General features: G+C 49.3%; 1 protein-coding gene across 1 annotated transcript; it reads left to right on the top strand.

The window, feature by feature from the left end:
• The first annotated feature begins 28,536 nt into the window (after positions 1-28,536).
• On the top strand, positions 28,537-63,946 carry RSPO4 (R-spondin 4). The gene is made up of 5 exons (XM_041732382.1): positions 28,537-28,615; positions 58,032-58,220; positions 58,918-59,058; positions 60,690-60,875; positions 63,843-63,946. Exons 1-5 carry the CDS (start codon positions 28,537-28,539, stop codon positions 63,944-63,946), a joined length of 699 nt encoding a protein of 232 aa, XP_041588316.1.
• Positions 63,947-71,487: the final 7,541 nt, after the last annotated feature.

The following is a 71,487-nucleotide window of genomic DNA, read 5'->3' as shown; positions in this document are numbered from 1 at the left end:
TGGTTACATGAAGAGATAACTGTCCATTTGTAAGATTTATTTTTTTAAAGATTTTATTTATTCATAAGAGACAGACAGAGAGAGAGAGAGAGAAAGGCAAAGACACAGACAGAGGGAGAAGCAGGCTCCATGCAGGGAGGCTGACATGGGACTGGATCCCGGGGCTCCAGGATCACACCCTGGGCTGAAGGCAGCGCTAAACCGCTGAGCCACCCGGGCTGCCTTATTTGTAAGATTTAGAAATATGGAAGTCAATACCAGAAAACACAGCTAAAACATATCAGTCTGCATGTGGATCAGGTGAGGAATGGTCACATCCTGAAAAAAGGTGACATGCTGCATGACCATTATCATCACTCACCCAACAGACATCTTCTGAGTCAAGCTCCAGGATGTGGTAAGGAATGTACTACAGTGCTAGTGGCTATAAGTAACAGAACACCCAATTAAAAGTGGCTTAGGGGCTCCTGGGTAGGTCCGTGGGTTAAGCGACTGACTCTCGGTTTTGTCTCAGGCCATGATCTCAGGGTTGTAGGATCATGGTGGGATTGAGCCCACATCGGGCTCTATGCCCAGTGCAAAGTCTGCTTCAGACTCTGTCTCTCCCTCTCCTTCTAGCTCACACACACTGTCTCTCTCAAATAAATAAATACAACCTTTTTTTTAAAAATGGCTTAAATCATAAAGATAATTATTTTTAGCATTTCAAAACCAATATATCGCATAAATAAAGTGGATAAATCTTGAGTAACGCAGCTCAATGAGTTTTGCAGATGTTCTCACCCTCCAGATGAAGATATAGAACACTTTTGGCACCCCATTTGGCTCCTTCATGCCCCTTTCATAGCTAATCCTTCACTCCTCCTACCACTACAAAGGGTAACCACTGACCTGACTTCTAACAGCATCAATGAGGCTTGCCAGTTCCTGAACTTCATAGATAGGATCATGTAATATGTATTCTTCTTTTTGCTCAACATAAGGATTTTAAGCTTCATCCATGTTTCCTGTTATCAGTAGTTTATGCTTTTTACTGCTACATAATAGTCCACTGAATGGATATACCACACCTTATTTATCCATTTGCTTGTGAATGGACATTGATGGTTTCCCTTATGTTCTGCAATTATGACCAAAGCTACAGTGAATGCTCATTTGTTATAGGATTTCTCTTCCTTTAGTGCCTGCAGTTCTTAATCACATGGCTTCAAGAATGAAGAGGTAGATCAGACAAAGAGTGGTGGGCAGCAAAGCAAAATTTACTGAGAAATAGTAAAGTTTATTGAGTGATAGTACAAAGCTCCTGAAGAGGGAGGGGGCCCAAGAGAGTTGCCACTGGTTGCTAAGTCTAGGAGGTTTTATAGACTTGATGGTGGGCTCTTTGAATCTGATTAACCCTCCACAAGCCTGTCACCCAATCGGGTTTTTGTCATCACATAGGAAAGGGTGGAGGGCTCCTTCCAGGATGGTGTAAAATCCTTTTAAGGGTGGTTTCCTCTTAGGGCAGGGACCCCTTGTCCCTGCCTGTATTTCCTCCAAATATCCTTTATCACATATACACATCTTTTTGTGGACATGTTTTAATTTTTCATGGGTAAATACCAAAATGTGGAGCTGCCTAGTTATTGGGTAAGTTTGTATTTAGTTTTTAACAGCTATTCCTCGATGGTTTTTTGAAATAAGTGTACAAATTTATATTCATACCAATAGTGTATGGGAGCTCAGTTACTCATGTCCTCACCAACACTGTATTGTCAGTTTCAAATTTTAACCATTCTGATGGGTTCAACATTACATCTCACTGTAGTTTGAATTTTTATTTCCCTGATGGATAACGATGTTGAACACCTTTTCATGAGCTTATTGGCCATTTGGATCTCGTCTTCTCTAGGATTCCTATCTAAGTTTTGCCCCAATTTTTAAAAATCAGGTTATTCATCTATCACTGATATTTTATGTATTTGAGTCCTCTGTTGTAGAGGTATTTCAAATATCTTCTGCCAGAACATGGGTTGCTTTTTTGGTCTCTTAATGTTGTATTTTGATAAACAGAGTTTCAAATTTTAATGTGCCTAGTTTATTGATTTTTCTTTTTGTGATGGTGCTTTTTGCGTTCTGTATATCTCACAACAGCCAAGAGTATTAAAATATTTTCCCATGTTTTGTTCTAGAAAAGGCTCATTAGGCCCAAGGGAATTTATTATTATCACTCATAATAAGAAATCTATGGTAATAGGATTGCTTTAGAGAGTCAATAACATCATCAAAGTCTAAGGCTTCTTGGATCCTTCACTTTACCACACTCCATATGTGGCAAGAGTGGTTTTCTCATGGTCACAAGATGGCTGCCACAGTTCCAATTATCACATCCTCATATGACAATATCCAAAAGCAAGAAGAAGATGAGGGGGGGGCAGGTGTTTGGAGATGATGGGGGAGAGAAGTGTAGATAGAGGGAAGAAACTCTTTCCCAGAAAGACTTCCCCTTGTTTCATTGGCCAAAACTGGGACACATGACCACTCCTCACCACAAGGGAGGCTGGGAAAGCATCTGGAATGGAGAGGCATTCCAGGCATGAGAACTATTCTCTCTGATCTTTTTTTAAAGACTCTGGGTAGCTCATGCTTGGATATTTTACCTTTCTCTTAATAAGGTTTTATTTCCTCCTAACACCTGGGTGGTTCAGTGGTTGAGTGTCTGCCTCTGGCTCAGGGCATGATCTTGGGCAGGGGATTGATTCCTGCATCGGGCTCCCTGAGAGGAGTCTGCTTCTCCCTCTGCCTGTGCCTCTGCCTCGCTCTGTGTGTCTCTCATGAATAAATAAATGAAATCTTAAAAAAAAAAAAAAAAAAAAAAAGAATGGCCACTCTTGGGTGCAGGGCTCCCTGCTAAACTTTTCTGCACCCACTCTTCTTTGATCTTCACAATGGCATTATGTGGGTACAGGGCTATGAGTATTGATTATCCTCATTTTATCCCTGGCAGCCCAGCCAAGGGAGTCATCACCTGCCCAAGGTCACATGGCTACTAGGTGCCAGAGTGGATAATTCAACTCAGTTCCATTTCCTTCCAGCTTCCTGTGCTCAGCCAGGACCAAGGTTGCCCTAGTGCAATGGAGGTGAGGTCAGGTTTCCTCACGGCAGATCCCTCCCAGACCTCTGCAGTGTCTCCGGGCATTAGTATCATTAGAAGTGCTAGGGACCATTGTCTAGATATGGACTCGGGACCTTCCCATTAAATACTGGCTGGCCACCAGGAAGGCCTGCCTCTGTCCCCACCTATGGAGCCCAGTTTGGCCCCCTTGGAAATAGGGAGTCTTCTTCCCCCCTGTCAGACATATGGGAGCCCAGGAGAGAAGGCAGAGCCACTGTGGTGACCAGTCACTTCGTCAGACAGCCCCCGACCCAAAATCCAAACACAGAAAGCCCTCTGCAATCACCTTGCAAATGGAACACCATCAGCCCCAGGCTCACCAGAAACTTGTGTGGATTTTCTCATTCAGGCCTTCATCCATTCATCTATCCACCAGCTACTTTTTGAATCCCTTACCTCAAAAACCTTCTTAGTTTTAATGGAGCCCAATGTACCTTTTTTTTTCTTTTAAAATAGTGCTTCTCTTCTATGATATGCCCTATTCCTGGAGCTAGGAGACAGTGGTGGACCTGACTACCCCACAGAGCTAATGGTCAAGAGCAAGAAAGACTTTAAACAATTAGTCCCATCAATAATACACAATTTGAGTGAGGTAAACAGTAAAGGCAACAGGCTATAGAGACAACACCAGGTGATCGTGATTATTTGGGGGAGGTGTGGGAGGGTGGCTCCCTAGGAGCCCCTGGCACTGTTATTTTTGAAGTAAAATTGTATCAAATATTTTTAAATGCACCCACATTAAATATATTTTTTTAGCCATACAATTATTTGAAAGAGTTTTTAAATTTTACCTTCTGTAAGTATTGGCTATGGGTGATTTATTTAACTCACAATTGCTTAAACTTAATGGCAATTGGTACACACCTCTAGGAGTCTAGCAAAGTGGAAAAAATAGAACCCACAGAGACAACATTTCAACTCTACCTTGAAATGTTGAACAGGCTAAGGTTCTGAGTAGGATTTTATTTGAGCAGAGAGCTGTAACTAAACCACTCTGGAAATTCTCCTCTTCCAGGGCCATCCCTTGCAGCAGGTTTGGAGGGTTTGGGCCAGGTGGGAAAGGTGTTTTAGGACAGTCTGTAGTGGGAGGGGCAGTATGGGGAGACTGCAGCCAGCACAAGTTGGGGACAAGGGTTGGGTCTCCAACCCTGGAGTCTGGTTCAGCATCCAAGAGATGTAATGGGCCCGGCTGGGGACAAGGTGATGGTTAGGGGCAATAACTCTATAACTAAGGACTGGCTCTCAGGGCAGGGCTATAATCTTGGCCTGGGCCACCTCTACATGCAGCCCCTAACAGCTGCAGCCTCCAAGGAGTAGCAGGGGGGCATTTCTCTGTCCTCTCCTGAGGCCAAGAATGTGGGGGGAGGCCTCTGGCTGCCATCAAGGAAGGCAGACCAAGCCCATCCCTGGGTCTGAGATCCAGATGTATTTTGGAAAGGAACCTTCCTTGGAGATGCCAGAGAAAGGAGGATTTATACAAAATCACTATTATCATCATGAATCAAGAGTTATAGGGCTAAGCTTAAAGCATGCAGTTAAAAACATACATACACACACACACACACAAACTTCCAAGTTGAGGAAAAGAAAATCATTATTAAAATTCAAAAATAAAGAAGAAAGAAAGAAGAAAGAAAGAAAGAAAGAAAGAAAGAAAGAAAGAAAGAAAGAAAGAAAGAAAGAAAACCCAAAGGCTCTTAAACACAGAAGCAAATGCTTCCCATCACTCCAGATTTTAAGTTCAGATTTTAAAAGTATAACAGGTTTGAAAAGGACAGATATTTAATAAAGACATTAAAGTATATACCTAAACATTAAAATTAATTACAAAAGGAAAAGTAATGACTTTATAGTGGAGAAACTGGATGCCACCTTCACAAGTGATCGTAGTTCACATGAAGGGACAAGTTGACGTCTCGTGCCTTCTGATACAATGCACCAAGGACACAGCATCACTTCCAGGGTATTCCTGACAAAAAAAAAAAAAAAAGCATAATCTGAGTCTAATTATGAAGAAACATTGCACAAACCCAAATCGAAGGGTATGACATCCTGTAACACAACATAACTATGTTCCTCAAAAAACGGCAATGTCATGAAGGACAAAGAAAGGTCGAGAACTGTTCCAGATTAAAGGAGAATAGAAAGGGACAACAACTAATGCAATATATGATCCTGGGCTGCATCCTGCACTGGAAAAAACATTCTATAAAGGGCATTATCAGTGCAACTGACAAAATTGGAATACAGACTGCAGATCAGATGAAAAGTATTGGCCAGTTGCCCATTAGGGGACAGGCACTCTGCTGCGTCAATTGGAGTGTCAGGCCATTGGCAATATCTACCCAGGTACAAAGTCACATCCCCTCTATCTCCCCTCCCTGCCCCGTCCCACTTCTAGGAGTTTATTCTGCACATGACATATTTGCAAATGACATTGGCATAAGGACAGGCATGGCAGCCTTGTGGTGACAGCAAAAGGCAGGAAACAACCTACACATCCATTCGTAGGGCACCAGTTAAATAAGCTGCTGGCACATCTCAACCACAGAGTTCAGGCAGCTGTGCAAAATAAAGAGGCAGGTCTCCAAGTACTGATGGAGAATGACGCCTACGACGTGTTGCAGAAGCGAGGTGCAGAACACTTGGTCCTATGCGATCATCGTTTGGTAAAGATGAAAGGGGAAGAGAGGACGCTCGTGCGCACGCGCAAAAGTGCGTAAAGCGCTCCTGAGTGGAAACACAAGGAAAAAACCCCAAACAGTGGCAGTTCCTGGGAAGGGGAACTGGGTGTCTGGGAACAGGTGGGACCGACAATTCCTTCCCCAGGATATACTTTTGTACTGTTTGTGTTTGAACAACCTATGTCTAGGACCTGTTCAGAAAAAAAGAAGAAAGAAAGAGAAAGGAGGAGGAGGAAGAAGTAGGAGAAAGGGAAGGGGAAGAGGAAGGAAGGAGGGAGGGAGGGAGGAGGAAGGGAGGAAGGAAAGAGAAAGAAAGAAAGAAAGAAAGAAAGAAAGAAAGAAAGAAAGAAAGAAAGAAAGAAAAAAATGAAGGAAGGAAGAAAAAGAAGAAAGAAATCTTTAAAAGCATTTGAAGCGATTGTCAGCTTACACCTGTTGTCCCGGCGCACTGTTGGAAATACATAAAAATAATCACAGACAACAGCTGAAATGGAGCCATACAATTCGTCCCCCACTGACTCAAAGTGGAGACTTTGGCCCCCTTGTGCCAGAGGAGGATGCAGAGGCCCAGGAGGTCTAAGATGAGCCTCCAGGCCTCCTGACCCCTAGCTGCCCACCCCACCCCCAACCCCACCCCCAACGTGCAGGCCTTTTTTCAGCATTTTGCATCAGCGTCCCTGACTTCCCACCATCCTATTCTCTACCACTCACGCCTCCTGGGTGTGGATTTCTGTGCAGCCACATGTGTCTTGCTTTGCACGCTTTCATTGTTTTCTTGGCTGCCTGTTACACCACCAAATCATAAAATACTGGCTCAGCATCTGAAGCTAAGACAGACCTGAGTTCAGCCCCCAAAGCCCAAGTCACGTCTTCTCCCTGGGCTGCTGTGCGAGCTGGAGCTGGTGTCTGCAAACACTTGGCAAGGTGGGGCTCACCACATGGAAGCTGCTCTTATCATGGAAAATGAGCACCATTAGCCAAACCTCCAGATCCCATGAAATCCTCAGCCAAAGCCCAAAAAACCTCACGAAACAGGTTCCAGGACTCCTTCTGCCTGCGGGTTCTGGGGTGAGGAGTCTGAAAGAGCAGCCTGCGCCCAGCAATCCTGTTCTCTGGTTGTACCTGAGACTCCTTATGGTACTCGATGAACACACACTCTCTATGTTGACTCTTTTTAACTAATAAATTGTAACTATCCAACTCACATATGTAGAAAACGAGTGATACATTCTCTTGGAAAATAGTTGAAATGGATCAATAAATGAGTAAATAATGAAATACATAAACAGAACATTGCATGAAAACAGCCAAACACAAAATTGTATCCACCTTATGATTGCATTTATATAATGTTTAAAAATCAGCAAAACACGCTTAAGATAATAAAGGGGATAGAAGGATAGTGATGGCTACCCTTGAGAGGATAGCAGACAGGGCTCCTGGGACGCTGGCCATATTCTCTTTCTTCTTCTGAGTGCTGATGACAGGGATGAGCACAGTTTGTGAAAAATTTATCAACTTCCACCCTTATCTGTGTGCATTTTATTTTTTCAAGATTGATTTATTTATTTGGAGGGGGGGGCAGGGAGGAGGGGCAGAGGGAGAGAAAGGATCCCAAGCAGATTCCTGCTGATCATGGAGCTCGATCTCACAACCCTGAGATCATGACCTGTGATGAAATCAAGAGGCAGTCACCTAACCAACTTAGCACCCAGGCGCCCCTCTGTGCGTGTTCCAAATGTGTGCTATACCAGATCCAGACACATAGACAATCCAAGGACAAATAAAATTTCAAAGTAAAAATAGCTCTCTGCGTACCACCCCATTTTGTTTTCTCCTCCAGAACCCACCACTGTTAAGTTTGACACTTCCTTCCAAAATATTTTTCTATTTATTTATGTTGATAGATTCATAGATGATGGATGGATGGATAGATAGATAGATAGATAGATAGATAGATAGATAGATATTTTGTTTTTCCCATGAACATCATACACTGTTTTTCTGTGACTGTTTATTTCCTGTTAGTAATATATCTTACAGATTGGATCATATCATTATCAGAGACCTGATCTTGTTCGCTTTAAGAAGTACACAGAGTATTTCATAGGATATACCATCAGGATATTTAATCAGTGAGTGCTACTGGGTATGTAGGTTATTTCCAACTTTTGCCATTTAAGCAATGCTTTAAGGAACACCCTTCTACCAGTCCTTTGCAAATCTGTGTATCTCTGTTGAGCAGAAGGAGAAACTTCTGAATCTGTGAATGTGCACGTAAAATTCTAATGAATGTTGCCAAATCACTTACCAAAAAATACTACACTAATTTACATGCTGTCTGTTCATTTTTTTTCACTTACTCATATGCGTGATAAATATTTATTGAGCACCTTTCCTGTGCTGGACATGCTCTTCTAGGTTCTAGGAATTCAGCAGTGAACTGGAAATAGTCCTCATCCTCCTGGAACTAGCAGTCTGGTCAGGCAACAGCCCCAAACAAATGAATACATATACAGAGTGATATGTCAGGTGATGAGATTCTCCTTCACCCATTTTATGATGGAGTGCTTTGTCTTTTTCTTGTTGATTTGTAGGAGCTCTCAATTTATTATATATTTTGATCTTCTGACATATATGTCACACCTATTTTCTCTATCTAACCCGTTACTTATCTTTTATCTTTGCTCGTGGTATTTCAAAAAGTCCTAAGAACCACAGAAAGTTTATTTCAGATTTTTCTTCCAGGAAAACGTGGGCTTCCCCTCAGAAACTGGTTTGTTGTGTCCTCTCCCCCCCCCCCCCCCCAGTGAATCTATGTATCTCTTTTCGTGCTTGGGCTGCAAGGAAACTCAGAACAAACCTTCCTGTTCACCTCTAGCAACTGCCCAGAACCTCACAGCAGGCATTCTGAAACCTGATCTCATCCCTGAGTTCCCTTTTCCTTTTCCCAGCTTTGTTCTCCATTTCTTTTCCTATCCTCTGATTTGTAACACCTGTAAGCTGCGTAAAAGCATTTTTGCTTCTAGATGGGACATAAATAAATGATTTTATTTTTCTGCTCATAGCAGCTCATTTCACAGATGATGAAACTGAGGCCCAGAGATGGGACAGCACCTTGAGCCAAGGCAGCATTGAGTCATCAGAGAAGGCCAGACTCACGCCCGCCTTCTCCGTGTCTATGCTCCTTCCCGGCTCTGCTTGTTTCTGAAGAGGAGCCTTGTCTGATTTGCCAACTGTATTAATCAGAATTCTTTCAGTTGCCTATGACAGAAATCCTGTCAAACAAGCAAGGGGATTTATTGATTCACATATAGAACCAATCCAATGGGCTGCAGGTATGGCTGGATTCAGGCACCTAGACAATATTGATGGCCTCCCTCCACACTTGGCTTTGCTTCTCTCTGTCTTTTTACTTGGTCATCACCCTTTCCTGCTTCAAACAGCTTCACTCCATGTGGCATAAGTATGACACCAGCAGCTCCAAGTCTACAATTCAGATAGCCTGAAGAGGGGAAACCCTCCCCTAGAGCCTCAACAGAAAGAAAAGATTCCAACTGGCCCCACCTGGAAAGTGGTGGGGCCACTCTTCTCTTGAAGCTAGAGTGACAGCAGTCTTGACCCACAAGACCTTCTCTTCTCTTGAAGCTAGAATGACAGCAGTCTTGACCCACAGCTCTGCCAGGTTCCTGGAATTGGAGAGTGTTCCCCAGAGATGGAGGAAAGGGAAAAACAGTGTGGTGGGCAAAGTCTGCACTGACCAATGCCTATTGTCCCAGGGAAGCAGATTTCCCAGGAGAGGAGGAAAAAGATGCTCACCCAAAGAATATATTAACCCACGAGTGACTGGTCTTTCTTTAATGGAAACTCATCTTTTTCCCTCCTGCTCCTGAGCTCTCAGTGACTTCGGGGGCTAATATACCATCACCATTGCCAACTACAGTATCTTTAATGTTGTCCTGATGGCATACACTGACTTTTACTGTTTCTACCTCCTGAATGCCCCCGTCTTGCCTCCTAACCAAATCCTAGCACTTCGTCCTTAGAGCCCCCGACCCAGGAGATGCCTCCTTCTTCTGAACTTTCCACACCATCCAAAGATATTTTTACCGTAATGACTGTGTGCTTAGCTCCATGGGGAGAGACAAAGATATGTCAGTGTAGGAAGGTGCACCAAATTTGACCTGAAATGCCAATTCAGATTGCTCACTGAATGGCTTCTTGAAGGCTAGAGCTGGTGCTAGAGAAAGCAAACACTCTTACTATGGTCCCCAGTGTTGTTTAGGTGACTAAGTGAGAAGAGACAAAGGAAGAGAAGGCAGTGAATATGTGGCAAGTTTTTATGGGTTTAGATCTCCCCAAATTTTTCTGTCAGGGAAATATTAATTTACAGGCAAGGAAACTGGCACTCAGAGAAGCAAAGAAGCCTCTCAAGATCACACAGCCAGTCAGAGACTTGCAGAAGCCGGATTTGAATTGTCCAACTGTCCTGTCTTCTTTCCTTCCAACCCGTAATAAACTACCCCCCATTATTAAGTGATGACTCACGTTACAGAAATGTCTCCTAATTAAATTTGAAAATAGGAAAAGCATTTGGAATGTACTCTGGGGAGGCTAGCTTTAGAATTACTTCCATACCAAAAATTTGTTCTCCAGCTATGGTGCAGCTGGAATTTTTTTTTTTTTTTTTTTTTTTTTTTGCATTTCTTGATGCTCCCCATGAGTGGAATGTAAGAAGACAGAAGATGACCAGTTTCTACTTTTGCCTTCCTTCCTAAGATGCCTCAAGTCCTTTGAAGACATAATAGGGACATAGAAATCCATTGATCAATCAGGGACGGAGAGGTGGCTCCTTGGTTGAGTGTCTGCCTTTGGCTCAGGACATGATCCCAGGGTCTTGGGATGGAGTCCTGCACTGGGCTCTCTGCAGGGAATCTGCTTCTCCCTCTGCTTATGTCTCTGCCTCTCTCTGTGTCTCTTGTGAATAAATAAATGAAATACATTTTTTTAAAAATCTGTCCATCAATTAAGAAGCCTGTTGATAAATTTAATAAATTCCCACTTTTACCAGATATGCTTTTTTGAGGCAGTTATTGACTCAAAGTGCACACACCAAAGTCCTAGACTCCCTCCCACAAAACACAATGACAATCAGTGGGGTAGCTTGCTTTGTTTTACAGCCAACAGTCTGAGAACACATCTGTTGTTAAGCTCCAAGTCAAGCCATTAAATTGTGAGAAAAATATGGGCTCTTTCCCTTTCATTCCATGTAGAGCTGTGATAAAACAAGCTGAGTTTGAATGTCACAGCTTCATCTTCTCTAAGTTGTGTGACTTAAAGGATGAACGTTCTCAGAGCTTCTGTTCCCCCACCAGTAGAATGGTGGGCTGCACCAGGCTGGTCCCTCCAGAATTGACCATGACACTACAAGTGGCTCTCACTTTGAGTCCAGCACCCAATAGCAACTCAAACAATTTTTTTAAAGATTTAATTAAGTAGAGTGAAAAGACAGGGCCAGTGTGGTGCTGCCTCCTGGTCATGTGTCCTCCAGCAAGTTCAAGACCACTCTGAGCCTCAAACTTCTCTTCTATAAAATGGAGGTAATGATGCCAGCTTTAGAAAGTCATGAAGATGAAACAGGCTAAGGTCTATGAACATAGCTTAATGATGGTTATCATCAATAATAATAATCCCTCTCTTTCTTTATCTAACAGAGTACAGACTCATTTTCCATGGGAGCCAATGCACAGATCTCAGCCTTCTGAGCCCCCATCCCTGCTTCAGTTGCACTAATAAAAGCCACTGGGCTGGGAGGTTGATAAAGGGGAGATCACGAAGTTCTGATGCCTGGAACTTTGTGGCCCCTTCCCTGGAAGAGGAAAAATCACCCTATTTGGGGGTAATTTTGTTGGTCAGCTCACTTGAAATAAAGTCCAGGTAAGGTAACCAACAGGGCCTCATTCCATCTAGCTCTAACTGGCCTCTTCATCTTCCCTCACCCTGCTTGTACATACCCACCAACCTCCTTGCTGACCCAAACAGCCTTTGCACAGCTGTTCCTTCTGCCTGGAATGCTCTTCTCCCAAGTGATCACAGGGCTTACTCCGTTACTTCCTTTAGGGTTCTGCTTAAATGTCATCTTCTCAAAGAGGACTTTCTTGACTACCATCTTGCCTGGGTTATTCCCAACATTGTTCCTCTGCTTTATTTTTCTTAGTAGCACTTATATTTCATGTATAGTATGTATTTATTTGTCTATTGTCTGCCTCCCACAGCCAGAATGCGAGCTCCATGAGGGCAGAACTTGATCTGGCTCTAAGTTGTATCTCATTCACTGGAATAGTAACTGATGGATGGCAGGCTCTTAGTAACAATTGAATAAATGGGTAGATGGGTGGATGGTGATTAGGAAAATGGGAGGATAGATAGACTGGAGGATGGGTGGATGGATGGGAGTGTGAGAGAATGGGTGGTTATAGATTGGTGGATGGGTAGATAGGAGAATAGGAAGATAGGTCATAGGTCAATGGGTGGATGGGTGGATGGTGGTTGAGGAGATGGATGGGAAGATGGTGAGAGAATAGATGGAAAGATGGATAGATAGGAGGAAAGAAGGATGGGTTGATGGGTCAATGGATGGATGAGAGAATAGGTCTATTGATCAATGGGTTGATGGGTTGATGTATGGATGGTAAGTGAGAGGATGGTTGGGTAGGAAAATGATGGGTTGGTGGATGGGAAAATGGTTAGATGGGAGGATGGAAGGATGGATTGATGGGTCAATGGATGGGTAGAAATATGGACCTATGATTTTATGGGCTAATGGGTACAGGATCAGTGGATAGAGTAAGGAGAGCACTGGTCTTGGAATCAGACAGACCTGGGGTTTTGTTCCAGTCTCCTCCCCATTCGCCATGTGACCTGAGCTGACTTACTCATGCTTTCTGACTCTCTGTTCCCACATCTGCAAAATATACAAACATTTTCTTTGTATCAGGTGTCTAGCAATTGCTGTGTACCAAATGCAATGCCAAATTCCTTTAACTTCATCAGCAACCCTGAGATGAGGAGGCTGAGGCCAAAGTAAAAGACATGGCCTGACTGTGGACACAAGTTAGCAAAGACCAAGAAGGAACTCAAGAAGCTCAACTGATACCAAGATCCCGTTATTTGTGAATGTGGAGGGCTGAACACAGGAAACTGTGTTGTTGTTGTTGTTGTTGTTATTACTATTATTGATTATCAGAGATAGGACTTGACCAGGAAGTACAATTTATGGTGTTTTGGAATATATTTGGGGCTTTCCTGTGGCTTTGGGGTCATCCTTTACATCTTGATTTCCAAAAGGATCTCCATTGGAGAGCTGAGGGTACACCAGCTGGGTAAAATAAGAGACATCGTCAGGAAGCATTGCTTCCTCTGACTTTGTCTTCAAGTGTGAGACCACAGAGCCAAGATAAAACTGAAGCAGTGCGGCTAGAAAAGAGGAGAGGTAGATGGCAAAACTATTGGGAAGGGAGGCTGGATAGGACCAGTGACTCACTTGATAGAGTCTGAGAGACAGTGGAGCTACACATAGATCTGGTAATTCGATGGAGGGTAGGACCACAGTCCCAGCAAGGGGAGGTCTACATCAAGCCAAAATGATCCTGGATCCATAGCCACAGATCATTCACTGGAAGTGTGTGATGATTCAGACAGGCAGCCCAGTATTTAGGAACGGGGCTTTGGAACCAGAGGGACCAATGGTCAAGCGCTAGGTCTGTCCCTGACTCGGACAAGTTGCTTCCTCTCTCTAAGCTCTGATTTCCTCAGCTGAGAAATGTGGATCAAAGTCATTTCTGTCCCTTAAGGATGGTATGAGGATTCTATGAGGCTCTGTTGTGAGGATTTGATGAGGTTCTGTATAAAGAACATAGATAGTACAGGAAACCAGCTGCCACACTGTGAGAGCGGTCAAGCAACCCTGTGGAGAGGAACTGAGATCCCAGCCAGCAGCCTGCAGCCTGCAGCCAGCATCTGCTAAATGGCCGTATGAGTGAGCCACCTTAGAGGCAGGTCCCCTGGTCCCAGCCAGACCCTAGGGTATGTGCAGTCCTAGCCAACATCTGCACTGCAATGTCCTGAGAGACCCTGAGCCACAGCTACCCAGCTAAGCCCTTCCCAAATTCCTGGCCCTCAGGGGCTGTGTGAGATAATATATAATTATTGGTGTCATATGCCAGGGGTCAGTGAACCTTTTCTGTAAAAGTTCAGATAGCAAATATCTTAGTCTTTGCGGGCCATGTGGTCTCTGTTGCAACTACTCTGTCATTGTAGTGCAAAGTCGACCATAGGCAATACATAAATAAATGTGGCCATGTTCCAGTAAAACTTTATTTATAAAAACAAATGACGGACCTGATTGGGTCCATGATTTGCCAATCCCTGTTTTAAGCCACTAACATAAATGATTCGTGCTTTTCTAATGTTGTATAAAAATAGTTCCTTTCTTCGTGGAGTTGATGTCTTGCCAGGAATGCCAACTCCATCTCCTATACATCTTCTGCACTGGATTGCTCGAACCTCAGGGCAGGCTCTATGTTGACTCTCCTCCATGTCTTTACCTCTCCCAGCTCTCAGAGCCATGCACAAAGAAAATGCTAACCTAACCATCTCCTGGAGGAACAAACTAAGTATTGTGCCACAAGCAGGGAGCCAACTCCTGGGGCTGTGGAAACACTCCAAGGATCAATGTGATTTGGAAGTCCTCCTCACAGAGGAGGACTTCAGCTGAACCTTGAACAGTAGGTGTAACTCAGATGAACATTAAGCAAAAGGACAATCATTTCACACCAGCAGGAACAGCATGAACAAGGGATAGAAGGGCAGGTACATGGTGGAAAGGTTGGTGCACTCGTGCCTTGATTGCCTGGTAAGGGGCTTGGCTGTCATCCTGCAGAGCAGAGCCTCTCAAGCAGAGGCAAATGGGCTTTAATTATGGGCTCTGGGGAGAGAAGCCGTGACTTTCATAAAATCCCATGACCCAGAGGCAATGATGACACTGGGGTAAGCTGAAGACATATGTTTTATTTTAGACAAAAGAGGACGGCATCTCCGTTTGAGTTCCCCACAAAGCAGACACCCAGATGAGGAATCAAGCAAGTGGCTAATTTGGGAGGTGATTCAGAGAAACACAGGGAAGTGAGGCCTGGAAGGATAGACAGCCAAAATGATGCATAATCAAATAGGTTGCTGACGTGGGCTATGGGAGCTCCATCCCAACTGTATCTTAACCAGGGACCTCCGGGAGACAGTGAACAACATCCCTCAGTGGTATCCCAACTGAGGGCTGGAAGCTGAGCATTTATCCACTAGCTCCCATTGGTCACCAGCTGGGGGTGCTTGGCTCTGTTAACTCCCCAGCACCTCTGGCCTCAGTAGAAAGCTGCAGGTGTTTGCAGGATGCTCCTTGGGCATGGAAAGTTGGGTACTGAGGGAGTGATGATGGCCAGTGCTATACGTGGGGTGACACATACAAAGTAGTGGGTTAGGAAGAGTACTTGAGCGCTCGGGGTGGGGTGGGCAACAGAGGGTAGGGGGAGACTCAGAGCTTGAGACCCAGGGAAGTGGCTGCAGCAGACACTGGGGCCCTCCTGCTGCGGCTGGGCTGCAGAAGGGGGCCTGAGGGCCAGCTTGGCTCCACAGACCTGGTGAGTGGGCAGATGGGTGCCTCCCAGGGTGGGAAGCCTGAAGGGGAAGAGGCTGCACCCGGCTCCGGACAACCTGGGCTTGAGGTGCCCACAGGACCTCCAGCGGAGCTGTCACATCTGGAAAAGGACTTGGGAGAGCAGCACAGATGGAGGGAGAATAGAGCCCAGACAGACTCAGAAACACAGCAGGGCAGGCAGGCAGCAAGGAGAGGGAAGGGCAAGATGAATTTGCAAAGGAAGAAGAAAGTGCAAACAGATTGAGGAGGGCAGCACTCTGAGCTGTGCCTGTCAAAGGCTTAGCATGGCCTCATAAGCACTTGGTGATAGAGTTATTGGCTTTGTCATCACTCTTTCAGGTGCATTTATATGGGTTTATGTAAATACCTGTGAGGAGTGGCTCTGCATAAAAATTTATTTAAGTAGTTAGTGGATGTTCTTAACCCCATTTTACAGATGGAGTGATTAATGGAAGCTCAGAGAGGTGAAGTGACCTTGCTCCCTCTGCCTGAACACAGAACCCAGGTTCTGTGTTTCCAGTGTGTGTGAAGTGTCACAGGGAGCATCCAGAAGAGTGTCCAGCAGTGCAGAGGTTGGGAAGAAGAGTGGCTCTCGTGTTGGAGAGGGACCGGCCCTGCTGGGTCACCTACTCCTGGGAGCAGGAACTAGAGGCCATGCTTCTGGAGGGAGTGGAGAGAGAAGAGAGCGAGAAAACAGCCACCACGGGCGTGGGCAGAGCTTTGGGGATGTTTCGTGAGGAGGGAGAAGCAGAGCGAAGGTTGGAGCAAAGATGGACAGAGAGGACAGACCCCAGGCAGATGGAGCTCCAGGACAGGGAGGTCCATGCTGGGGGCCACGCAGGAGGGTGTGAGGGCTCACAGGTGGGTTCAAGCTCGCTCAGAACCATGAGCAGTCATCCTTCCCTCCACCATGCACCAACCGGGGACATGCGGAAAACAGGAAGTGAGGGCCAGTGGCTTCCAGCTGATGCCTGAGGCAAGAGCCGCCAGGCATCTCCCATATCCAATCTCCCTTTCTCTTGGGTAATACATTTCCCCTGCATTTTAGCTAAGCATGAGGCTTCCCTGTAGCATATTAGCTTTCCCAGCCTCCCTGAAGACTGGACTCGGCCACATCCCAATCACACCGGCTGGAATATGGGTGTGCTGGAGGCTATCTTGGGTAGCCCCCAGGGAGCCGCGGAGCTACCCATGTGCAATGAGTCTGTATCATGGAGACTTTCCACCAGGAGCACTACTCACATCTGGGCTGCTGAGAGGGAGAGCTACACCTGCACCTCACTTCAATCATTCCTGTCCCGGATCTCTGTTCTTCTACAGAATCTAGCTACCCAAGCGAGCATGATTTTCCATTGCCCATCCCCTGCTGGGGCATCCCGCTTTCCCGGTGGTATTTTCCATAACTGACCTAGCATCTGCCTTCCTCCCCCACGCCCCACCAGCCATCAAACTCACAGCTGCACACTGGGGCCCGACAGGGTCCCTTGGCAAAGAGGTCCAGCATATGCCAACTAGGTCCCTGCTTTCAGGGGTGCAATCAGCAAGCCAACAAATCAACAAGGCCCATTCAGATCCTGGAAGATGGTATAAAGGGAAGGAAGCAGAGGAAGGGAATGTATGAAGGATGACTCAGTGGTCAGGGAAGGCCTCTTTGAGGAGGTGACCTTGGAGCTGAGTCCAGAAAGACAAGGATGAGCTCACTGCACAAGATTTGGGGGGTGCTCCAGGCAGAGGGAACAGTAAGTGCAAAGACCCTGAGATGGTAAGTGACCAGTGTGCCCTGGTCACAGGACCACAGGAGAGAGGTAGAGAAGAGACAGGAGTGGCAGGACTGAATCCTATGGGCTTCATAGGCAGGGATATGGGGAGAACAACAGGCAGCCACGGCAGGTTTTAAGCTGGGGAAGGAGATGGCCTGATATTCTTTATGTCAACATCCATCTGGCTTCTTGGGGTGGGGAGCAGACTGCGGGCAAAACAGGAAGAACATTTGGGAGGCCTTTACGAACATGCAGGCAGGAGATGCAGGGGTAGGGATGGACAGGCAGTAACACAGGTGACAGAAAGGGGCTTTGAGAGTTAGTTTGCATAAAATGGACTAGGTGTGGTGATCACCTGAGAAGACCTAGAAATAAGAATTCAAGGACAAATTGGTTACTTAGGGGCGGATCCCAGAAAACTCCAGCAAAGAAGTGAAGGAAGACAGGGAAGAAAATGAAGCGAGTATAAGGAGAAGTGAGAACTGAGTTGGGCAACTGGGCTTCCATCCTGCTGGGGGTCTGGAGACAGAGTCATCATCCCATGCAGGGGCGAGGAGCTGGGGGCTTATCCACCCCCCAGCACCCCTGGTTGAGAGTTGTTCCTAGGGGCATTAAGTCATCAGCACCCCCAGCCTACAGGAGGGTGGTCATTCCCTGGGTTCCGGCAGCAAGGACCTGAATGGTGAATGCCTAGCTGGTCTGTGCAGGGCAGCCACTGAAGGAGCTACAGAAGTGGAAACATGGAGACTTGGAAGTGAATACCTTGGCCAGGACCGCTTGGGAGCTGAACCACTAAGTGAAGATGGATTGGAATGGGAGCCATAGGGTGATGGAGGTCTGGTCCTAGGATTCAGAGGCTGAGTAAGACCAGAGGGTCGGCACCTCTCACTTCCTCCTTGGTCCAATTTTTGCTGAGCAGCTGGAAATAAAATGGCTAAGGACTTGATGGGACTGGGGGGGCTGTGTGAGGGCCCTTGAGCTGGGAGGCAGAGGCCAGAGAAGGTGGGATAGCTGGATGCAGTCAGATCTTTGACCTCTCCGATCAGCATCCCATCTGTGAAATGAGTTGTTGTGAGGATTAAGGGAGAGAGAGTACAAAGACCCAGAACTCTAGACTTTTTGATGCCAGGGTCCCATCTTATCCCTCCCCTGTCCTGGGCTCCTTGGTGACCAGCAATGGCTTTCAGAGAAAGTTGGAAACTCCCTCACCTTTCCCTGGATGAACAAGACTCCTCCCCATCTGTCCTGCCCCAGCTCTCTAGCATCTGGCCCTTTCCACCCACCCCTTCCCATCTCTGTGGGAAGACACTCAGACAAAGCCCTGCGCTAACCCCACCACCCCTGCAACAGCTCTGCTCCAGCCACTCCCTTCGCTGCCTTGGCCCCAAGTTCATTCCTGCCTCTGGGCCTTTGCATCAGTTGTTCCTGCTGCTTGGAATGCTCTGCCTATATCTCCACACAGCTCACTCTTTTATCTCATTCAGGTCTTTGTTCAGTGTCTCAGAGCAGCCTTTCCTGCCCCTGCCCTGCTCCAACTCCAGCTTTCTTCACTGCACTCACCGACACCAATGTTATGTTCCACATGTACGGGGTTATGGCTCCTGGGTCCAAAGCTCCAAGAGGGCCATTTCTAGACCTGTTGTACTGTCAGTTGAGTCCTGGGCAGGTGGACCAGCCCTCAGTAAAGATGTGTTGAATGAGTGCATATTTAAGTCCTGAGAGCCGCTCAGGACTCAGCTCAGCCATTGGCTTCTTCAGGCACTTTCCTCACCTCACCTGAGCTCCCGCAACCCCACCCACATGCCTAGATTTGAGAATTCTCCCAATATGGTTGTGATTTCTCCTTTTTCTCTCTCTCCCCACCAGACCATGAAGGCCTTGTGTCTTTAACTCTCACTGCTCCCTGGCATGCAGTTAGTGCTTGGTCATGGTGAATTAATCAATTCATCAATTATCAACCACTTGTAGTCAGAATCAAGATGGAGGATATGGGACAAGAAAACTTGGGGGTCCAGTGTCCCTCACTGCTCTTCATGTGAAGTAAATTTTCTAACACCAACCTGCTCATGTAAGAAATGCATGAAATAATTTTTGAACGGGTGATAATAGCTCACACTTAGTAGGCACACTCACTCTGTGCCAAGCACAGCTCTCAGTGCTTGGCATGTGTTAACTCATTTAATCCTCACATGACTTGATTACAGATGAGGAAACAGGCTCAGAGGAGTTCAGCAGCTTGCCCAAGGTCATATAGGTAGTAAGTAGTAGAAGGAGACCTGAACCCAAGCAGTTTGGCCTCCATGTGCCACCAGCCTCTACTGCCTCTCAGCTGATGAACAATGCATACACATAATCACAAGAGCAGCAACTGTTATTACACGCACCTGCTCAGTACCAGACTTGGGCTGGAGCCTCTGCAGTCACATGCTCTTTTGATCTCCAGAGTCATCCTTGGATGAGCAGTATTGCCTTCATTTCATAGGCGTAGAAAAGTGAGGCTCAGAGTTAAGGATGCATAGCAAGTAAGTGGCTCCTGGTCTTAGCTCCTTCTAGAGTGGGAACGTCTGGAGGCCGGGACCTTGGCTTTTGTCCTCCACTTTTCTGCGCTCTGTTCAATATCTCCCCACGCCATGGTCACCTCTGTGTTGATCCAGAGCCAAGGCTGGCCCCATCCCCTTGCCCCCAGCCCACCAGAGACATGCTGGCCCTTTGTTACCAAAACCTTCTCTTTGTCCTTCCCTTCTCCCCCCACCTCTAGTCAATTACTGAGAGATCAACTTGATTGTGAACATATTTTGGAAATATTTTCACTGTTTTAAAATTTTTTCCTTTGTTTGAAAGAGTGCTACAGTTCCAACCGCAGGGGGAAGAAAAATCTTACCCTAGAAGACCAGGACGACAAACGCAAAACCAGAAAGGATAATCAAAACTGAAAACCACCCAAACAATAGAACTCCTCAGAGTTCTGGCGTCTAGAGGACCTGGGTCTTTTGGGCTGCCCCCCCGGGTGTGGTTGGGGCTTTGCAAATACGGGAGATGGGAGTCTTGTTTCTGTAATAGGTTGTAAATCCTGCTCTGATGCCCGAGCCTTCTCCTAAAGGTGCTGAGAGAAGTTCTCTTGGCCATTTCCTGGGTGACACACTGGATTCTTGGGCAGATGGACAATTGGGTTCAGACAGCAGATCTAGGATGGGGCCACAGGTGGAGTTTGAGGTTAGAGACCCCACTGAGGGCTCCATGTGGGGCCAGAACTAGGGCTCAGTATGGAACCAGTATCATGAGTCAGTATGGAACCAGGAATATGACTCAGTCCATAACAAAGATCAGGGTTCATTCTGTCACAGGGTCAGGGCCCAGCCTAAGATCAGGACCAGAACTCAGCTGAAGTTAGAGTCAAGGACGGGCAGGAAACAACATTCAGGGTCTGATTAAAACCAACATGTGGCTAGTCTGGTGCTCGGTCCATGATCAAGAATGGGATCAGAACTTCACCTAGGACTAGGATTATATTTGGCCTAGGATCAGCGTCAAGTTTCAGTGTGTGATGAATGACCAGGACTCAGTCTATGATGAGAGTCAGGGTTCAATGTGTGACCAGGATCAGGATTCATCTTGGGTCTTTAGACCCCCCCAAAAAAGAAAGGCCTGGGACAGGTGAGTCAGTTCGCCTTCTAGGTCTCAGTTTCCTCTTCTGTGAGCTAGGGGTAAATTATAACCCCATCCTGAATACTTCCATAGTTAAATGTCAGGCTGGATGAAATAGCGATGTCAGCAAGCTTTGCAAACTGCAGGGTGTTGGGCAGATGTTTACATAAACACCCCCGGGGGAAACCCCAAAGAAGGCTGATCATGGAAAAGTCCAAATGTCACTAAGCCTCCTACTCCACCTTCTATCCTAGTTTCTCTTCCGCCCTGTAAAACTAATAATAGCTAACAGTTACGCAGCATGGCCTTGTCTTAGGCACCGTTCTCAGAGCTTCGTGCATATTTAATTTAATCTACGAACAATCCTATGAAGTAGGTACTGACTTTATCCCTATTTTCAGATGGGGACACTGAAGCAGAGATAGGTTAAGTAGCTTGCTTAAAGTCACACTTTACATGTAGAAAATCTCTGATTCGAACCTAGGCTCTTTGGCTACCAAGTCTATGCTGAGTGTAGGCACTGGGGGTGAGGGACAAGTCTGGAGGATTATTCCTGAAGCAGACAGACAGGGGTGAGAGGTGCAAGTCAGCAGCAGGCCGAGCAATGACCCGTGCCCCCAGCAGCTGCCTTTCCCCAGGAGGCTGTCTCTCAGCAGACCCCACTCCCACCAGGGGACATGAAAGGCTAGAGGAGGAGTTGGCGGGTGGCATTAAGGCATCTCTTTAAACTTGTTTGTTTATGGAAAGAAATTTCAGGCCAGCTGCTGAAAACCTGTATTTTATGGGTAATTTTTCAATTTATTTCACACTGGTATTAAAAACAACAACCCAACCCACCACGGAGGCTGTGATTCCACTGGGGTTGGCGAGGGAGGGGCAGCTGGCCTAAAGCAGCTCCTTTGTTTGCCTGAAAAAACCCAGGGACAAGGCTGCTTGCCTTCCCTCGGAAAAACCTGACAAGGTGAAGAATGAAGATGGAATGAGGCAGAGGTTGTGGTTTAACAGGAAACAAGACAAAGTTCAGCGGAGGAAGGTAGAGGATTCAATGCCTGTCTTTTAAGGAGATGAAACTGAGGCCCAGATAATGAAAATTGTTAGTGAGAACTTATTCTGGGTTAGATGTTGTTTTTACCTCACTACCCCCTGCAAGGTCATGACGATTAAGATATTGTCTTGATTTGGGGTTGCTGTGAAGCAGATACTGAGACAAAGATTGGAGTTCAAGAAGTTTATTTGGGAATTGTTCCTAGGAAACGGGGCTGTGAATAAGTTGTGAAACAGGATGGGAGGCCAGTCCGTGAAGGGTGTGTCATCGACATAGGTACCACTGGGGACATCTGGAGCTCAACACTGCTGGGGAGTTCTGGGAAACAGCATAGACATGCCTCAGGCTATTCCACCTGTTGAAGGAGGAGGTTGGGGTCATTGCGCATCATTGGTTATCTCCATTCTACCACTGAGTCCATCAGCAAGGTTTTCTTTTCTTCTCCCAATTATTGTATTGTTCAATTTTATACTATTTGGCTCTTTTAAAAATAACTTCTATTTCTTTGTTGAGATTTTCTATGTTTTCATTCATTTCCAAAAAATTTATAATTTCCTGCCAAAGCACTTTTTGGATGGCTGTTTTAAGGTCCTTGTCAGATGATCCCAACATCTGAATCATCCTGGTTTTAGCATCAGTGGATTGTCTTTTCTCATTCAAACTATGGTTTTCTGGTTCTCAGTGTGACAGGTAATATATGCTGGACATTTGGGCTGGTATATTAGGAAACTTCAGGCCCTATTTAAGTCTTTTATTTTAGCAGGCAACCTCAGTTTTCAGGTGTACTTTGTATCTCTCATCTACTTTTGGAGGCTGGAGTTGTAATGACCATTTAGTTTCTAGAACCCTTGCATTTCAATTCTGGTCTGCTTTGTTCTTCTGGTGCTACTAAGGCTAGCATCAGGCAAAGACAGTACAGTACAAAGACAGTACAAAAAAATATATAAGTCAATGTCTTTCATGAATATAGATGCAAAAATCCTTAATAAAATATTATCAAGTAGAATTCAGCAATACAAAAAAAGAATCCTATACCATGGCCAAATAGGGTTTACTCCCGGAAGGAAGACTAGTTCAACATTCAAAAATCAATCAATGCACTACATCAACAGGCTAAAGAAGAAAAATCACACGATTATATTACTAACAGATGCAAACATTGCTTTGTTTTGTTTTACAAAATTCAACACCCATTCCTGATTGAAAACTCTCAGAAAAATAGCAATAGAGAGGAGCTTCCTCAACTTGTAAAGAGCATCCACAAAAAAATCTACAGCCAACATCAAAGACTGAATACTTTTCCACTAAGATTGAGAACAAGGCAAGGATGTCTGCTCCTATCACTCTTATTCAGTACAGTGCTAGAAGTTTAGCCAATGTAATAAAGAAAGAAAAGGAAATAAAAGGAATATAAATCAGAAAGAAAGAAAAGCAAGCAAGCATACTGTCCCTATTTGCAGATGACACATTATCTTTGTTGAAAAGCCCTAGAAATCTACAAAAATACTCCTAAAACTAATAAGTGAGTTCAGTAAGGTGGCAGGATATAAGATCAATACATAAAAATCAGTTGTATTCTGGGTGACGGGAACTAAGGAGGGCACTTGATGAGATGAGCACTGAGTGTTATACTATATGTTGGCAAATTGAATTTAAATAAAAAAAATTTAAATCAGTTGTATTTCTATATACTAGGGATGAACAACATGTAGGGCAACAAAATTGAAATACAATTTATAGTACTTTTTAAAAAGGAAAGAAAAATTCTTAGGTGTAAGTCAAATAAAACTCTTAGGACTTGAAAATGGCAAAACGCTGATCCTTTAAAAAATCAAAGAGGACCTAAATAAATGGAGACATATATCATGTTCATGAATTGGAAGACTCAATATAGTCAAAATGTTAATTCTTCCCAAATTTATATACATGTTTAATGCAATTCTGGTCAAATTCCTAGCAAGATTTTTGTAGGTATATACAAAATTATTATAAAATTTATATTAAATGGCAAAAGAACTAGAAGAGCTAAAACAATTTTGAGAAAGAATAAGGTGGATGAGATCAGACTACCCAATTTCAAAATTTCAGTAATCAGGACAGTGAGGTACTGGCAGACAAAAGGATGCATGGTCTGCAGAACAGAATAGATAACCCAGAAACAGATTCACACAAATATGCCCAATTAATTTTCGACAAAGGAGCAAAAGCAATTCAGCGAAGGTAGGATAGCCTTTTCAACAAATAATACTGGAGTGTTTGAACATCCACAGGCAAAAAAATTGAACCTTGATGTAAACCTCATTCTTTATGCAGAAATTAATCCAAAATGGGTCATGAACTTAAACATAAAATGATATAACTTCTAGAAAAAAAATATAAGAAAACCTTTGAGACTTGAGACTAGGCAAAAATTCTTAGACTTGACACCAAAAGCATGATCCATAAAAGGAAAAATTGTCAAAATGAACCCTATCAAAATTAAGTACCTTTGTTCTGTGAAAGACACTGGAAAGAGAACAAAGGGACAAATTACAGACTAGGAGAAAATACTAGCAAATTACATATCCAACAAAGGAATTCTGTGTGGAATAAGGAACTCTTAAAATGCAACAGTAAAACTAAAAAATTCCAATCAAAAATGTGCAAAAGACATGCACAGACATTTTGCTAAGAAGGATATACAAAAACTCGTACGCAAATATCCATAGTAGCTTTGTACTTAATAACCCCAAACTGGAAATTATCTAACTGTCTTTCAATGAATGAATGGCTAAAGAAACTCTAGTACATTCGTACCATGGAATACTACTCAGCAGGAAAACGCAACTGTTCATTTTTAAAAGATTTTATTTATTTATTTATTTATTTATTTATTTATTTATTTATTTATTTAATAGAGAGAGAGAGGGAGAGAGAGAAACACAAGCAGGGGGAGTGGCAGGCAGAGGGAGAAGCAAGCTCTGCATTGAACAGGAAGCATGATGCAGGGCTCGATGCCAAGACCCTGAGATCATGACCTGAGCCGAAGGCAGACGCTTAACTGACTGAACTACCCAGGTGCCCATAAAATACAACTGTTAATCATGCAACAACTTGGACAAATCTCAAGAAATTATGCCAAATAAAAAAGCCAATCTCAAAAGGACACACCTACATGATTCTATTATATATTATCTGTGTAACAACATAAGTGTGGAAATGGGAAACATATTAGTGGTTGTTAGGGGTTAAGGGTAGGGAAGGGAGAGGGTGGAGTCATAAAGGGATCACAAGGGAGTTTTGTGCAGATCTAGTTAAGTATCTTGATGTGGTTGTAGTTAAACAAAGCTGTCCATGAGATAAAATTGCATCCCAGGAAACTCTTCAATCCCTGACAAACTGGGACAACTGGTCACTCTAGCAGGGGCTATCCTGCAGCTCCTGCAGGCCCAAGGAAAATTGTGGACTTCACCTGGAAGAAAATCCAGGTCCTCTGGCTGCTTAGGAAAAAGAGCTTGTAGAGGTCAGAGCCAACACAGGCAATAACTACTACATCATTATGGCAAGAATGAGAGTGAGTGGTCCTGTGCAATAGAATGGCCCGATGTTCACCAACTCTTTTGGTTTTCCTCCGGAGCACATGGCTACACTATATTCCCCAGCCACCCTTGCAGGTAGGTGTGGCTATGTGACTGAATTCTGGCCAGGACATTGGTACCTGCCATAGGTGATCTTCCAGGCCTTGGCCCTTCTACAGTGAGCTTTGATCCTTCTCAGTGTACTGAGAAAGCAGAGCACAACCTGAGAGTTCATGGAGGAGAAGGATTTGCTGACTTGGAACATCCAATATGACTATAATGCGTTGTAACCATGATACCAGTCTTATCTGTTGTGACAGTGTCCTGTGGTTCCTTAACGGATGCCCCTGATGTGCACACCTCCTGGGATGCCATCAGCACCACTGGTCTCAATATCCATCCTGGGTGCTTGTGTTGGGGGAGGGTGACCAGATGGCAGTCTAGGATTCCCAGACAGCTCCCTATAGCTGCAGAAACCCCAAGACCCTCTGTGCATCTCAGAGCCGGGGAGAGGCCCGAGTTCTGGCTCCCAGAATCCTAGAAATAGCAGATTCTGAAAGGATTGTAAGACTCTAAGAAAACACAGACTCCCATCTGTTCCAGGGAACAGATGGGGAAACTGAGGCCCTGCTAGCAGGAGGTGCTCGAGGCCCTACAGTGAACTAGCAGATGAGTGAGCACTCATTCATGCTACAGGTGTTTATTAAGCATTTTATGTGTTAGGCACATGAGTAAAAATAGAAGATCCTGCCCTCATAGAACTTATAAACAAGCAAATTACAAATATGAGCAGAACTGTGTGTACTTGGTAGGATGGAGAACGAAGCAAGATAAGGGGATAAAGGAAATTGGTGTTCTGTTTTATCTGGAGTGGTCAGGAGGTCTCTCGGAGGAGGTAACCTTGAGCAGAGACAGACCCTGAAGATATCTCAGGAAGGATTTTCCAGAAGGTGGGAACAGCAAAAAGCCCTACAGAGGGCACGAGGCAGAGTCTGAGAAACAGGAGAAGGCTGAGTAGCCAGAGCAGAGGGAGTGAGAAGAGAAGGGGCGAGAGGCTACAGCCCGCAGAGCTGTGTGGCGGTCCAGTAGCCAAGGGCTCTGCGCGGTCCCCACTGCACATTGTTTCCCAGCCCCTGCTCACCCCGGGGGCTGTCCGGCTCCAGATTCTGAACACTTCAGCCCTGGGGGTGGTTGGATAGGGACTGACTTCACTTCCCACCTTCTTAAGGTTTAATATTCTGGGGTGAGCTCCTGATCTCTGTCCAGCGGGCGCCAGTGCTCTAGGGACTCAGGTAAGACCTCACCTCTAGCCTCAAAGAATTGACAATTTAGAGAGAGGGACAGAAACATCAATAGTTACCACTTAGTGTGATCCAAGCTGTGATAAAGAGATTGTGGGAGCCCAGAGGAGGCACTGAACCTGGCCTGAGAATCCAGAAAGGCTTCCTGGATGAGGGGCATATCCAGGGTGGGGTCCTGAATGAGTCAGCAAAGAAAGGGGATGGGATGCAGGCTGACATTCACAGAGAGGCCACACGTGAAAGGCTCAGAGGTGTGGGAGGCCTGGAGGAGTCTGTCAAATACTGCAAGGAGTTGAGATCTCTGGGATCAAAGGCGTGAGTGGTGGAGTGATGGGGAAGATTAAGATCAAAGAATCAGAACAAAAGGCCTGTATAGGCCCAGAGAGAGAGAGATCCATGCTGGAGCTCCTGGACTCCCATCCCACCTCTGCCCTGGACTTGCTGGACTGGCTAAGCTAAGCACTCATAATCCCGAAGCCTCAGTGACCCCATCTGTAAAATGGAGCCATTTGGGTGGACCCGCTCCAACATCTGATCAAGACGGCGGGATGTTGTCTGCTGGTGTTCATGGAGCCCCACAGAAGAATGGCCCAGTCAGAGCTGCCTCCCTGTGTGTCTCCTTCCCCTCCACATGCCTTCAAATGCCCTCATTGTATGGGGGACTCAGAGGATGGAAAGAAGGCACTGAAGGAGACAAGCCACACACACAGGATAAAGAAAGGCCAAGTGCTCAGCCAGAGGCTGTCCAAGGTAAGCTCCTCTGTGTCTGGAGCAGTGGCTGAGGGCGGCGCTGGCCTGCTGTGTGTGGCGGTGGGCACGTCACGGCCTCTCTGAGCTTCTTTCCTCCCTTGAAGATGACATTCTGTGTAAAGTGCTTAGCACAACCCCAAGCACAGGCCTCAAAAGTGGTAGCTACAGGGATTATGACTGGTCCTGTTTGCGGTGGGTTCGCGACAGGGAGGAAGGAGTGTGTCAGAGGGATCTGGTTCCCAAAGGGTTAAAACGGCCCCAGCTGCTCCCGGTCCAGTAGATGAGGCTGGAGGAAACACAGTCCAGGTCCCCAGCGCCTTCACAAGTGAATTTATGAGGTGCCGGTCACTCGGAGTCAGATTAGGGGCTCCCCGCGGGCCGCGCAGGAGACCTGCAGGGTCAGTGGCCAGAAGGGGCGCGCGAGCGTCTTGCTAGAGGAGGCAGAGCAGAGAGGGCGCACCAGGCGGTCAGGCCGCAGAGCAGGCAGGAGCCCCGGGGAGCGCAGGAGTGGCCCCGAGGGGGGGCGGGACGTGCCAGCACCGGGATGGGGGCCCCGGGGGCCGCGCGTCTGTACCTGCGCCCGGCGGGGGCGGCGGGGCGGCGGGGCGGCGCGGCGGGCGGTGCAGGGGGCGGCCCGACGCCAGACCGCGGCCCGCCGCGCCCAGCGACCTCGCGACCCCCGCCGGGCGACCCCCGCCCCCACCGCGCGCCGCGGGAGCCGCAGAACGCGCCGCCCCGCGCGCCGGCTCCTCCCCGCCGGGGCAGTGTCCGCGTCCGCCGACGCCCTCACTCGACCTGGCGGCCGGTCCGGGCGGACGGCGCGTCCCTGGCGGCGGGACCAGCAGGCGCCCGCGGATGCGCCCGCGGCGCCCGGAGCAGCCATCGGGCCTCCGGGGGAGCCCCGAGCGCCCGCCCCGACCAGGCTGCCCAGATGCGGGCGCCACTCTGCCTGCTGCTGCTCGTCGCGCACGCGGTGGACACGCTTCCCCTGAACCGAAGGAAGAAGCAAGGTACACGGGCAGCGGGCCGGGGGGCAGGGCGCGCACAGCGGGGGCAGGGCTGCCCTTGGGACAGCTGCCTGGCGCCCCGCGCCCCCGGCCGCCGCCGCCGACTCCTCCGGGTACCCGTCAGACCCACTTTACAGACGGGGAGACCGAGGCCCCGGGGCACCTGTGGAGCAAGCTGGCCAAGGAGGCTCCCCAAGGAAGGAAGGGGCTGCTGGGCTCTCTCACCGATTCGCTCCCTATCGTAGCAACATTGCCGAGAAGAAGGAGGGTGGCTCTGTGCAGACAGGAAGCCCCAGGTGCCAGGCTGGAGGACACTAGGACTCGGGGACAGAACTAGTGACTTAGAAGCCATGCCAAGTACAGCCCTGGGCTGGGAGTGCAGATGCCCCATCTCAGCCTCATCATTGACCCTGACTCACCCTGTCACCTTCCGGGAAGGCAGTATTCCTTAGTGGCCCCCTACCCCCTCGGGCAAGGACATGAGCTTTGGGAACTCAGGGAGCCCTGAGACCTGAATTCAAGTCCATTTATTCTGAGATGACCTGGAAGAAACCCCAGAGCTCCCCAGTTTTTCCATCTTGACCACCTGGGAACACTGGGAAGGTGAACCAAGGTTCAGACAATGAATATACGTGGGGCACAGAGGGGCCCCTTGTACCCTCAGGGTCCTATGTCACAGCCGCTCACTGTGAGGGAAGGTCCCCAGGAGGTGGGGTTGAGGCTGTTGCTGCAGAGTCGGGGTTGGCAGAGTCCATGGGGCTACGGAGGGCAAGCAGGCGAGCAAGTCTCCCGAGCTGGTACCAGTCTGAGAACCAGCCTTGGAATACCAGCCACCGTGCCAAAGTTTTCCCTTATTAAGGGAAATCCCCACCACTCATTCCATTTTATAAAGCCGGGTGCCAAGGCTCACACGGGTTAAGTAACTTTGCTAAGTTGTCCAGCAGATGAGTGGAAGACCCAGTGTATTCTTTCTTTCCAATTGTGGTGTTAGGTCTGAACAAGGCTACAAGGGAATGAGTCTGACCTCTAGGGGCTTCTAGTCCATTTGAGCGAAAAGCCCTGCGGGGACACCGTCACTCCTGGAGTAAAGCAGGAAGCAGAGAGAGACTACAGGAGAATGGGGGGGGTGAAATGGGCTGGGGCTGGGAGACTGGCCCAAAGGGCTCCAATCCCTGGTGTGTCTAGATGGAGGGACCCAGGGGCCCAAGAAGCAGTGGGCTTCAGGTGAGCTAGGGGAAGTTTACAACTTCACAGGGATGCTCCTCCGCGAATGGCCCTTGTGTAGTGGTTGAGTCCACGGGCTCTGGAATTGGCCTGCCTGAGTTCAGATCTCAGCTTCCCCCAGTTACTAGCTGAGTGGCTTCGAGGAGGTCACTTTGCCTCTCTGAGCCTGGGTTTACATCTGAAGGTCTTTTAGAAAATCTCTAATATTTTTCTCAGTTTTAAAATGTACCAAAGAAATAAAAATAAAAACTTTCTCATTGACTCCTTTATTAAGAAAGGAATAATAATCTGAAGTATCCAACTCACAAGGTACACTGGTGTGTATACTAAGTAAGTAGCCGCGTATACAGGTTCCTAGTGGGCATTTGTAGGTACCAGTCATCATTTCCTGGCCATGATGTCCCTGGCTACTCACAGCAGCCTAGTGGGGTTGGGGACTGGGGAGATGCTTATGATCTGGATGAGGATACAGAGAGGGAAACTGATTTGAACAAGGTTGCACAGCGGGTAAGTAGCAACGCAGGCTGGAATCCCACTCCGGTCCTGATGGCTCCTGAACTGTGTTGGTCTTCCCTTCTCAGAGCCTCCGCTTCCCCATCTGAAGAGGATCCAGTTGGGGAGATCTTTAAGATGCTTCACAGTTTTAAAAAGATACACACACACACACACACACACACACACACACACAGATTAAAGATAAAGAAAACTTCCACATCCCCAGTTGCTCCGTGAGGAGCTTGGGCATGGCTGCTCCTGATTCTGCCCAAGTTTAGCAAGGAGGCTCTCAAGACCCCTCCCTGCTATAGTTGGTGTCTTGTGTATGGGACACAAACATGCCCCATCCAGCATCTCCAGAGAGAGGCTTGTAGCTCCACTTATCAGTCAGGTGCATTGGAGAAAGCCTTGCATTTCAGTCCCACCCCAGACTCCTTTGTACTGTGTGACTTCGAGTGCGTGGACTCCCTTGCTCCTGCCAACAGCCTCAGTTTCCCTGTTGGCACTGAGGTGGTGGAGGGGTAGGAAAACCCTTCCTGTAGCATATTCTGCCAATTGGTCACAGGAGTCCTGGTTTGGGAAATGCTGGATTTAGCATAATTCTTGACTGCAGGGCTTATCAGAGCATTAATGGTGAAGCGGTAGGGCTAGATAGCAGGACCTTTCCCAAACTAATTATGCAGCAGAGGCCATTTTTCTTAAGACAACTGCTTAGAAAACTCTACAGGATATCCCTGAGGGTCTTACCAGCTTTGACATTTTGCTCTAACTCTAGGAGGAGAATGTCCTGAAGGCACCTAGGCCCTGGCTGTGTTCCATGCATCCATCCCTTCACTTGTTCATTCAGCAGTTGCTTCAGGGCAGCCTCTGCGCCAGGCCCTGTGCTGGGGATCTTGGAGATGCTGAGGTGTCCAGACCTGGGGCCTGCCCTTGAGCAGCTGCCAGGGGGGATGGATGCCCTGTCCCTGACTTCCCCCGCCTCCCCTGCGCGCCTGAGTCCTGAGCCTCAGTTTTCGGCCTGTTCTGCAAGGCCCAGCAGCTGCCCAGCCTGAGCTGCTGCCCTCAGGGCCTGGCACCCGCAGACCCATGCTTCCTCAAGCTCTGGCGTCACTGTTTTTTGATGAAACCCAATTTTTCTGTTTCTTTTTTTCCCCCCAATTCTTCTGTTTCTGAGACAAGAAAGAATGAAAGAACAACTTGAGAAAGGTTCTTGGATCTCAAGTGTCTCTTACAAAACAGCATGTTGATTAATTAAGTGTAAATGAATCAAAAACAGATGGAAACATTTCTCTTGAAACATGCTGGGGTGTCCTAGCAATGGGACTGTCAGGAAGTGTGAGGGAGCTCTGGTCTGCACCCCTCAACCCTGATATGGAGCTTCATTTGGGCAATGAGGAGAAGACCGCTTGTGATAGACTTTCCTGATGTTCAAGGCCTGCTGGGGAGGGGGCTTGAGTGGAGGCATGAGTCCCCTACCTTCACATGGTGATTTCAAATCCTTTTAGACCTGAGGCATCCAGGGGCAGAGGGAATTCAGGGCATCTGGCTCTGGAATTCAGATAGCCCTGGGTGCAATTCCTGAGCCCTCTCCTGCCTTAGGTGTGTAGCCTTGGACATCCCTCATGCATTCTCCAGTCTGTGGTTCCACATCTGGGAAATGGGAACAGTACCTAGCCCTTTGGCAGTTGGGAGGATTCACTATAGCCCCAGAGGGAAGGTGTCTAGAAGCATACAGTAGGTGTTTTATAAAGACTGTACCACCTCTCCCTCCCATTTTACAGCAGGGTGGTGTGCTGTCTGGACTGGGGGTGGGAAAGAAGGTTTCATGTGGGTTGAAGCTCACCTCTTCCCTTGTCCCTTCTGTGAGTCTGTCTTTCTTCATCTGTGAAACAACTGTGGCAGCGCCTCCCTTGGTGGCGGTGAGTGTGATCATTCTCTGTGAATTGCAAAGCTCCATGTGAACCCTGGAGGCCAGCAGCTCTGTCCCCTGTACCTGGCAGAGAAGCTGAGACCCAGCAAGCAGGTGCCTGAGGCAGTGACAGAGATGGGGAATGACCCAGGGGTTCTTGTTCCAGGGCTGAGCCAGGGCTGGGCGGGCACAGGACAAGGTGCATCCCTCTCAGTGGCGGCATCCAGGTGACACCAGGTAAAGATGCCCCCCGGGGCAGCTCAGATAGGGCCAGGGGTGTTAACCACACCTGGAGGGCTCAGGTGTGAGTCAGTAGAAGGCTCCGTTAGGCAAGTCATCCTTGCCTCTTTGTAAAAGATGGCTTTTCTTCATAAAATATGGCTGGTTGAGAAAAGGAAGGCAGTATGCTTGGCACATAGTAGGTACTCAATAAACTAGTTTGCTCACGTGCCCTCTCCTGCAGCCGGTTCTGGAGCCAAACTTGGGCTCACAGGGGATGCTGCTTTCACCTCACATGCCCCTTCCCTTGAGAGGGGATCCACCTCCCTGTCCAGGGATGGAATACACCCAGCCCCCATCCAGTCACCAAAGGAGAGCCTTGAGGCCACGTCGTGAGGGCTGGCCATGTGCCAGGAGCTCTGCACACAGGGAATCCTCACTATGGTGCTGCCTAGTGTTACACCCATTTCCCAGACAGGGGAACTGAGGCTTGGAGAAGGGCAGTGAGCTGCCCAGGAACTCCCAACATCAGGGTCATGGACCTAGAGTTTCGGAGGCTCCAAAGCCCATGCACAGAAATACAAATTGGTCCTGCTGATGACTTGCCAGGGGCTGCAAGGTGAAGGCATCTGAGAGGAGCCTTACCACAGGGATTTTTTCAGGCAGCGTCGGGGTTGGGGACTCCAGCAGGATGAAGAGAGAGTCTGGTCAAGTGGAAAAGGCAAAGAGGCTGTATGGCCAGAGGAAGTGGAGGCCCGATTGCAGACAGGGCCTGAGTCCAATCATGGAGGGCTTTGGATGCCACTTGCATGTACCATCATCACAAAGAAATATTTATTCAGCCCCTCCTCTAGGCCAGCCTCTGCACTGGGAGCTGACAAGGACAGTAGAGATGCGTGCGCTCCACTGTCCCGTACAGTCAGAGAGCTCAGTGTCTCCTTGAGATGTCAGTTATTACAGATCCATCAGAAAGATTGACACAGGACCCCACTGCTCCTCAACACAGCCTTGGGTGGCAGGCAGCTCAGCAGTGTTCCTGGTCTCAGCTGAGCTGTCTGATACTCCGTGAGGGCACATTGCTTGGTCAAGGTGACCTTATCCATTTTGTTCTCCTGTGTCTTTATGTCCATCTGAGTTCACTGTTTATTCATCCATTTTTCCATCTAGTAAAAAAAAAAACCTGATTCTTGCATTAATGCAAAGTTTTCAAACTGAGGTTTGCATATCAGGGAGATAAATTTAGTTAAGTACAGCCAGCAATTTTGAATGAAGTGGAGTACAGGGCAATGGACAAGACACAACAGTATAGAATAGAATAAAACAAGGTGGGGTCAGCAAACTTTTTTTGTAGAGGGCCAGGTAGTAAATAATTCAGGCTTTGCAGGCCACATATGACCTGTCCCATACTCTTAGTTCCCAGGCCATACAAAAATAGGCTGAGGGCCAGATATGGCCCATAGGCTAGAGTTAGTTAGCTAGCCTCCTTTTTTAGAAAATATCAGAATGTATTGCAAGTATTAAGATTAAATGTCATTGTGAGAAATGCGTGTCCGTTTACACATATATGTGAATATATGAGTGAGTGTGTAGGCTCGTCTGTGTGCACGTGGATGTGGGGTATGTGTGAATGTGTGTGTTTGTTCTAGTGTGTGTGTTCTGCATACTGTGTGTGAACTGATATAAAACTGTAATTTTTACCACTGTCAAGGAAGTATGGAGGCTGGATCAGCCTCCATACAGTCCTTATAAATCTCTCAGAGACGGGTTCTAGGAGGGTCCCTATATCACAGATGGGGAGACTAAGGCCCAGAGGGCCCCGGGGCATGTGAACTCTGGGAGTCTGGCTGCAGAGCTTCAAATGCTACACCAAACTGTCTCTGAGCAGGAACTGCCCCTGACACATTTTGCAAGTCGTATGGCTATTTCTGATGGCATCTGGTGGCCACGTCCTTCCCAAGACACATGACTTTTAGCCCCAGAAGGTAGAACGATGGGGCAGGGCCCTAAACATCCTCCTGCATCGGACACCCCTGAGCAGCCGGTGTGTGCCAGGCATCGTGTGGGCCTTTTGCAGTGATCCTGCTGGGCAGATGTGGTTGCTCCGTCTGCCCTTACAGAAGAGGACAGCAGGTTCAGAGAGGGGACCTGGTTTGTCCAAGGTCACGCAGGAGATGGATGTGTGGCTTGGGTCTTCCAGATTCCAGACCTACAGGAGCAAATCCTGCCTACTAGACTTCTCTGGAAAACCCATTAATGGTTAATGCCATTAACCGCCCTCTGGTTCACACAGGACTTAACAGTTTGTGGAAGGGTTCCACTTGCCTTTTTTATAGAATAATGGAATGCTAGTCCTGAAAAAGCCAATTGAGACCTCTGAGATCAATATTTGTGCAGATGGAGGCTCAAGCAGGGCAGCACTTCACCCACCATCACCTGGCTGGGGGTGGAAGCGAGGGTGCAGCAGAGATTGGGGAGGAGGGGAGGGCAACTTTGGAGAAGTGGAGGAAGGTGGCCGACTCCAGAGCCTGGAAGTCCTGGTGTAGGGCTCCTGAGAGCCTCAGTTTCCCTGTATGACTTGGCTGTGCTGGGATAATGTCAGATGATAGATGGAATCAAGAGGGCTTCCGTAGCTTGAAGGCTTTTGGCAGAGGTTTCTTTTTTTTTTTTTTTTTTAGAATTTCTTTCTTTTTTTTTTTTTTTTTAATTTTTATTTACTTATGATAGTCACAGAGAGAGAGAGAGAGAGAGGCAGAGACACAGGCAGAGGGAGAAGCAGGCTCCATGCACCGGGAGCCCGATGTGGGATTCGATCCCGGGTCTCCAGGATCGCGCCCTGGGCCAAAGGCAGGCGCCAAACCGCTGCGCCACCCAGGGATCCCCTGGCAGAGGTTTCTTAATAACGAGAAGCCAGCACGGGTTGGGAGCCTCAGATGGGCCTGGAGTTACCTGTGTGCCACCCAGGGTCTGTGGCCTGGCTCTGTGCTTCCACAAGAGGCAGCTGACTGAGGCCAGGGCCAGACTCAGAGCCATCACAGCCTTGAGGCCAGTCCTTCCCTTAGAACTGTGGGCTGTGGACACTGTCCGGACACAGAACAACCCCAGGCGTGGTGGGTACCCAGGAGCATGCTCCTCACCCGTATTTCCACACACATGTATGTTCCTAAAAAACTTTTTTTTTTCTTTAAAAGTACTTAACTTTCACTGGCATCAAAGGTTTCTTAAAGTCTGCTTTTGATTTGGTTTTACGGTTGAACGTTTATTCTATGCCAGATGCTGTTATCTGTATTATTTTATTTTATTTAACAATATCAAGCACTGCTCTAAGTGCTAGTACATGTGAACTAGTTAAATTCTTTTTTAAAAATATTTTATTTATTTATTCATGAGAGACACACAGAGAGAGAGAGAGACACAGGCAGAGGGAGAAGCAGGCTCTCCATGGGGATCCCAATGTGGGACTCCATCCCAAGACCCCAGAATCATGCCCTGAGCCGAAGGCAGACACTCAACCAATAAGCCACCTAGGCATCCCTAAATTTTCTTTAAAAACCTATGAGGTGGATCCTATTATTACCCCTGCTCTACAGATGAGAAGACTGAGGCACAGAGAGGTTAAGTAATTTACCCAAGGTCACACAGCCAAGGTTGAAATCCTGCCTGGTCCCAGAGCCTCAGCTCTCCTGAGCTCAGTTGCCTCTCAGCCTTATTTAATCCTCATAGGTTGCCGTGAGAACTATTATCCATATTTTATAGAGGAAGAAACTGATTTAAGAGAAAAGGGCATTAGTTGAAATATATTAAATTGCCATTTTTATAAGTCAAAAACAGCCCAATATTAGCAATTTCATATGTCTCAGTCTAATAGCTTGGCAGAGTAAGTCTGACAAAACCAGGATTTAAACCTAGACAATTAATTCCAAAGCTTGGGTGCATAACCACCTTGCCAGGCCTTCTTCCAATCAGCTACAGAATAGCCTATGAGGTAGTTTGATCCTATTATTCTACAGAGGAGTCCCTGCAAGCTCAGAGAGGGCAATTGACTTGCCAAGGGCACACAGCCAGGACGGGGAGAAGTTGGGATATGCCTCCAGGTCTCCTTGGGCCAGAGCCTCCTTTCTTGGCCTGTGCAACAGGCAGCACTGTCAGACACATGCCCTCAGCCCCAACCTCGGGGATCCCTCCAGGTCCCACAGGGAATGGTCTGGTTCCCATCTCAAAGAGGGGAGGCACTCCTCTTGGGCATGGCTGCCTTGGGCTGGGCCACCGCCGCCTGCCCAGGGATGATTTCTTGGAGTAATGCCACATGATTCATAGGGCCCCTGCTCTGCGGTCCATGGTGGGGGCTCCAGTGTGCCCTTGTGGTGGGGGTTCTGTTTCACCAGCTCAAAAGAAAGGCATTCCCAAGCCCGGGGGGACCCAGAGCACATGGGGAAAACCACTCCCTTTCGCCAGAAGCCTCCACTTTCCCTGAAGCCCAACAGCAGTACCCACATCCTCAGGGGTGGGGACGTGCAGAGAAAGAATGTCACCACTGCCCTTCCGGAGCCTGCTCTGGGGTTGGCAAGTGGGCACAGCTGTCTCTAGCAAGTCCCAGATGAACAGTGGGAGGCCAATGGGCTGTCACGAAGGCCATGGGCCCTGCCACTCACTAGCTGAGTGACCTTGGGCGGGTCACCGCTCCCTTCTGTGCCTCTGTTGGCCAACTTGCAAAATAGGACATTTCTAGCAAATAGGGGGAGCTCTCAAGAGTTCCAGGTGGGGAGAGTACGATTGGGGCTGTGACATCTATGGGTCCAGCTCCTGTCTCTGCGACCGCCGTGCTTGGGTGAAAATATTCCACTCCCGAACCTCCACGTCATCCGTCAGTACAATGGAGACGATAGGAGCATCTATGTCAGGTGGTTGTCTTGAGCATTGAGATTATGTTTGTAACCCACCTGAGAGATAGTAAGTGTTCACTTAATGGCAATAACCATGATGCACCATGGGAGGTTGGCTCTTTCCAGTGTCCAGAACATTCTAGCCTGATGTCAGACATGTCCCTGCCTGTTTGGAAGTCCTCAGGAGACCTAACTTGCTAAAAGAAGGTCACTTTGAGGAGCCCAGATTCAGAGATTAGAGTGGTCCTAAATGCTGTGTGACTGCGGCACAGAGACCATTCTCTCTGAGCCTCTGTTCACTCTTCTGTGAAATCAGACCTCAGAGAACAGCAGTGAGGATGGAAGTTGTGTGTGGTATGTGTGCGTGGTGCTGGCACATTATAAATGTATAAATGATGTGATGGCTATTTGTGGATGAGGCCGTCGTGGGGCCTGACGTCCTACCCTCTGCCCACAGCAGGCTGGAAAAACCCCGTCAGATGCTGTCTTTTGGACATGCTTTTTCTTCCTCCTCCCCCCTGCTCCCCTTCTGGCAGGCATTTGAGTCAATCAGACTCCTTAATTCATAGCACATTATCAGCACCAGTCATGCAAAATCCTGCTCTTATTTTGTATTTTAGTTTTCTTTTTAAAGTTGTTACGAATTATTCTTAAATTTATTTCACTTATTTAAACTTTTTCTTTTATTTAAACATTTAAATTTTATTTTTGGAGTTTTCCTTATTAGTAGTTTTAATGTTTAATTGTAATTAAAAATAACTTTAATGCAGGGCGCCTGGGTGGCTTAGTTGGCTAAGCATCTGCCTTCAGCTTAGGTCATGATCTCAGGGTTCTGAGATAGAGCCCCACATGTGGCTCTCCCTCACCCTCTCCCTCTGTTTCCTCCACTAAGCCACCGCCACCCCCCCCCCCGCCTCCCACTGGCTCCTGCTCTCTCTCTCTCTCAAATAAATAAATAAAATATTTTTTTAAAAAATAAAGGAAATCAGCTTCCAATACTTAAAAAAATGATAATAATTTTAATGCATTTAAATTTATGTTACAAATGCATTTTTAATTTTACTCTTACATTTTGTTTTTCTACGTTATTTTTATTTTATCTTAGTTTTAAAATGCTATTTATTATATATTTTTGTCAATTTTCATTATTTTTATTTGATTTTCATTCACCTTATTTTAACTTTGTCAATTTTTTAATTATGTTTTATTTTTATTTTTTCCACTCTATTATTGTGTTTCCTGAATTTTTCTTGTCAATTTATAGGACCTCCTTGCGTTGCCTACATATTGACTGACCCCTTGTTGGTTTGGACATTGGAAATATCTTTCTTCAGTCTTATACCCATCTGCTAACATTGTATGTCCTTTGGGGAATAGAAATCATTACTTATGATATGGTTCATGTGGTCAAATCCCATATGGGCTTTTTGTGGGAGGAGGTTTTCATCTGCCTAATGGTCTGGGCTTTTTGATCTTAGAAAATGTTGGCAAATTGAATTTAAATAAAATATATATTTTTTAGGGGGCAGCCCTGGTGGCGCAGTGGTTTAGCGCCGCCTGCAGCCTGGGGTGTGATCCTGGAGACCCGGGATCCAGTCCCACATCGGGCTCCCTGCATGGAGCCTGCTTCTCGAACCTCTCTGCCTGTGTCTCTGCCTCTCTCTCTGTGTCTATGAATAAATAAATAAAATCTTTTAAAATATATATATATTTAAATGTCCTCATGAGGGGCGCCTGGTTGGCTCAGTTGGTAGAGTGTGTGACTCTTGATCTTCCATTGTGAGTTTGAGCCCTACATTGGGCATAGAGGTTAGTTAAAAATAAGATCTTTATTTTTTTTACTTTTTAAAAAATATTATTTTTTAATAATCTTAAAATTATTAAGCCTTTTGCTGAGCAGCCCCAGCAAAAGGCTGCCACTTCCCAGGGCTGCTTTGTCTAAAGGGCCACAGTTTGTAGATCATCTTATTCCCTTGCATCAACACCTTATACCACCACCACTACCACCAAAGGAAAAAAGAATACAAACACTCAGGACATTTGTGTGCAAAGCTGACTTCACTGAAGGTCCTCTCTTCTGCTTGGAGTAAGTCATCCTGTCTGTCCTCACAAACAGTTCAGGACCCCCTTGGCTGACCTTGGGCCCTGAGAGACACATACATGGCTTTCAAGGGTTTTCCTCTGCTTTCGGAGAGTCAGCAAGGAGTGGCGAACAGGCCTTCTGGAAGGTGTGACCCCCAGCAGTTTAGAACTTGGACTCTGCTTTGTATCTACCTGACTCCTCACTGTGAGTTCATGGGTCAACCACTTCATCTCTCTGAGCCTCAGTTTTCTCCTCTATGAAGATGGGGAATGTGTAACCCCAGCTTTGTTGAGCTGTAGTGCATTTTAAGTGATCTAACACAAGGACCAGGGTGGCATGGGTTCCTGCGTGCTGCAGAGGCTCAGACAGCATTAGCCGGGCTCTGTTCACTTGCAGTCCTGGTCCCTTCGAGGACCTGCCAGTGACCAGCATCTCTGGCTCCATGATGCCCATCTCTGTTGCAGGCCTTTGTCCTGGTTTTCACTGGGCAAGAAGGATGATTCCCATTTTGCAGATAAGGAAACTGAGGCCCAATGACAGTGGATGTCAAATTTTCATGCCAGTGCAAGCCCAGATTCTTGAGTTCTATGCCTGGGTTTCAGTTTGGTGGAGACAGTGCCTCGGGGTCATGAGAGGGTTAGAGCAAAGGTCATCAACGTCCCTCTTTCCCTGTGCTCTTGCTACCCCCACCACGTGCTGTACCTGTTTCCCTTTCTTCCACTCACTTCCTCCCCACTGGTGTCATACCATCTATTGAGCACCTACTATGTGCCAGGTACTCTGTGTGCATTGCAACCTTAGGAAATTGGTACCCATTTGACAAAAGAGGAAAGTAGGACCCAGGTGGGGGAAGTCAGTAACCCAGGTTCTGTGGGAATCTGGGTTAAACCCAGGCTGGGACTCCAAAGAGCTCCTTTTCACTGTGCCAGGAATTGGTTAGCTAAATGCAGGGCAGAGCATAAGACTGTTTGGCTCTCATTTGGTGAGTGCTTGGCATATACACCAGGCACACCCCCAGGTGCTCTGTGGGTTCTTACCTCCCATTATCCTCCAGGCAACCCTTGGATAGCATCATTTGATTTTGCAGATGAGACACTGAGGCTCAGAGGGGGTCCAAGGGCCTTCCCAGGGCAAGGTGGCAAAGCTGGGATCCAAACTCCAGATGTGTGACTGGGGGTCCCACCTGCCCGGTGCTGCCTCTTCCTCCCCATTTCCCACTGTTGGGCAGTTGGTCTGGGGGACTGGCCTAGGCAGATGTCACTGTGACTCACCACCTATTCTCAACTCAGACTTAAAGAGAAGCCACCCTGTCAGGGCCTCGGGGTTCACCCCATCTTGAGAGTAGCGGGTGTGCAGCAGATGCAGGGGGTGTGACTGAACAGCGAGGCTGCTTCACAAGCTGACGGAACCCAGGACAGGTACCTGGTCCTGGTGGCCTGTGGAAGTAAAGAGCGACAGCAGGGCAGTGAGCACCACGAGAAGTGATGGCAAGGAGAAGCAGAAGTGGTTTGGGCATTTATGGAGGAGGCTGTGGGGTAAACATGGTTGTGGGATTCTCAGATTAGGTCTCCTTAGATCTGAGGCGGGGTAACGGATCTGTAAACACCAACCACACCAGGACTGGGCCACCTCCCTTGTGATTCTCCTAGCAGCCCCCCAGGCAGAGCTCGCCTATCCTCCCCACCTCCTTCCACAGCTGCCAGCTTCATCCAGACCACCCGAATGACCTAATGACCACCTAATGACCTCCACCCAGTCCGTGGGCCCGCGCCCCCGCCTCATGCCCCTCAGCACCAGATGGAGCTGAGGCAAACACTCACCTGCTTCTAGGGAGATCGGCACCGTGCCAGCTGCTTCCGAGCCCACACACCCCGGGCTGGCCTGCTCACCCTTCCACCCCACCTGCCACCACTCTCCCCCCACCACCGCCCCCCCTCCGTAACAGGCTCTTTCCAGCCTCTGGACCTCCGTACTCACCTTTCCCTGTGTCAAGAATGCTTCCCTTGGGATCCCTGGGTGGCGCAGCGGTTTGACGCCTGCCTTTGGCCCAGGGCGCGATCCTGGAGACCCGGGATCGAATCCCACGTCGGGGTCCCAGTGCATGGAGCCCGCTTCTCCCTCTGCCTATGTCTCTGCCTCTCTCTCTCTCTGTGACTATCATAAATTTAAAAAAAAAAAAAAAAGAATGCTTCCCTTGTATGTCTTAGTGAGGCCATCCTTGGCCCGGATCCTCCTCCCCATCGCTCTCTTAACTTCCGCTCACTCCCTGTCACTACCTCAAATACTCTGTCTTCAGGATGCAGATCTTATGAGCAGAAGGACCCTCTTGTTTGCTGATGTGTCCTCAGTGTCTAGGACAGTGCCTGGCACAGAGAGGCCCTCTATAGGGAGGAACTAGCTTTCCAGTGAGTTGGTGATCGTCTCCATTTCACAAATGAGCAAACAGGTTAAATAATTGTCCCGGGGAGTAAGGGTGGAGCTGGAATTTGAGAGCAGGTTTGTCTGTTCCCAAACCTTGGCTTCCCACCTCCACCCCGTGCACCTCACTAGGAGCAGGACTGATAGGGAGCCTCATATACAGTGGGCAAAGGGTGTCACCTGCAAGAGCCAGCCACCAGCCGTCCTCAGCCCCAGGGCAGCAGCAGGTAGAGTCTGCCTACCCTCCCAAGTCAGGTGCCAGGGGCCAGACTGTACATGAGGCCAGAGGAGGACCAGCTGGCTAGAGATAGAGGGGCAAGGGCACCTCTCCAGTAACCAGGGTGCCTCCAAACAGGTGCTTGCCTCTCTCTGGGCATCAGGGCACCATCTCTAAAAGGACATTACTATCCTCACACTACAGATGTTAAACTTCAATAGACACTCCCCAAATTCTCTTCTCAAAAGGGAGGTCTGGCTGACTTCAGTCTTACACAGTTTCCATATCCCGTAGGTCGCAAGTAGTATTTCTTTCTTGTTTTAATCTTCATTTTGAAAATTCTTAGTGAGGCCAGACAGCTCTTCGTGTGGTTTCCGGCCCATTTGTTTGTCTTCTTTGAATGACTTGTGATATCTTTGCCCATTTCCACCCCCCCTTGGGTTGTTCCTGTTTTTCTTATTGATTTCCAAGAGCTCTTTGTATATTAAGAATGACAGTCTGCAGCCTACTTTGTGTGTAAGTGGCCTAATGATCAGACTGAACTTGTAACAGAGGGTTGCAAACATGACATGTGCTTTTTTTCCTCCCTCTCTTTTATTCTCTCTCTCTCTCTTTTTAAAAAGATCTTATTTATTCATGAGACACACACACAGAGAGAGAGAGAGAGAGAGAGAGAGGGAGGCAGAGACATAGGCAGAGAGAGAAGCAGGCTCCATGTAAGGAGCCCGATGTGGGACTCAATTCCGGGACTCCAGGATCACGTCCTGAGCCAAAGGGAGACTCTTAACCGCTGAGCCACCCAGGGATCCCTCTTTTATTCTCTTATATCTCTAAAACTCAGTCCTCAAATATTTGGACGATCTCAAAGCTTTTTGGTATTAAAAAGCTTAGCCGCCAGTGGTAAATTTTAAAAACATAGGTCTAATTCCAGGGTCTCTTCTTCCACATTACAGACTTGTCTCCTGACTCCATTATCTGCCCTGTGGAGAGATGTGTCATGCTCTCTCCCTCCTTCCCTTCCCTGTGTGTTGGGGAGCAGAAAAAGGGATGGGGACAGGTACAGTGGTCTCTTACTTCTCTGGTGCTGTTGTGGCCACACAGCACTGAATAAACTCGGGGTCCCAACCCCAGTGAGCAGCAGGGCAGGGTGTCAGGTCTAAACTTGCCTATGCCTCCCTTCATGCTCCTGGACCCCGCAGGTGTCATAACTGTGGCAGGGGTGTGATTTATCAGGGGAGGAGCATGGACTCTACTTCTTCCTATCTTCCTACTATCGCCACCACCCCTTGGTGTCCCTACAGCTTCTTGCCTCTTTGGGTGGGGAATCTGCAGCTTGGATCAAGATCAACTGCCTTCTTCAGTACCTTTGGCAGAGAATTGGCTGAAATGGTGGCAGTGCAGGCTTTCCCCAGGTCTGCGCAGGCCCATTCTGCATCTCTCACTCATTCTCCCCTCCTCTCCAGTATGCATGGGGAGAGTCAGTGAATGTGTATCCAGCAGTAGGTGAAATGCCATTTCCACGGTCGTCAGGTCCCCTCTAAACAATGAGTGATTCTCTTGCCACCCCAGAGGGGTTTAGGGAGATGGGGAGTGCTCAGCCCTGGCCCCAGCCCCTGTGGGACAATTTTTTTGGATGCACTTCAGAAATGCATTTACCCAGGATGGGGAGGTGATGGAAGGGGAGGTGATAGGGGGGTGCAAAGATAGTTGGCCCCCCTCTCACTAAGCCCTGGAGCCTGTGTCAGGCCCCAATTTCATACTCATGAGGCATCTCTCTTAAGAACATTGTGGCAGGGGAGGGGAGGACTCAGAGACTGCTTCTACCAGTTTGGGAGCAGCAAGCTAAGTCCTGTTCATTCATTCATTCAGCATTTACAGAGCACCCAGCATCCCCAGCACTGTGCATGGCGCTGGGAGGAGGGATGGAAAAGACAGAGAACCTGGGAAATTTACCTTCCAATCTAGAATAATATTGTACATCTTCTAAAATGTTTCAACAGGTCTGTGATTTGTCTTCTAACTTTGCCTAATAAATAAAAGCAAATGAGAGGGGGTGTTTTGTTTCTTGTGTTCACCCTTTTGTTCCCGGAGTCTAGAATAGGGCCTGGTACATTGCAGGTATTCAAGAAATATTTGCCCAGTGAATGGGTGGATAGGTGAATATTGGACCCTTATGCACAATGGGTTTTGACAGATGGAGATTCTGAGGCTCAGAGACAGGGAGGATCTTGCCCTAGGGCCCGAAGGTCTGGGACAAGAGTCCACATCTGCAGCTCTCTCCATTCTGCCAGGATTTGAGAGGAGAAAGGAGCCTATGAGAAGAGGCCAAACCCAGAATCAGGCTCATGGAGATGCTTCTCCTCTCATGCCTGTAGGCCCAACCAGATTCTCGACTCTGCTACCCCTCAAAACCTCCTGGTCCCCAGGGTGCTGGCTGAGAGGGCTGGGGCTGTCTCTGGAACAGAGACATATGATGAATGAATGAATGAACAGAACAGGGACTGGCATGAGGACCAGCCCCGACTTTTAGACCTGGTCCCCTTCCCTGGTGCTTATTGGCAGTGGGGCCCTGGGATGTCTCTGTGCTGACTGCTGATCATATACCCAGAGCTTCCTTGGGCTTCATCTTATAAGCTGAGGAGAGTGTCTATATTGAGCCAGTTCTGAGGGCTAGCTTCTCCCTAATACTTAATAAAAACCACTGCTTATTAGGACGACCTGGCTTTAAATTTCAGCTTGCCACTTCTCAGTTGTGTGATCCTGGGCAACTTACTTACCTTCTCCATGCCTTAACTTCTATGTCTGCGAGAGGAGATAATAACACTCCATAGGATTGTTGCAACAGAGTATGGCCTTGTAGAAGAAGCTCCATGCTACTCACAGATATCCTGCTGCCATGCACCTACCATCTGCCAGACCCTGTTCTGAGCGTGTCCCATGCCAACTCTCTGAGCCTTCACAACAACATAGGAGACAGTTGGTATCCCCATTTTACAGATGGGGATACTGAGGCTCAGAGAGGTTAGGTTGAGGTTTGAACCCAGGCTGTCCATCTCCAGCCAGGGCTGCTAACTGCTCTTCCACCCCTCCTACTGCCATTGGCACTGTGAGACATCAGGGCTTGAAGGGTCCTTAGTGATGATTCCAGCCTTCAGGGGCTGCCTCCAGAACTGAGCGAAGGGAACCAGAAGGATTGGGCTCAAGATCCTCACCCTCACACCCATCCAGGCTTCAATCAAAGCAGCTCCTTCCTTACCTGCCTTATTACCTCAGTGCCCACATTCCGTCTCATTATGGGAAACAGAAAGCTTCCTTGGCTGCAAATATTTTGAAAGCTCTTTATCAAGACCAATCATTTGTTTTTCTGCTGGGGAAACTGAGGCATGAGGCGATGAAGAACTCTGCGAAGATCATACAAGGAGTCTGAGTCCAAGCTGCGACAGGTACCCCTGTCCTGATTCATAGCCCTGCACCCATCAATCACAGGACTTCAAAGGACAAAGTAGAGGAGGTTGCTTGTAGAGCTGTCAAACCCAGTACCTTTCTCAGATTAACGTTCAGAATCCACACTTTCCCATTCCTCTTAGAAAGTCTCTCCTCCCTTCCCTGGAATCCTGACACTCACATCCTCCCCAGGGCTTGTGGGAGTCTCCTGGCTTAGGCAGTGGGCCATCGCTGCCCTCCCCCCCCCCCATGGCATGTGGCAGGGGGTCTCCAGTTTGGCTGGACATGTCTCACCAGGGTCCTAACTGCTGCTAACATCCTCCTTCTCAGCCAGAGCTGAAGTTTTCTAGCCTCCCACAGAGCCATGAGAGGCCTCCACAAATAAAGAGCAAACGGAGTAGCACAAGCTCCTCAGGGGAGGGAAGGGGGATTAGCAGCTAGAATTAGTGCCATGTACTTCATACACAGGTCTCAGGGTACCTTACAGCAGCCAAATAGGTGTAGAGAGGATCAGAGAAGAAAGAGGCCTGCCCAGGGTCACACAGCAAACCACAGAGAGCCAGAACTGGAAGGAGCCAGAACCTGCCTGGGTCCACTCAGCGAACAAGTCCTCACTGAGCACCGACTGTGTACCAGGTACCTACTCTGCCAGGTATTAGGGTTACAGCCACAAGCAAGCCAGAAACACACCTGCTGCAGGGAGATGCCATTCATGGGCGGGGTAGTAAGATTTCTTGAGCACCTCCTCTGCACTGTTTTAAGCAGAATGTATTTGATCCTCAAAACATCCTGATGAGGTAAATACAGAAGAAACTGAGGCACAGTGACTTCCGCAACTTGTTCAGGAGCCGCTCACATAGCAAAACTGTGCCTGTAATCGGGGTGGGGGTGGGGGAACTCTTTTCTCAATATTTTTTCAAGAGTGGCCACTGCATCTACTTGACAATTTTGTGACCGTTTTACATGTAGGACAATTGGGAGACAATTCCTTACACAATTTCACATACTTGACAACATTGTGACACTTCCACACACAAGACAGCATTGTCACAGTGCTACCTGGGCAGCTTGATTTTCTGACAATTTGACTCTCAGGACAGCTTCATGATGATTCTGTGTTCATGGAAAACAGGCAGCTGAGCTCTGGGGAAATGGGTCCCAGAGAAGCCACCTGGACTCCCTCCCCCTGCTCCCAGTCTCCACTGGCTACTCCTACCCCCAGGGTAACTTGCTGAATAATGAGAGATCCAATAACAATCTTTTTTTTTTTTTTTAACAGAAAATGATGATTTTTCTGAGGGTCAGTACTGTGGATTCTGGGTGCTCAGCACCCGTGGGCTCCCCCCAGGGACACAAGTGTGAATGCCCTTGATGGGTGGTTAATGGAAAGCAGAATGCATGCTGGAGCCAGGGTGGGTCGTTAAGGGTTAGGGAAGCAAAGATTTGTTTTGGTGGGGGTGGAGAGAGGGTGGTGGTGCCAGGCACAAGCAGCCTGCTCTGAACTGTGTCCAGCTCCCTATCTAGCAGGAGGGCTAGGCAGGGACAACACAGGGCAAGGACTTCACGCTTCAACCCTGAGCACTAGACTCCTTTTGATGTGGGTTTCACCTGCCAGCACACACCCACCAGTGACCCAGCAGTACGCTCATGCTCAGACGCATACAAACCCAGCCCCTCCCCTTCCTGACTTGCTGAACTTGGGACTGTCCCCAACTTGGGCCACTTGGGAAAGCCCTCTGATGAGTGATAAGAGGAGTTGGGTTGCCCCTTCTAGATATTATGCAGCCTCTCATCCGTCACAGGGCAAGGTACTGCCTGGGGACTCTGTTCAGCTCCCCGACTTCCAGTGGTTGGGCTTTGCACCCCAATATGCTCACCTTTATAACGAGCAGTAATAACAACACCAACTGCCTTGCTTCTTAAAACGAGGTCAGGGACCAGCATCATCAGCACTCCTGGGGAGCTTTGTAGAAAAGCAGACTCTCAGACCCCACCCCAGACCTTTAGCATCAAAATCTACATTTGAACCCAAGATCCCTGGGCACTCTGTGCAGCATTACTGTTTGGGAAGCCCTGGCTGACCTCCACAGAGTGGTTTTTGAGGATTGCCTGAGTTCATACATATACAATACTGGGCACAGCACCATATACTTTAAACCCACCCCATATATCGAAAGGTGGTGGCACCTCTGCTTTTAATAAGCAGCCCTGGGTGATTCTACGTGGAGTGAAATCTGAGGATCACCGAGGGCTGGGAAAGAACCGATGTGGGTGTGAACCCTGGCTCCCCACCATCTTCCAGCGGGCCCTGCCTCCCCCTGAGGATGTAAGCTGGTGTCTGTAAAGGATTCCTTCTGGATTCCAAGCAGTGGCTGGAGGTGGGGCAGGGCACTTCTCCGCCTCCCTCTCCAAGCCCTGGTGAGGGCAACAAGAGAATCCCTTAAAGAGAGTTTGGAAGGGACCTGAAGGAAGAACCACAGGAACAGGTGTTTGCTGCCCTGATTGAAGGCACATCTGCTAACCTTCTCCACGCCCCCGGGGCTGAGCACAGCCCAGGGGAGAATGAATGAGCCGTGCAGAAGAGGCAGGTTCGGCCCTGGGATGGCCTGAACTGGGCAGCCGGACCAACTTCCTGTCTCAGTCAAGGTCAGACAGACATGGAAGGAGGCAGTGGCCTTTGCAGGACACTGGGAACTTAGCAAGCCCTAGTGGGGGACATTTTACTCAGTGTGGAGGACTGAAGGAGGCATGAGGTACACTGGCACCCTGGAGGTGCTGTGGCCTGGAGATGAAGTTTTCAGGTCCTGCAGTTACCCTGCCCAGGTCTGACGGTCCACTACACCTCCTACTACATGCCCTTGAGCAAGCAGCAGCACTGCCCTGAACCCGTTTCCTTGTCTCTGAAGTGGGTATGACAATAGTAATTAAATAAATTTTGCAGCATCCCCATGTGGGATGGTGAACAGCTCTGGAAAAGAATGAGGCAGTGAGGTGTAACATTTGCCAGGATAATTTGGATGAGGACAAGCAAAGTGCAGACTCATCTCCGTGGGGCGCTGTGGTTTTTCCCTGCCCTCCTGGGGTTCATCCTTCAGTGGCAGAAGCGGGACATCAACTTCCTTTGCAATCTGAGAGCCTGGCCCTTCCACCACAGCAGCAGCTCTCTGAAAACAAGATGCAAAGCTATCGAAACTTGAAGGAAAACACTCCAAACTGGGCCCTGGCCCTCCAGGGAACACCTTAGGGCGCCTCCCATGCATCTCACAGAAACCAAGTAATGAAATAGTGCCCATTGATCATCATGAGGGGTGCTAAGCACTTTGCATGGATGAGCTCATGTCATTCAGACACGTGCCTGGGAGGGAGCTGGTTGCTACTATTGTTCCCACTTTGCAGAAGAGGAGACTGAGGTTCTGAGTAATGAGGCCGCTTGCCTAAGATCACCCAGCCAGGAAATGGTGGTTTGTCAGGCTCCAAAAGAAAGACCACCTCAACATTTTGCTGAATGTGAGGCTCTCTAGGTTCCCCCCTGGGTGCTGAGAAGAGGCCAGGGAGGCAGGCCTGGAGACCTTTAGCCCCACACCCCATGGGACACTACAAGCTGGGAGTCATCTCCAGGGCCCATCCCTAGCTGGGGATGGTGCAATCTGCCCCCCAGGCAGCAATGTCCCTTGGGGCTCCTCTGAGCCAGCTTTTAGGGCAGCGACTGCCTCCCATATGTGGTGGCCTGAGTGGACAGGCGGGAGACCAGATGTTGTTATTTCCTTTGGTCATCGGTGACATGTGTCTCCACTGCCAGACCAGGATCAGTGGATGCATTGCCCAGCACTCTCTGCATGCCCCACCCCCGCCCCACAACAGTGGTTCTGGAAACTTCCCAGGGACAGAGCAGGCAGGACTCAGGGCAAGGGGCAGCAGTCTCTCTCCATCCCCATCCTTCTCACCCCCAGGGGGTCCTTCGGGACAGCTGTGTTAAATCCTCAGTCGACCATGACACACCATGTTCTCATGCAAGACACACTTCCCTGGGCACACCCCAATTAGGAAGAAACTCCACCCCCAGCATGTTGACTTCGAAATTAAAATTCTGCACTGATTGCCCAAGCAAGTTCTGAATCACAGACACCCAAGATGCATGGCAGGTGGCGATGGTAAGGATCCCGAGCCCCTCATGGGATCAGGCCTGCCCAGTCCTCACGACATCCACTGGAAGCTCAGCCAGTATGACACTTGTTTTACCAGTGGGAAAACTGAAACACAGAGAGGTTAAGGTCACATGAGCAAGGATAAGGGGTAGAACTGGGATTTGAACCCATACTGTCTGGCTCTTAATCCTACCCGAGTCTTCAAGTGTGGTCCCAGGACCAAGAACTGGACCAGCAGCACCTGGGAACCTGTTAGCAGTGCACATTCTCAAGCCCTGCCCAGACCCACCAAATCAGCAGTTCGGGGGGGCAAGGGGGTACCCAACCATCTGTGTTTTAACAAATCCAAGGTGAATCTGATGCATGCCCGCATTTGAGAACCCGTGCTCTGCATTGCCTTCTAACACCAGTGAGTGAAGTGGGTGCAAGATACACAGAGGCTCAAGGATGATAATGCAGGGCAGCTGACCTTTGCCCTCAGTGTCAGGGATAATTCAAAGGAGTGGTGGGGCAGACTGGTGAGCCTGTGCCCCATCTATGTAACCTCAGTCAATGATTGCTTTATGGGAATGCAGGCCCCGTGTTGATAGATATTCTGATTTTTTTCCAGAGCTGTCCAAATTCCAGCTTTTTATGTGAAATCTGATTTTTAAAATGTTAACAATCTATCCAAATTAAGGTCTTTTGTTTGGTTTTGGGTTGTTTTTTTGTTTGTCTGTTTAAGTATGGGGCTGGAGTTCTTGAGTATTGAGGATTTTTCAGTGACTGACTCGCTGTGGGCTGCTGAGGACATGAGCTTATCTGGGAGAACATGTCATGTGCAGGATCTTAGATGTCACCCTGTGCCTTTTGACCCCCTCCAGGAAAGTTCTGCAGGCTGAAAGAGTGGGGGGAGGCACGACATTGCAGAGATGATCCTGAACCCACTCGAAATTCCCAAATGGAAAAAATATGGAGATCATTTGCAAACATTGAGCCATTGACTCCTACTGCAATGAGGTGCCTGTGGTTGGCTTTGGGATGTGGGTCACCCTGAGGCTGGGAACCCTTGTTGAAAGACACAGGTCATCCCCTGATCCCAACAGAAAGGATAAACCTGCCCTTCATCCAAGATCAAAGCTGCCTCCTCATGTCTGCCCTGAAGACCATCTCCCTGGACCCTGCTGTCCACCAACATCTCTGGTCTCTGCTCACCTATGAAAGGGAGGAGGTCCAAGTGTGGACTTACATCTCACTGTGGGCCATGACAGTGGGAACAGGAAGGGAATCTGAACTTGCATTTATAAAGAAGCACCTACTATGTGCTGGGCACTTGCTGGTTTGTTTGCTCCCATCATATCAAGGCCTCATGAGGGTAGGAATTGCTACCACAGATTTTCAGATGCGGAAACTGAGACCCACAAAGATGAGGGTACTTATCCAAGGTCACTCCATGAGTGATGGAACACCTGCACCATAACACACATCCTTAGATTTTTGAGAGCACAGAACAAGTCATTGCTTATATATGATGACAGTAGCCACAGTTTACCAACGGCCTGCTTGTGCTGGGCTCAAAGCCAGGAGATTTTCAGGAAATGTCTCCTTTAATTACAACAAGATAAGCCTTATCACCCCCTTTTACACCAGAATAACTGAGCACAGAGAGCTAAAGCACTTTGTCCGTGATCACACAGCTGATCCCCAAAGCTCATAACCTTAGAGGCCCTCACACTGAACCTGACACAGAGTAATATTGGTTGGATGCATGGATGGATGAATGAATGGATCATTCAATCCCAGGCTAGGGGACATATTCAGAATTGTTATAAGCCTGTATCCCTTTGGAAACTGCCAAACCCGATGTGACCTATTCCACTGTCATTTTCTTGGGGAAAGACGAAGTGACTCAGATGTCATTCCAAACCCACCCAACTGCTGGAGTAAATCAGGACCGTGCATTTGGGGCCTGGTATTTAGAGTGGGGGAGGATGATTGTGATCACAGGAGATAATTGATAAAGGAAATCACATGGGGAGCCATTCTCTCTGATGCCCCCGAAAAACCCAAAGTGTTGCAAGTAGAATTCAAATGCTTTCATTTAGAAATGTGCATCTGAGCGGGAAGAGGCCAGTGATGAAGGCCAGGATCCAGTTGAGGTGTAAAAGGATCCAGGGGCTTTCACAGTGTTCTCCCTAAAGCCCAGGGCCCATTGGGGAGCCATGGTAGTCAAGCTGGGTGGCTGGTGCTCCATGCCCCTTGGCCTTGTTGAGGCAGAGTAGCTCCACCATGGTCTGGTGAGCTCCACATATCTGGTGAGGTACATCGTTTTGATTATAAGTTGATAGGAGGAGAGCTGGCTCAAGTGAAAAAGTGACTTTCTTCAGAGCTACAGGGTCTAGCCTTGAGGGAACCCAGGCTTAGATGATGGTCAGCAACTCTATCTTTGGGGGCCCATGAGGTTTCTGGTTGCTTTACTCTCTCTGCATATGTTTATCCCTCCCTCTCTCCCTCTCTCCTTTTCTCTCTCCTGTATTAGTCAGGAGGCTTTGGTTGCAAGTGACCAAAGTGGTCACTAACTCAAAGTGGCTTGAAAAAAGAAGAGAATTTATGGACCCTCCCAGGGTTGAATCCAGGTGCATGGACAATCTCTTAGCCCTGCTGCTACTTTGTGGCCTCCATTCTCAGGAACACCCTCCTGTCATGTGGTATCCACCAGCTCTGGTCTATGTCTTCCCAAATCCAAATAGAATGGAAAAGAAAATGCATGCATGTGCACACACATTAACCACTCCCACCCCTCACTTAAAATCTTAAGACTGGCTCTTGTTGAGACATGTGCCTATGTCTGAACAGCCGCTATAGTCAAGAGGACCTGGTGTGGTGATTGCCCGAGCCCAGGTTAAGTGCATCTGGGTGGAGAGACTCCACCCTCTGCCCTTGCCCTCCCTGGTGGGACTGTTCCTCCCTTTCCAGGGGGACAGTCTCAGTGTAAGTGGCTCTTTAGCAAAGAGAGGGGACACAGATGCTAGTGCCTACCAAAGCTGCTCATACATGGGCACTACCCTGCCCTCCTGCAAATGTCCTTAGATCAAGAGGCCAACCCAGACCGTTGTCTGTTGCCCCAAAGTCAAAATTCTCAAGAGAAGGGCACCTGGTGGCTCAGTGGTTGAGCATCTGCCTTCAGCTCAGGTCATGATCCCGGGGTCCTGGGATTGAGTCCCACATCAGGCTCCCCGCAGATAGCCTGCCTCTCTCCCTCTGCCTATGTCTCTGCCTCTCTCTCTCTCTCTCTCTATGTCTCTCATGAATAAATAAATAAAATCTTTTAAAAAATTCTCAAGAGAGATGGTCTAATTGGCCCAGCCAGGAAGGGCCATCAGTATTCTCTTTCAATCTGTCCACTATTGGCCAAGGGACAGGGTCGTGCAATTCAAGCACGGTTGCCAGGTCTGGTTCTCAAGGAAAGGAGATATTGTGAGCAGGGAAGATACATCCAAAACACATTACATTTATTTTGGACTTATTATAATGCACATTCCTGGGCCTGAATCAGATACTTTACAAGCCTCTCTGGGGAATCTTAACACACAGTCAAGTTTAAGAACTATCATGTTTGGATCTTTCTAAAGCAGCATTGTACAAACGCTAGTTGTCATCACTTATTATTCACAAAATTATCATTCAAGTCTCTGCACCCGTGACCTTGAGGAGGAGAGAAATAGCATAGCTCTTTCCAACAAGTTACAGCGATGTGATGAAAAGCCGGAGGCCATCAGAATTAAAAGCCAGAAGTGCCATTACAACATAGTGGCACTAGAGGGCACCCTAGCCCGCCACCAGGACCAAGAACGCAGCAGGAGGCAAAGCTACCTTGGCAAAGACCTGGGTTTGAAAGAAGCCAGTTGAGATCTATCCCTGCATGCACACCCATGTGTATACACACACACACACACACACACACACACACACACACACACACACTGACACCATCCAAGGTCAGGGGAGGGTCCTTATCAGGATCTTCTGTCTTCAGCATGTTGGAATATCACTCTACAAATAGTGCTGTAGCTCTAATTGCTGTTTGACAGACTCACCTTGAGGAAGGCTCCACCCCTTCTGGCCCCAGGACCCCCAGTGCAACTGCAGGGGTCAGGCTGGATGATTCCTAAGCTCTTCCCAGAGACCCGTTAGAAAGAGTTTGCTTTGTCCCGTCTGCATGGCAGAGAGCCACTCCTGTGGGCTTCAGCCCTCCCACCAGCTGTGAGGTCCCATGATGGCAGGGGCCATGTGTGGCACATCCCCCCTCAGCCCCAGGCTCTGCCTGACACGGAGGAGCCCTGAACAAATGCTCCACAAGGGCTGTGGGGGTTGGCTGATGGATCCTGGGAGTGCATCTCACCTCCTTGAGCCTGTCTCCTCGGCTGCAAAGTGGGCAAGGACACCCATATCGGGTGTGAGTCTCTCTGTCCACACACTCAGTTTGCAGGAAATACTATTTTGTTTTTCTGTAACTGAACATAATTTCTACTTTGACCTCCTATTCCTCCAGGGGGCCGAGATCACCTCAAGCCAGCTGAGGGTCCCTTTGCCCTCTGTTGTGGGGCAGCATCTCACGTGCAGCGGGATTACATAGGACCAAGGCACTGAGAAGAGGTACCCTGGTCTCCTCTACTGATGTCACTCGGTGCCTACCTGCGAGCTGAAGACCCCACAGTATCAGTCATTATTATTATTATCATTATTATTCTTCCCTCGCCTATACAGGAGTCTGCAGTAGACAGCTCTGGGTTAGAATGGCCAAGCCACAGCCTCACTGCCAGGTCCCTCTGCCCCCTGCATCCTCCCAGGTTTGGGCCTCCAAGCCCACAATCCTGCAGGCAGAGGAGGAAGGGGAGGAGAATAGAGCCGCCCTTCCACAAAGATCATTCCCTGAGTGTGGCACAGGACACTCCCACTTGAAGCCTACTGGTCAAAACTTAGGCAAAGGAGGCTGGGAAATGTAGTCTTTATTCTTGGGAGGCAAGCCTTGGGCTACACATAGAGGTTCCATTACTGAGAAGAGAATGGACCTGGGGGGATACTCATAGCTCATGGCTGTGGGTCTCCACGGCTCTCAGAACTTCTGTCATCTTCTCCTGCCCAAGCCCTCAGCTTGAGGATGGGTCAGGACCTGGGGAAGGAAGCTGGGAGGGGTAGGAGTAGAAGATAGTTGCCTCCCTCTTCCCTCTGCCTCCCCCAACCCACACACACAATTGAGGCTAAACATTTTTTAAAATATATTTTTATTGTAAAGTGTTTCAAGCCTATAGTCAAGAATAAAAAATACAATGAACATCTGCATACTTGCCAACCGCTTGTAGCAAATCTTGCCATTTTAATACTTGCTTCAGATTTTAAGAAATGCCCTATTACAGATTCAAGAGGAGCCTTCCAACCTTCTTCCTGAATCCCTTTTTGTACTTCTTGCCCTGGAGGAGCCACATCCTGAATTCAGTGTTTATCAGTCCCTTACGTCTTTTACTCTTAACACAAACAAGTATCATGCATGTCCCAAAGTATAGTTTTGCAGGGTTTTGAACTTTATAAATGGCTTCTTCCTCTATGATTCATTGTGCAATTTGCTTTCTCACTCTCAGTGTTGTGTTTGAGATGTGTCCATGGTGACAGCCCCAACTCCACATCAGTCACATATCATGGGTCACATAGTGGTATATGGCTGAGGTATGGGGCTACACTGAGTGTGCTTATCTCTTCTTTTCATGGGCAGGTTTTTGCACTTGTTTGCTAGCAAATGATGCTGCAGCGAACATCTTTGGGCACAGACACAAGAGTTTCTCTGCACTGGTGGTTCTGAGAGCCTGGTTGTGGGTCAGCAGCATCAGCTTCATGGAACCTGTTGGAAATGCAAATTCTCAGGCTCAGCCTCAGATCTACTTAGTGGGACATGCAGGCACTCAGGGTGGAACCCAGCGTTGTGTGTTGTAACAAGACCTGTGGAAGAGGCTGATGCAAGAGTTTGAGAAGCACTGCTCTAGGGTTTAGACCACAAGCCAAATTGCTGTATTCAGAAAAGGCACATCCTCAGACTTACTAGAAGCTGCTGGATTTTTCTCCAGGGATTATTTACACTCCTATCAGAAGAATAGTTTCCTCTCATCCTTGCCAGCCCTCTGTGCTATCACAATTCAATCTGTTTCCCATTGGGTGGGAGGTCTGGGCTCTGTTTGCTTCTCAGCAATCTTCTCTCTCTGGCTCTGGGGATCCCTCTTGTGACATCATACTTTCTCTCTGCTCTCAGATCCCTGCGGGGCTACAGCTTTGGAAACACACAAACCTTTACTCTGCTCTTCGGTGGCTGTTCCTCTTCGCAGGGGCAATTAGTAAGCCCGCTGGATCAGTCAGGCTTCTCAGTTGTAAGCAACAGCAGTGGGAGTTATCAGCAGGATGTGGGGGGCCTCACAGGATCCAGGCAGCTGGAGATTAAGCTTGGAGACAGGGTAGTACCCATCCCAGAGCAGGAGGGAGAGGAGGGAGAAAAGGCTCCAGGCTGGTCTGGAAAGACCTCACAGTGACCCTCATCTTCACATAGCCCCTTGCTTTTTTTTCTAACTCCTAGGACTCAGGAATGAGTATCTGGGTTGGTCAAAGCCCAGTCATCACCAGCTTGCAGAAGGGCTGGACCTCCTTGGTTTCTGCTCTGGGTGTGTGGGGGGTGTACCAGGATTTGCCCTTCCCAGGTCCTCACACAACAGGGAATTTCCTTTAAGAGGCAGATGAGGGGCAGCCCGGTGGCTCAGTGGTTTAGTGCCACCTTCGGCCCAGGACGTGACCCTGGAGACCCAGGATCGAGTCCCACATCTGGCTCCCTGTATGGAGCCTGCTTCTCCCTCTGTGTCTCTGCCTCTCTCTCTCATTATTCATGAATGAATAAATAAAATCTTTAAAAAATAAATAAATAAAAGACAGATGAGGCACCAATAGAAGGGGTGGTGGTGGCACAGAGCTGGAGAGTCAAGAATGTCCTATGCTGGGTGGCCATGGGCTCAGGAGAGCCAGGGTGTGCAACTGTGTTTATTAAACAGTCTGATCTTTCTGGAGTGTAAACGTGGAATGGTTTAACGTGTCCTCTAGTTGCCTCTAAGACACTGCTTGGTCCTTCATGACACCCAGTCACTTTCTGACTCTCCCCAGCTCCTACCTGTCATGGTTTCCCCCGCTGCATCTTGCTGGGACCCTTGCCAACAAGCAGCCCGCTTGGGGGAGGCAGCAGCGTTAGCACTGAAGCCAGGCTGCTTCCAGAGGGGCCCTCGACACCGAGCAGCCCATGGCTGCCTCTCCTCTCAACTCTGCCCTTCTCTCTCCTGGCCTCTTGTCTCTGCTCAGAGAGGCAGGTCGGCAGTGCCAAACACAAGTGAATATCTGTCCAACTGGGACATGAGACGCTGGTCACCTCCCTTTGCAGGTACCTCGTCTCTATGTGGGGCATCCTTGCCTCTCTTTTTACTTGGTTTTGGGGGTTGGGATCAGAGGGAAAGCCACAGCCACCCAACCCCTCCCCAGGCTGACAACTCTGAACACCCATGAACCCCTCTCTCTGGGTGGTCAGCTTAATCAGGTAATGGTCAAGAGAGCAGTGACCCTCTATGAGCCTTGGAGAGGCTCTCTTTCTAGAGTATTCTCTGCCTCCCTCTTCCAAGCTTTGGGTCCCAGATGCTGACTCTGGGGCAATAAAATTTCCTTCTCTCAACTCACTATACTTGATACTGGGAGCACTTGATGACAGTGACAGGAAGGAACGGAGGAGTCTTGTTCAGAAACACAGCAGGAGGACAAGGGCCTCCCCCACCCCACGTGCATGTGCACCCCCCACAATGAAAAATACACACTATTTCCACTGAAAGTTAAGTTTGTAAGTTATAGAGAACTCCAAATAACGGTTTAAACAAAATAGACAGTGACTTCTCTGTCCTGTAAGTTTACATAGACAGCCCAGGGCTGGATTAGCAGGTTTTCCCTTCCTCGGGGACCCGGGCTTTTTTCTTACTTCTCTACCATCCTCAACACATACTTCCCACTTCAGGATCCAAAGTAGCTGCTTGTGTTCCAGCCATCGTGTTCACATTCCACACAACAGGAAGGATGAGGGGATGACAAAGGGCATGCCCCTGGCCTTTAAGGCAGCTTTTTGGAAGTCACACACATTGCTCTAGCTTACACCCCTTTGGCCAAGTTGGGGTCACACGACCGTATCTAGTTGTATGGGAAATGTAGTCGTTTGTCTGGGTGGCCATATGTTCAGTTAATGTGCCACAGGAGACAGTCTAAGCCGCTCACATATATGGTTTGGCTCTCTCTCTCTCTCTCCCCTATCCCCCCCACCTTCCACCCTGGTCTGGCTGGCAGTGGGCACTGGTCTGGGTGGCAACTGCACAGGCTGTGTCATCTGCTCAGAAGAAAATGGCTGTTCCACCTGCCAGCAGAGGCTCTTCCTATTCATCCGCCGGGAAGGTATCCGCCAGTACGGCAAGTGTGTGCATGACTGTCCCCCTGGCTACTTCGGCGTCCGCGGCCAGGAGGTCAACAGGTGCAAAAGTACGTGGCTCCTCCCTTGTCCTGTGCTTGTGCCAGGCTCCTGAGACCTCTGGCCCATATCCCACCTCTCACCCCAACACAGCCACAGGGGAAGTGCTGTGTACCTGAGCCCCGACTCAGATCCTTGCTTGCTTTTAGGCTGGCTCAGAAGTCCTAAGCCAATCAGTGCCCTGTCTGGTCTCAGCACTAATAGGGCAGGAAACCTTCACGTCTCTCTACCCTAGTTTGCTGTGTGGCCTTGGGCATGTTACTCACCCTCTCTGGGCCTAGCTCACATGGGAATAGGAGTCCCAACTCCTAACTCTAATTTTCATTGTGACCTGGGACAAAGCATGACCGTCTTTGAGCTTTTATGGAAATGCAGCAGAAAGTCCTCACTCACAGCACAGATTTGCTATTTGACTTTAGACAAGTCACTTGCCCTCTCTGAGCCTTGGCTCAAATGAGAAAGAGTCTTGGACTTTAAATCCAAATAACCACATTACCTTGGACATGTTACCTGCCCCCAATGAGCCTCCGTTCAGATGAGGAAGTTCCTCATGCAGTTCCTACAGGAGTTTGGGCTTCAGAGGAGACTCAATCCTGACCCCAGCTTTCAGAGCCTGGGCTGCTCAAAGGCCCTCTCACCTCAGGCAGGCCCAGAGGGCTCCCTTCTGGGCAGCTGCCCTCACCAGGGGTGGCCCTGGCTCTATTGCAGAATGTGGGGCCACGTGTGAGAGCTGCTTCAGCCAGGACTTCTGCATCCAGTGCAAGAGGCGGTTTTACCTGTACAAGGGGAAGTGTCTGCCCACCTGCCCGCTGGGCACTGCGGCCCAGCCCAGCACACGGGAGTGCCAGGGTGAGTGGGGGCTTTCTCACCTGCCTCCTTCCCTTCAGGGGCTGGAGAGGGGTGTCAGGAGACCCAGAAGAACCACAGGAGAGTGTCATGTGGTGCTGGGAGGCCCAACCGGTGACATCAGGTATACACAGGGACCCTTCAATTCCCTAGAGCCATCATAAGCACCGTTATTATGATCACTATCACTACCAACGTCAGCTTCATTGTTATTAGCAAAGGAGACAGCAGAGTCCACAAGAAGCGCACTGATTTTGGAGTAAGACAGACCTGGGTTCAAATCCTCTTCATGCCTCCTTTCTACTCCTCCCTGAGCTTGGCTAATCTCCCCACCCCTACTTCAAGCTTCAGGTCAGGAAGCCTTCCAGGTTCCTCAGGACCCTGGGACCTATGCCTCTTGTAGGCTCCGGCCGATGCCTGTGCTTCCCCCATTACTGCACAAGTACCTTGCCCCTCTGTCCTGACGTTTCTATGGGCAAACTCTGGGAGTCAAAGCCAGGTCTGTCTTGTCCCCATTGCCACTCAGCACCCAGCACAGCACGAGGAGCGCAGTAGGTCCTCAGTCCCTGCTTGTCAAATGAACACATCTAGCAGAAGGACCATTGTTCTCAGGTCTGGAGACCTGGTTTCTGGATCCAGTTGGCCTTAAACACTTGCAGTGCTCTGATGGTGAGCCCTTTTTCTGTTCCCTTAGCAGGCCCCTTGCCTGCTCTAGGCCTCAGTGGCCTAGTCTGCAAAATGGGGTATTAATAGCTGCCCTGTTCTTTGCCTACCTCTCAGGGACTCTTAAAATAATCCAATGTGAAGGAACATATATATTGATCTGTATTTTAAAGATGTTTCCTACTGGGGATCCCTGGGTGGCGCTGCGGTTTGGCGCCTGCCTTTGGCCCAGGGCGCGGTCCTGGAGACCCCGGATCGAGTCCCACGTCCGGCTCTCGGTGCATGGAGCCTGCTTCTCCCTCTGCCTGTGTCTCTGGCTCTGTCTCTCCTTCTATCTCTCAAGAATAAATAAGTAAAATCTTTAAAAAAAAAAAAAAAAAAGATGTTTCCTACTGAGAACTTTCTTATCCTGTGACCTCATTGTTCCTCACAATAGCACTGTATAGCTTCTGCCTTGCACAGAGCATCAGAGGCCCAAGATCAAGGTCAAAGTGATGTCATGGCCCTGAGGGCCTCCCCTCAGACCTTCTGGCCTCTAGGCCTGCCCCTCCTCCCAGCCTTCCCCAGCCCCCACTCTAGCTGTCCTTCCTCAGACAGGGTTTGCAGATCCTTGGGGCTGCTGGTGCACCACTGCCTGCAATGTGCTTCCTTCACCTCTGACACCTCCTCAGGGAAGCCTCCCCCTCTAAAGCCAACGGTCACTCCTGCTTCTGACCCAGGCATGCTTTAGTATGGCACCCATCCCAGGTCCTCATAAATAGATATTTAAGTGTCTCCTCTCTCTCTGCTCCTTGTGAGAGCTTACAAACCCGTACACACACACACACACACACACACACACACACACACACACACGCCCTGCGTGCAGAGATGGTGTCTTCAAGGACTAGGACCCCTCAGACCCTGCCCTTGGACCTGAAGGACACTCCCTGCCTGGTGACTTGATCTGTCTGTCTCTCTCCACCCAACAGAAGAATGTGAGCTGGGCCCCTGGGGCAGCTGGAGCCCCTGCATGCATAATGGAAAGACCTGTGGTTCGGCCTGGGGCCTGGAGACCAGAGTGCGGGAGGCCGGCAGGGCTGGGCGGGAGGAGGCACCAACCTGCCAGGTGCTGTCCGAGTCGAGGAAGTGTCCCATCCAGAGGCCATGCCCAGCAGGTGAGCACTGGGCCGGGCATTTGAGGCTGGGGCAGGCAGGGCCCATGGGGGACGTGGAGTGGTTGGGGACACCGCCTGCCCATATAGCACCCATAAGGCCGCCTGCAAGCCCAAGATCAGCCATGCCTTCCCGTGGGTAAAGTACCGCCCTCCCTGGTGTCCTTCAAAAGCAGTCTTCCTTGCCCGGGTCAGTCCCACCTACTTGAGGGATGTGTGCCTACATTCATCAGGACTTCTCTGCCCTTTCAGACTGACTGCCTCCCTTTTAATAAAAGGATTTTGGAGCGCCCTTATTACAACTCCAAAGTTCATGGATAATGTGATCCCCTTGCACAGGTCATTAAAAAAATCAGTAGAGTGCCCTGTCACATAAAAGAGAAAGAAGAGAAATTGCCCCACATGGCAGCACTTGGTCTCCACACCCTCGGTGAGCACTTAGCGGAGTCAGGGCAAAAGTGAGAGCTATGGTCAGGGCTGCAGAGACGCGACCTCCCAAGAGGGGACCCACTCGTAGTAAAGCCCAAGCAAGCTGTCAGATCTCTTGACTGGCACCACGCTGGCAGCCTGGGGACGTTCAGGGACTAAGGTGAGTGTTCAAAAGCACACATAACCTTCACAGGCGAGATGGAGCTTGGCTCTGAGGGTGCAGTCTTCAGTTGTGTGCCTGGGGCGGCAGGGGGCAGAGGTGCAAGAACTGAGTGGAACCAGAGCTCTTTGTGGAGGACTGACCCATGGGCTGTCCCTGGACCCTGTCCACTGAGCACTGCTGGGTTCCTTGTAACAACCCAGATCAGCAGACAGAGTTACAAAATACCCATGAGGCCTGTTAAAAAGCCATTGACTTAAAATCGAGAGAGGCTGCAGAGTGTGGTAGGTAAAACGTGAATGGTAAGTAGCAATCATGTGGAATTAGCCATCATTAACTATGTATCTACTATGTGCTGGGCACGGAGCTCATCCTCCACATTCAAGTCACTTAATCTGCACAATGGCACAATACTGTGGTATTGTTACCATTCCCATTTTACAGATGAGTAGGTAGAGGCCACAGGTTGAGTCACTTGCCCCAGGCTCACGCAGCTAGGAAAGCCCGGACCTGGAATTGAAACGCAAAGAGGGAACGAAAGTCATGCTTAAGTGTAAGGTGCCTGGAGCCAGGTAACCTGGGCCACACAGCTGGGATGTGGTGGAACCAGGACTTGAACCCATGCCTGGTTTCAGAAGCACGTGCAGTGTCTGGGGTATGAGTGCAAAGCAGAGATGAGTCTTCTAGGAGTCATGCTGGGCAGCTGAAGACAGAGGGTGAGGTTGAGACAGGACCCCAGACCCAGGGAAGCACCCACACACACAGACATAGGAAGTTCTCTATAACACTTGTCACTTTGGCCACACCTCTCATGGCACCTGAGAGCTGGTGGTGATTGGCAGTGGAGGCCTGGAGAGAGGAAAGCCCTTCCCACAGATAATAATAATAATAATAATATACAACAGCAGCAGCAGCAAACATTCATACACAGCACCTACTGTGTGCTGGGCCCTGTGGTCAGTGCTCTGTAAATATGATCCCTTTTGATCTCCAGACAAGCCTACTGAGAGCTACTTGCATCCTCCAGGTCTCAGCTCAAAGTTCTCGGAGAGGCCTTCCACGACGGCCCCTACCAAGAGTCACTTTCCAACATCTGGTGTCATAGCACTTACATCTTCCCAAAATGATGGCGCACATTCTTGTGTTAGCTTGTTTGGTGTCTGTCTTCCTCCAGTGAGGACCAACTCTTTGCCTGTTTCTCCAGGGCCTAGAAAAGAGCCTGGCACACAGTAGGTGCTCAGTTCACATTGTTGAGGAGTGGATTGGTGGGTAGATGGGAGGGGAGGTGGGCCAATATCAGCAGGCATAAGGAAGGGATGGGGGCACCCACACTTCATCACCCAGATGCTCATGTCTCCTCAGATGACACAGCTCCCCTGCAGTTTAGAGTGGGAACCTGGCCTAATCAACCCCTGAGTTCAGGAGTGGGTGAAGGGAGGCCCAGAAGTGAGGCCCAAAACTGGGCAGAACTGGGTCTAAGGGGATGACTCAGAATCCCCCCCTGAGGGGTAAGAGGAGAGGGGAAGGCCAGGGAGAAGGCCTGGTCTTTTCCTCCATGTGAGCCAGGAGCCACTCGAAAGTGACATCAAGAAGCCCAGCCCAGACTCTGCCACCAGATAAGTCAAGGCCCTGCTGGGCCTTAGTCACTTTATCTGAGAAATGGGACAAATCAGATGTTTGTGTTAGAAACCCATCCCAGGCCCAAGGGTGGAGTTGGGGTGGAGGCACAAGGTCAAGGGGTCACGGTTTTCAGTTAAGTCTGGGGTTTGCACACCAACCCCACATAAGAACTGTCATATGGGGGCAGTGGGGCTGTGCTTGCCCCCACAGCGGTCCTGGGGTTAACATCCATAGAGCCCTTGGGATGCACCTGGCATGCAGGAGCACCAGCAAAATGCTACTGTCCTTGTCTGAGGGCCAGAGCTGGGGCCAGAAGCTGATCAGGGACGTTTGTGCAGGGACCCGGGGAAAAGGTGTTGAGTCTCCAGTGTAGAGCCTTGTAGACTGGGAAGTAAGTGCCAGTGGGAGGGTCTCGGGCACCCCCATGGAGGCCACCCTAAGTCCTGACTACTCCCCCCAACCCCGTGGGTGGTGTGAACCTCCAGGCCTGGCCATGCCAGATGCCCAGCATGGGGGGGGGGTGTGGGTCTCAGCCAGTCAGCGCTCCTCCTCAACTGCTAAGGAACTGGGGGTGATGTTCCATTTGGGGTAAGTTACCCTGCAGTCCAAACTCCAAAAAGGAGTGACTGTAAGGTCAGTCCCCAAATGCTGTTCTGAGCCCCCTGAGGGGGTGTGGGGGACACCCCCTCATCTCTCAGGATGGAGGGGCCTCTCCAGGGCCCACCTGGCCTCAGAAACAACGCCCTGTGCTCTAGGTGCAGAGAAGAACCCCAGTCAGAAGAAGGGCCGGAGGGACCGGCGCCCGCGCAAGGACAGGAAGCTGGACCGCACGCTGGACGTGAGGCCCCGCCCGCCTGCGGCCTGAGGAGCACCTGCACCCCCGCCCCGCTGCCTGTAGCCACCCCCCACCCCCCCGCAGACACGCCCCCGCCCCCCACCAGCGCCCCCGCCCCCGCCCCGCCCTCTCCCACCCGGTCCCTGGGCCTGTACCCTCTCTCCCCACCCTTCCCGGCCTCCCCGTGCCCTCTGCCTTTCCTGCTCTCTCCCTTATTCCTGCTCTTGCTTCTGTCTCTCCTCCCCCCTTCCCTCCCGTCCTTTCCCTTCTCTCACTTTTCCCTTTCACCTGCTTTTCTTTTCCTTTCCTCGTGCTTTCCTTCCTGTTCTTCCCTGTGTCCTGCTCTCTCTCTGTCACACACACACACACACACGCACACGCACACACGCACACACACACGCATGCACACACATGCACACTTTGAGAGATGACCCTTCTGTGCCCGGCTCCCCGGCTGCTCTCTCTACTTCTTAAAGAAAGCAAACATCTTTCTCTAGGCCTTTTCCTCACACTGTCTTGACCCACCTTCCCCCACCCCGCCCTGTTGGCAGAGAAGGGAAGGGGTTTCCAAAAGCGGGCCCAGACCCCGGGTTCAAGCAGGCTCTGTGAGTCCTGCCAGCCCTGCTTCTGCTCCAGAGGAGACCCCAGAACCCGGGTCTGCGAGTGCCCCGTGGGCAGGCCAATCCCTGGAGGCCACCTCCACAGCTCTCGGTCACCGGATCACGTAGGAACCCCCCCCATCAAGAGGCTCTGGGGGCTCCCGATACCCTGTCTTGACACTTTTCCCCAGCTGGCTGTGCAGGAGCACGATGGGACCTCTGGCTGGACAGCCAGCCCTGTGCCTTCCTTTGGCCGCAGAGTCTGCACTCCTGGACGCTGCCTGTCAAGTCCTGTCACTGCTCTGTCACTGCCTTTGGGGAGGTGATGAAGGAAGGAGCAAGGGAAGGTCCCCCCACTCCCCCACACCACCACTGAACCCTGAGCACTTGCATTTCACTCTGACACCCCCACACGCCAGAACATTGGGGAGTCTCAGGTTAGACTTAGCTCAGTAGCAGGTTTGTCCTCATTGCCTGTCATTTCACCATCATGGTACATCATGATGTACCTCCTCATCAGCCTCCCTGAGTCCCCAGGAAGGGGAGTTTCCAATTTTCCTTGGCATTACTGGCTGGCCTGAACTCAAGGTCCAGGAGCTAGGACCACTGAGAGTCTGAGGTCCAAGGGGCCCAGGGTGGCCTGGGGAATGGGGTATCCACAGGCTGGAAGAGAGGCTCCAGGTGATGAAGTAGCATTCCCCGACTCCAAGAAAGTACCTGCCCTTAGGCTTCCCTCTATCTGGCTCAATCTCTTGATGCTGCTACCACCCTTCCAAGGCTCACCCTCATCCCCACGTTCCCTTCACTTCCCTGAGGACAGCTACAGCCCTTCCTCGCCTGGCCAGACCACCAGCTTCTCTTCTGCAAAAGTTTGTGCCTCTGAAATGCTCTATTGTTGTTTCAAGACCCCAACTTTTTTTTTTAATAAAGAGAAAAAAGAAACAAGAAATTTGCAAGTGCTTCTTGGGCATCAGGCGGGTGTTACAAAACCATGATGCTGATGAGTTTGGAATAACTGAATCTAAACCATGTGGGGCGGTTTTCCCTGGAATGTTCAGGGCTGAAAAGACTAGGGTGTGTTGGGGACAAAGGGGTAGCTGAAAGAAGAGAAGGGTCCCTCAGCCCCCATACCCAGTCCTCTCTAGAAGGGGGTTTAACCATGGGGCAGAAACAGTGACACTGTGCTCCCCACCCCCAGCACCTCTCAGTCCCATGAATCACAGAAGTGGTCGCAGGAACCCATCTGTGCTCTAGAGGACATGTCTGAGGGGCCAGGGACACCCCCAGGAGATGTGACCATCCCAAGGAGCTATCTGAATACCCTGGGCTGCAGGTGACAGTGGCCTCAGTGTTGGGGGCCCAGGTTCGAGTCCCAGTCTGGCACCAGCTGTCTGTGGGCTCCAGGCCAAGTCAGTTTTTCTTTCTGGGCCTCAATTCTCCCCTCCCCCAATTTGATGAATGAAGAGGAGGCATGACTAGATTATACTCTTTGCCCAAATCTGGATGGCCCAAGAGCATCCTCTGGGATGCTTTTTAAAAATTCAGATTTCAGGGCCCTACCCCAGGCCTGCTAATTGTGAACAAATTTGGGGACAGACTGTGAGAGCTAGCTACTCATTCCAGAACAAGCTCAGTGGAGACGGTGGCTCTCTGGTGACTTGCAGCTGCACGGTGCAGGGACCTAAGCTTGAAGCGGCTGCCAACCTGATTCTGACTGCAAGCCTCTGCGATATGATTCTATAGAGTTTCATGTATATGTGTCTTCTCCATTCTGTTTTCTGATGAGATTTGAATTCTAGGATGCTGGAGGTTCTAAAGTCCACCATTCTAAGAAATTGAGATGGGAGTGGAAGCTTCCCATCCTACAATCCCCTGGCTGTATTGTTCTTTCCTGCAGGGGCCTGGTCCTCTGTCTGCAATTGAAGGCTGTGGACAAGGCTGTCTTTTTTTTTTTTTTTTTTAATGTTTTTAAATTAGGAGATAAAGTTTCTTGAGGACCTAAGCCCCTCCTATAACCTTTGGATCTCAGATGTTCCCTGCGCCGGCCCCCCCCCCCCCCCCCCCCCCCCCCCCCTCCCCCCGCTCCTAATCCATTCTCATCCCGGCCTCTCCCACATTCTCCAGAGGATTAGGCTGCTTTACTGGGAAGGAGACCCTCCCATTGAACTGCCTCTTACAGGTGAAGCTCAGAGAGAAGCTCCGAAAATTGGCTAGTGTCATCCAGCCAAAGAGGGACACAGCCCAGAGGGAGGTTCGTTGCTGGCCAGATGCTACTCCAGAGGGAGAAAACATGGCTTGGCCTCCCCCTTACTCCCACCCCGGCTCCAGGGGCCACTCCAAGGCCCCCTTCGCAGGCAGACACCCCACCCCAGAGCTCATCGGTCCCCATTCCCGAATATCCTTCCCACATCCTGTCCCTAGAGGGTGCCACCCAACCAGGAATAGTGCAGCAGCCTGGCTAGTAACTGGGCACTTTTCAGAAATAGGGGTCAGGCCGTTTGGCTTTTCTCTCCCAGCGGGGCTGGTGGGCGTGGATGACAAGGGGAAGCTGCCTCCTGCCTCAGGCTGAACGACAAGCATTGCGATGGTGGCTTCCGCAGAGTGGCTTTCATAGCATTCAGGCCTTCCTCCCGGGCACAGAGGGGACTCAGATTCAGAGGAGGACCCGAGCCCAACATCTCGGAGCCGGTAAGCATGACTGCAGCAGTTCCTGACCTCCTGCCAAGACATCCTGGCCCCCGGCACGGGTGACTCGCCAAGTTATATTTCTCCCATCTGCACTTCTAGGAAGATTTCAAACCATCCTGTGTGGTCCATCAGACTCAGGAAATGTGCATTCTTGTAATAACAGAACAACAGTAATGATCATGATGATTAATAATAAGAATGTCTTAAATGTACTGAGCTGGCTGGGCACTTCAGGGGCAGTAGCTCATTTCCTTTGCTTTCCTCCCTTCCATACAGATCATCTTTCCGACTTCCTCCTGTGTGCGAGCTTTTCCCCATCCTTCATCTCCTGCAGCTTCATGACAGCCCTGCAAGCTCACTTACAGAAAAGGAAAGTGAGGCTCGAGTTAAAGCCATTCAAAATTCACCAGTCTCATCTTGTCATCCATTCGGTAAATTTGCGCACTGGGGCTGCTGTGTTCCTGAGATTGGGTGCTAGTGATAAAGCCCCAGGCCTTGTCCCTGGACAAGATCTGTACTTAAGTCAATTACTGTGATTCCAGATCCCCAGAGGAGGGGATCGGGGAGGAGGGACAGGAGATCCATGTACAGCCCATGTTGGGGAGGGGAGCCTCAGGGAGCACCTCCTCCAGGACCAGGTAGGCAGGCTGGGAACTGAAGACTGACATGGGCCAGGAGGGATCCCAGCTACAGGAAACGGGATGCACAAATGCCTGGAGCAGAAAGTGCTCATCGGGTGCCAACCCCAGAATTTGCAAGCCTCCTAGGCAGCCCGCCTGTGGGACCAGAGGACTCAGCCCTGGGGTCTGCTGCTCCCCCAGCTTGGGGAGTCTCCTCATCAGGGTGGCCTGGGGAATGGGGTATCCACAGGCTGGAAGAGAGGCTCCAGGTGATGAAGTAGCATTCCCCGACTCCAAGAAAGTACCTGCCCTTAGTCTTCCCTCTATCTGGCTCAATCTCTTGATGCTGCTACCACCCTTCCAAGGCTCAGCCTCATCCCCACGTTCCCTTCACTTCCCTGAGGACAGCTACAGCCCTGCCAGCCTCACCCACAGTCTTCCATTCAAGCAGCCACCCACCACCCACAAGGTGGACTAGATCAGCCAGCCAGGCCTGGGGCTGGAGACGCCAACTGGGAAGTCTTCCTCGCTAAGGCCCCAGCCCAGAGAAGTGGGCCCTGCTCTGCCCTGTCTTGTACTCCTGGCCCTCAGGCCCACACACCCAATAAAATGATTGTTGTTTTATGTCCCTAAGGTCAGGGAAGTTAGTTTCGCAGCGATAGATGACTGGAATGGGAGTTAATAGTGGCACCGCTCTCCTGGGGTGGTGGGCAGGGAGGGACAGGGGAGAGTCACACAGCAAGGTCACATGTGTCATCCCACCACTGACCAGCTCTGAGCTCTTAGGCACCATCCTGTACATCTCTGTGTGCCACAGCTTCCTCATCTGTAAAAGGGGATAAGAGCACCCCTCATGGTGTCTCCTAGAGGTTTAATTAAGTTTTAATAACACGCGAGAGTTTATATACATAGTAAGGGCACTCAACAAAGGGTTTTATCTTAAGATCTATTTCATTTATTCATTCAACAACCATTTCTTAAGCACTAAGTCTGAGCCTAGAACTGTATCAGGCCTTTCACGTTAAAAACTTAAATTCATCCTCCATCCTGCCCTCAGAAGTAGGTTTTGTTATTTTTCCTACTTTATTTTTCCTTCTTTTTATAGCCTAGGAATCCTAGGCTCAGAAAGGAAGCAGTGGAGTGGGAACTTAAAATCTCACCCTCCACCAGGTGGCTGCTTCCTGTGTGGCCCCCGTGGGGCACATCCCACTCCACCCCGGGAGATGCGCATCCTTACTGGAGCTCCGCTGCTGTCCTCCACTTAGGGTCGCTCCTGTACAGCAAAAAAGCTTCATCTGGAAAAGGACTCCAAAGGACACACACAACAGAAAAGAGTCGACCTCACTCAAATTAAATGACAATAAAATCACACAGAGCTACCTTTTTGACCTGAGTGGAAAAGAGTCAGATTTTGAAACCACAGAGCTTTGGCCAGGGCTGCAGGTGAGCCCGTGCTCTCTCCTGCCTTCCTAGGGGGAAGGACCTGGCCCAACCTCTATAGAGGATGAGTTGACAACATCTATCAAAATGACAATGTACTCCTCCTCTGGCTCAGCCAGCCACTTCCAGGGACTTATGCTCTGATTAGCCTCACCTAAGTGCAGAACAAGTGTGCATGACACAGAGCTCTTCCCTGCAGCCTGTGTGTGATCACAAAAGACTAGAAACATCCTAAGCCTCTGTAGGAGACCTGTTAAAGATATAATCGCATAGCACTCAATAAAATGCCATGCCGCTGAGAAGGAATCACGAGGAAGTGTTCAATGCACAGACACAGAGCAATCGCCAAGACACGTTATTAACTGAGAAAAGCAAGTTGCAGAACTGTGTGTCGTCTGCGCGGGGGCTAGGACTGCAGCAGGTGGAAGGAGACCACTTTTCTCTTTTGCTCCTTTTAACTATTAAGACGTAAGAATATGCTACCAACTCCAAAAAATAATGGCCCTGAGCTCAAGGAGGGAGGCCCACTTTTAATCCCCAAGTTGGGTGTCCTAGCTGCCTGCCAGAGAGCAAGGGTCCAGCTTCCAACGTGAGCCCCTGTGCAAGGTCCCACAGGGAACTTTCTCCTATTCACACAGGAGCAGCAGAAAGCTCACTCCCTATGCAAACCTAGCATGAAGCTCCGCTGAGACATTGTCCAGACACCAAGACACGTGTAAATCCTGCCTGAGCTCACAGGGTTCCTTCGTTTGCAAGAAAATAGGGGATGATAGAATACACTGGTGGGCATGTCACTTTACCCCCCTCAACTCCCACCCCAAGTCTCCTTTCTGCAACTGTAAATGCTGCCAAAGGCAAGAGCACCCTTTCCCGGGGCAAGGGGTAGAAGATGAAATGGTAGGGGGTATGTAAAGTCCTGGCACATAGTAGGGCTTAGCACTACTATGGTAGCTTGTGATACTGTAATTCCACTCATCCCTTCATTTGTTCATCAGTCTCCTTGACTCCAAATCATATCTGTCCTGCAGCATAGATGCTCCTCCTCCAGGAAGCTTTACCTGATCCACTCTCTCTTCCTTGTGTGACTCAGTTCTCCACCCTCCTTTCACACTCTTTGACGCCCTGGGGAGTGGCCCGGGTGCTGTAACTCTCTTGGTCAGGAGAGGGCAGCGCTGCCCAGGAAGCCAGAGGAGCCAGGCTGGACAAGGCAACACCAGGTGGCGCATACCTAGGAAGCCCTACTGTGTGCCAGATACCACCCTGGGCACTCTGCTTCCTCCAGCTCACTGTCTAGAGAATTGAGTTCATCATTCTCAACTCAGGCAAACCCCTCTCTTGCTTTATTTAATTTCCCTCTTGACACCCCCTGCTCTGCCCCACTTCCCCTCCCACCCAGGTATCCGCTCTCACAAGTTCGTTCAGTGTTGTTTAATGTGTGTGAATCCTTGGGTTTGCGTGTTTTTATTTACAGAAATGGTTTTGCACTACAGATTTCCTCCTGTCTTCTTCCCCCTTTCACCCACCTGGTGTTTCTTAGATCTCGTGGTATTATTCCTGCATCCGCCCTGGCTCACTTACCTGGCATGTCTAATACCCCTTAGAGCCCCTCCTGGGGGAGAATTTCTCTGGGCTACACACGCAGGTAAAGTGTGGCAGGGCCATTGGTATATCTCTGCTTACCATCCCTGGGTCTTGCATCAGTCTGAACACCCAGCAGAACACAGAATTCCCATCTCCCACACCTTGCTAACACCGGGAAGCTCCTGGCTTTCTCATTTTTGCCAGCCCAGTGGTGCAGAGAAAGGAGGTGTGCCTCTTCACTCTTAACTCCCATTTCTCTGATGACCACTGAGGATGTAGGAGCATCGATTCACACTTTTGTTTGCCACGTTCTCCCCCATTTAACTGTGTGCTACCACCAAAGTTCAGGCCCAGGTGGTGGGAGGGGGAGCCCTCTCACCTTGGCCTACCCTTCTCACATCAATGATAATGCACTCATTTTTCACTCAGTTAATGACTTTTCTGGTTCCTTTAAGATCTCAGGAGGCTGTGGTCTAGGTCATTGGCTTTGCTGACCCAATGAAATGCAAGAGGAGCAGTGTGAGGACCTGGAAGCCTGTGTAAAGGGGGTTTGGGAAGGGTAAGCATCATTGCTAGATGAGCCAGGACAGGTAGAGGGGCATCGGAAGAAATCAGGATGGCCAACCTGCCCAGTGACATTGAT

This window comes from Vulpes lagopus, chromosome 18 (genome assembly GCF_018345385.1).
Source record: "Vulpes lagopus strain Blue_001 chromosome 18, ASM1834538v1, whole genome shotgun sequence".
Taxonomy (NCBI): domain Eukaryota; kingdom Metazoa; phylum Chordata; class Mammalia; order Carnivora; family Canidae; genus Vulpes; species Vulpes lagopus.
Note: the sequence above shows the minus strand (reverse complement) of the source record. Positions and strands in the feature narration are given on the sequence as shown.

Bases quoted from the DNA above. Each gene is read 5' to 3' on its own strand.
- RSPO4 (XM_041732382.1), top strand. From the start codon at position 28,537: ATGCGGGCGCCACTCTGCCTGCTGCTGCTCGTCGCGCACGCGGTGGAC. The intron at 28,616-58,031 runs GTACACGGGCAG...TCTGGCTGGCAG, and splicing joins GAACCGAAGGAAGAAGCAAG to TGGGCACTGGTCTGGGTGGC. The intron at 58,221-58,917 runs GTACGTGGCTCC...GCTCTATTGCAG, and splicing joins GGAGGTCAACAGGTGCAAAA to AATGTGGGGCCACGTGTGAG.